The 66,950-nt window shown below is 38.9% G+C and overlaps 1 protein-coding gene across 3 annotated transcripts; it reads right to left on the bottom strand.

Annotated features, from left to right (window-relative positions):
- Positions 1–6,202: 6,202 nt before the first annotated feature.
- LOC127938731 (protein jagged-2) lies at positions 6,203–57,308 on the bottom strand. 3 transcript variants are annotated; one of them, XR_008148783.1, is made up of 27 exons: positions 57,063–57,294; positions 56,304–56,624; positions 39,911–39,965; positions 35,828–36,085; positions 34,996–35,056; positions 31,463–31,593; positions 30,784–30,903; positions 29,686–29,799; positions 27,810–27,923; positions 26,196–26,309; positions 25,815–25,861; positions 25,550–25,726; positions 23,234–23,396; positions 22,931–23,095; positions 22,470–22,583; positions 22,270–22,383; positions 22,044–22,157; positions 21,222–21,338; positions 21,039–21,066; positions 20,267–20,352; positions 19,770–19,883; positions 17,922–18,037; positions 17,592–17,843; positions 17,355–17,486; positions 16,001–16,151; positions 13,642–14,793; positions 6,203–6,692 (listed from the first exon to the last, which is right to left on the bottom strand). XR_008148783.1 is itself a non-coding variant. In XM_052535557.1 (26 exons), exons 1-26 carry the CDS (start codon positions 57,129–57,131, stop codon positions 14,276–14,278), a joined length of 3,765 nt encoding a protein of 1,254 aa, XP_052391517.1. In that variant the 5' UTR covers positions 57,132–57,308; the 3' UTR covers positions 11,651–14,275. The 3 variants fall into 3 exon arrangements, 2 of the variants coding, with proteins under 2 accessions (XP_052391517.1, XP_052391518.1); XM_052535557.1 differs by lacking the exon at positions 6,203–6,692 and having other exon boundaries at positions 11,651–14,793; positions 57,063–57,308; XM_052535558.1 differs by lacking the exons at positions 6,203–6,692; positions 26,196–26,309 and having other exon boundaries at positions 11,651–14,793.
- Positions 57,309–66,950: the final 9,642 nt, after the last annotated feature.

The raw sequence follows: 66,950 nt of genomic DNA, 5'->3' as shown, positions 1-66,950 counted from the left end.
AAAATATCACAAACATATTTCAAAAGCAAACATTTGTCTTACGTTGTAAACACCTTTCCCATAAAGTTTTATTTTTGGTTATGTCATATACACACTGTTATTCAAAACCTAAAGCTCTTCTTTTAAAACTCACATGTACATGATTGAATGTAATTGGGAGAGAGCTGTTGAATATATAAAGTAAAAACAAAAGCAAAATTGAAACCAAACTTTATTTTTTTGTTCTTTGTGGTTGTAAATGTAGTATTACAGTTTTTCTCAGTCGCTTTGGTACATTTCTCTAATCATTCTTGAGATTTGCAAAACAGTAAGTGCATTTCTCAAAACAACTCGTACAAATATCAAAACACAATGGATGACCTGCAAAAGCCAGTCTCTTGCTCAAAATCCTTAGTTCATCTCTCAAAAATAAATATCTGTGTCAATGAACATGTCAGTGCCATCAGAATGACAAGTCCTTGTGTCATAGTTTACGGATAAGACAGTCAAATTGCTTAGTCATGTTGTCAATTTAACAGTGGAGGGATGTTCTGATGTAAACTACTGTATTGAACAGTATGCCATATGCTTATGTATGCCATATATCCATTTCAAAACTACACATTTACACATTACTGTTTGTGGGATGTTGATTGAAAGAGACTGGATAGAATTCCCAGTTACACTTTTACTAGTGGTCTGACCAAAAAAATAAAAAAATAAAAAATACTTTTACAATGCCATTGTGATATAGAAAAGGGAATATGGGAACAAAGATGAAAATAATTCCATTTTCAGAATTTGTAACTCTTGTGTTGTCCTTTGTCTATACAGTATAAGCTTTCCTACTGAAGATTCATGAGATGAACCTTTGAGCTATTTCAGAGAAATGGTTTATCATTGGTTTATCATCTACATTCTCTTCATTAGTAAAGATTCACTTGCACAATTCATGCCAAATTGACAAAACATCTAATAATAGTGTGTAAAAATACAAATAAAAAGTGTGCTTGGCAGTTTATGACAACTAGATTAACCATTTTGCATTTAATGACTTATACTATGAACTAAAGACTAGATGTTTTGGGGGGTAAGACTATTGCACAGAAAACTGTATAATACATTTTGAGCAACATGACATTAGCAACTGATAATGTAGGAAACCGCAGATAAATGTGCGTAATCAATTGCATGAATGTACAATAGCAATCGCAACTTGTTCAAAAGAATGAGAAACTGGTTTTATGATGTGTATTAATGACTAGATGATGTGGAGGTTGTACAAGTAGTTTTGAAAATTTCATTTCTGTTTTGAAAAATGCACCAAAGTGACTGAGAAAAACTGTAGTGTACACCGTTTGAAAATAAATAAAAAAATACATCAAAAATATGAAGTGTTGTAGCATGTAGTGTAAAACCAAACATAATGTGTGTGCTTGCATGTGGAGATGGTTGGGTGTATCTAGGCTCCATCTCTCCTCCTCCTCCAACATACGTCATCCACGTCACATGCTATATTCTCTATTGATACCTTACCAAACTGTGACCAATGCAATGCACTGTAGGAAATGAATGCAAGGGTACTACAGTAAAATATATTTACTGTATTATAGTATAGGCCTATTGTTTGTTGTGGTAAAAAAAGCCATTATGTGTACATTAGAACATGTGTACATTACATTGTTACATACCGGTTCTCATTTCTAAAGGTTCGAATTATACCCGCCACAGTAAATCTACTCAAATTATCTCATTGTTAAACCATGGTTTATCACATGATCAACTACTGTAGCCCTAATCTCATTCGAGACCACTCTTCTTGTTCCTTGTCCTCCTCCATTTCTGACTCGTCCTCTTCCTCCCCTTGCTCCCCTTCCAACTCCTCTTAGTCGAACTCATCCTCTGGCTCTCCCTCCAACTCCTCTTACTCTGTCTGCATTGTTTGCATCCATTGTCCAAAAGCTATTACTTGACATTTGGCCTATTTATAGACCACTATTATAGTTACGATTGGTTGTTGTTAAGTAAAGCAACAAGTGTTTGCACATGTGAGGAGTTAGTGTGAGGCACTGATGAATAAGTGTGGCATTTTTATTGGTTGTGTTTATAAAAGGAAATCAAGACACTTCCTGTCAGATTTTTGTGTGTTGCATGGAAAATTGTGTGTTGTGTTTTGCAAAAAGTGTTGAACGAAATTGAAAACTGAGTAAAAGGCCAAAAATGTGTGTATGGTTTTGCAGATTTAGTGCGTGGTTCTGGTGTTTGAGTGTCAGGTTTTAGAAATTGTGTGACAAGTAATAATTTTGTGTGTAAGCAGTTGAAAAAAACTGTAAAAATAAATAAATCTGAAAGATCATATCAATAAACAACTGAAATTTTGCAGTTGTATGCATCATCTTTTAATTCAAATTGTTTAGTTTTTAAGATCTATACTCTAAAACAATCATATAAAAGACAAAAAAACCTGTAAATTATTAAAAAAAAAATAAAAAAGACAACAAAAACCGTCAACAATTATAGAAATCCACTGCTCTAAATACATTATGCTTTTAGTGTAAGACTAACGGTACACTTTCTGCACTTTTATATTACAGCCCCAAAACTTGACTCTTTTTCACAAATTATTTACAAACCAGTCTGTTCTCAGATTTTTAGGGGGGCTATAGCCTAAATACAGAGAGTCTGGAATCACCTATTAGTGAAATATAGTGCAAGCTAGCATGCTAAATGTACCCATTTTACCAAGTGTATTGGACGGAGTTTACACAAAACATCCTCATGAGCACAAACGCCAATCTTCGTCAAAATGACAACTTCAAAAATACGTCTAAATTCCTAAATCCATTCTAAACATAATAGAAAATAAAACATCATCAAGCTGTGTAGGCCAATCTCCCTGTTCTCTTCATGCTCAGAAACACATCATTCATTTAGCCTGAGATAAACCAACCTTGGCCTGAACTAGCCTGGGGTAATATTTCAATCGGTTTGATCTCACAGCGCCTTTCACAGAGGTCACATTGATGGAAGATGCTGCAGCTCTTCTTCTTTGCACGGCTCCTCCCTTAACTCTGCAGTCAGAGTGAAAATGCAGTCTGGCTCAACTTGTATCTCTGTCTGATATTAATATGTCAGAAACATTCTCAGACTGTTGAGGTACAGGCAGGGTGGCTGTTTGCTGTCTTACAGTAAATGTACCTGAATGGAGAGGAGTTCTGAATAAAGACATGGAGAGGAGTAAGATGACTCCTCACAGTTTGAACTCCACTATAAAGTAACAGTCAGCACTGGTGCACTTAGAATGACAAGCTGTCTTAGTATTGTGAGGCAGTGTAGCACTATAGCTGGATGAGCTATGAGCAGAGGGAGAAAGAGAGACGCAGAGAGAGCTGTTGATGTGGAGAGCCCCACACAATGCCCCTGAAACAGATTTATCTTTAGAACTGATCGATGGCATCCAAATACAGAATACAAGTTCAGACAGTTCAACATACAGAAGTCTCTTGTGTCAAAAAGAAGTATATATTAGTAAACTTTTAAAAAATATTAGTTATTATGGAAACACTTTAAAGGAATTAGATTAAATAATAGTTTAAATGTACATTTAATGCAATTAGCTGCATTTTAGAATACCTTTTTGACCCATAAACTCTTCATTTTTGTATTTACATTATGTATGTATACTTTTGTTGTAATTTCTGTTAGAATTTTACATTTAAATGACATGTTTTTAGTAAATGTACCCAGTTTAAATGTGATATCGAAACACTGATTACACACTATTACATGTTCTTTTAGTATGTTAGGAAACTCATCAAAATAAGTGTACTTTAAAGCACAATAAACACAATAATTATTTAAAATGTAATTTAAAGTAAACCTATTTATTTGACAATACATACTTTTAAAAGTATGTTAATAAGCAGTCGTGCAATTCAAGTGAAATGCAAGCACCAACTGCAACAAAAACAGGTTCAGATGAGAAAATAAATAAATAACTCAACAGTGGCTAGTAATGTTAAAAGGAACTGCAACTTAAAACATGGCTTAAGTCAAAGAGTATATAAAACTTAATTTACCAAAGTGCAATGTGTATATGTGTATGTATACTGTAACTTTTTTACTCTTACAGTATGATAATGTACAAGGCATGTGCAAGTAAAGATATTCCAGTGACAGAAACTCTAGGGGGCTGCCCTGACACATATAATAAGATCGGTACAGCACAGAGTGTTTGCCTGGGTCATATCGCAGTGTCTGCATGTGATAAGTTAAGGGCTCAAGGTATCAAATCAGACACCTTGTCAAGAGAGCGCTATCAATCCCTGTTTGAGTGGGGCACTGAGTTCCAGACGACTGGACAGACACAGGAAGGAAGGTAGCTGACTTCATGGTCGATACCTCTTCCAGATCTACAGAATGACAGAACCATATCTCATGACCTCGGCTACCACAATAACCCCAAAAGCAATGGGGGTTCCTATGCTAGAAGTGAGTGTCTGTTTTTAAAAAACAAAGCCACCGCTTAACAACTTTACTATTCTTCTCTCAGTCACCATGTATTCCCAGCTATTTCTGCATTATCATGCTGGCAGTGCTGGTCAGTGCCTCGCATTGGCCCCTTTGGGGTAGCAATACAGCCCTTCCGAAACTCACTCACGTCTCATTGACCCATTTGGATCAAGTAACTTAGAGTTTGTAATTACACAGTAGGCCTGTGTCAATAAGGAAAAGATAAATGTAAAGTAAAGGGAAGGTCACACTACACCTTTTGTTCCATTTAAACGCCAGCGTATGCTAGAGAATGAAACGCAAGCTCATGCAAAAGAGTTCTGTAAACTCTAGCCTGCAAATTTGTATCACTTGAAGAGACATTACAAAAAGAAGATAAGTTACAACATGATCTATTAGCTGAATTATAATACTAAACTTTGCAAGTTTGCAGCATTCAAGATTGAAATAGACTGTATGTTGTTGCATATTGGATCTTTTTTTTTTTTGTTAGGAGTTTACATGTTTAAAGAGTGCACTAAAGAGTTTGAAGTCATATCTCATTCCTTGCAGTGTTTGAAGAAAATTAGCATTGTCAGAGTGGGACCACAGATTAAGCAGGTCATTATTGTGAAATGCAGTGAATCATGAAACAGCACAGAGCGCGCATGGTATTCACAGACCTATCATGAAATAAAGAAATATACCTGATATACCAAATATACCAAATTTTACCTGTATATCATCTAAAGTGCTCTAAGAATAAACAGTCCAATACAAGTTCAAAACGATCAAGAGATAGTTTCAGTCACCTGATCAATGGTCTGAAACACAGAATCACCATGGATGACAGCAAATTAGGAAACATGAAGTGCAACAGTCTGACCACTTTTTCATCATCCTTGGTTATGTAAGTATTTTATCCCATTCACTTTCTAAAACTCCCCACATTACAAACTTATATATACATATATACCTTTGTGCATTTTTCTGATTGGTGGGAATTTCACTATTGAAACATGGCTAGTTTTTCACTGTTGTCACATATATGATATGGGCTAAGTTCAATCTAAAACAGGTGTGCACCATTTTGCTATGGTTTCCAGTTTGAACAACATGTTTCCTGGAAACGGTGTGCAACGAGGTCTGAGATAATGTTTTCTCTAGTTTGGTAGGTGTGTCAAAAATATCAGCCCAATCAGCAGCAACATATATATATAAACCACTTAACATCTAGCTAAATAAATTCACAAGCCCAATTATATTGTTTGCACGTTTATTTACATTAAAGGCAAAATAACTAAAATAATAAGAGCAAAAGTATAGATCTGGAACTTCTTTAAGTCTGTCTAAATATCATTTAGTAATTGCAATGTCTTCTGGTCCATATCCTTTCCTTAGGAAGGTGTGCTAAATACTGATGATGTAATATAAAAATACTATACATATTTATATATTTTGTATTATGGAGTGACTCTTTCATAAATGTTTCTATACCCTCTGATTATATAATGGTAAATATTGCAAAATCATAGCACAACAACAGTCATCAGCGATAATGATAAGCCTAATACTCCTAATAAAAATAATAAAGTCATATAAATTTACATTTAATCATTTGCAGATGCTTTTATCCAAAGCGACTTACAATTAGGGGATACATAAAGCGGTTCTTCTTAAAGAGGCAAACAAACTTTAACAAAGAGTCAGAGACGTGCGGATCCATGTGCAGTAGTTTATTATAAAGAATGGTCAAACAGGCAAAGATGAGAAAACAGCGTCAGGTATGTCAGGGGATATCCAAAATCAGCAACAGTAATAAGCAGAGGTCGGGGCAGGCAGCAGAGAATCAAAGTCTGTAAAAACTATCCAAATTCAAACACAGAAGGAACAAACGCTAGGAAAACTAGTGAGAGAACTAAACAAGACTTCGCAATCATTGAGAGTCCAAACACAGTTTATATAGGGGAGTGCTAACGGGGAACACCTGGTGGTTATTAGCCCTAAGCATGGGATTATGGGAAATGGAGTTGGGAAAGAAAATACAAGATGCCAGAGTCCTCAGTGGAGTGCTCTCTATAGGAATTCATGGGGTGCTTCTCAATTCTTATTTGTGCATCCTCGTTTCCTTTTCTCGCTTCATTTCCTCATTTCTTAGCTCCACCTCTTCATGATGCGAGGGAAGGATGCAAGGAGTTGTGTTTGGTTGTGCCCATTCTATCCTGTGGAATATTAAAAGAACTGTTATACTCCGTTAGGTGCTTTGTTTTGCACACCAACATGTAACAACTGTTGCACATGATTATTTTAAAAATTGGTTGAAATAATCCAGGCTAATGGCGTTAACAAAATCATAAACTTATAATTGGTTTGTCTTTAAATGTTTGTTAGATATTATTGAAAGTCAATTGCCCTATGGAGAAAATAAATAGGATTTTAAGTTCCGGAACCAAGTGCTCCATTAAGAAATATCCCACCACTGTCATGACTGAACAATCAGACTCAAGTATTTTGGAAAGCCATGTAATAATCAGATCTAAGCAAAGACGTACAATGCTCAGACATCATGCGAGAGACAAAGATGAGGTGCAGCATCCTGGAATCAGATGCTACCCATATTTCCACCAGCAGACAGTATTCCCAGGGGAACTCTGGGTACCATCAGCTCCACATGTTGTGAAAAACATCAAAGAGCAGCATCCGAGCCAGCTGGGCAATGTGCCAGCATACATGGTGACCTGCCAACCCCAGTTGTTCCTGCCATGCCCACGTCTATCATGTTCAAACCTGACCTTATGCAGAACAAGCTGCAGCTACATGGGGAGGTCCTTCCTCTTCCTTATGGCAAAAATCTCAATTAATTAAAACCCCAGCATGTCTTTTTAACTAATGCATATTAAGAATTAGTGCCCAGTTCCTGTTCAGGCTTGTGGAAAAAATGACTAAAGTAATGCTTGGTGGATCTAAGTTCCTTTTCAGACACAACTCCAATGAAGGCTACCACTCCCCAAGCTTTTGTAGAAGCAGCTGTTGGAAAACACAACATCTGCAGTCCAGAGCAGCAGCAGGACCCAACCCTACTGCGGCATGTGACCAACTCCTTGGGCTTAGTTCGCCCCACGCAGATAATGCCTGAGCTCTGCCCTCTCTAATGGACATCACACAATAAGTTGTGAGAGAGAGCCAGATTATGATTATGACAGTTAGTACACTGAGAGTCAATACCTCTGTACTCTTTGTACTGGTCAACATTTTATTTGATCTCCCGGTGGTTTTCACACCTTTCACTTTTCAAGGCTGTTCCAAGTATGTGAAATCATTCTTTTGAAAGTAATGAAAAGTTGAGGGAACTTAAAACTGACATTGGAATATGATATTGCAAAATTATTCTTTCAGATTTATTCATTTAACTACATATGGCAGGAAAAATATTACAAAAACAAGCTCCAGAGGGAGATAGGAAAAATAATATGCCTGTAGGGGTGTTTCTTCAACTATGAGCAGATTTGGTGCAGGAGAAAAAAAAAAGGGAGTAAAAACACTTTTAACTCTCACTAGTTTGAATGTCATCGTTTCTTTGTGATTTCCAAAACATCTCGTAAGATTTATTCTGTTTAATTCTTTGGGAATTTTGGTGTTAAAAATAAAGGAACAAAATGGCCAGCTCTGTTGTTTTGCTACGTTCAATTTCATTGTTAGTGTTTTATGCATCCTTTTTTTGTATTATCATTGGCAATGCCAATTTTATGCATCCTGAATACACTTTTTTATGGTTCCTTGTATTAACATAAGTTAACTACATAAGTTTGCATGAACTTTACTACTGTAGTTATGTGTACTAGTGATACTAAAGCACTTCTCAATCATACATTATAAAACTCAAAATTTGAATGTTAATATTATTAAATGGTAGGCATCTATTTAGTATCTGAGGAAGGTTTGCAATCTTAGTTGTGTTCTAACATTTCTGTGTATTTTCACACAGACGTACGGTCACCCATACTCAGAATTTGTGCTCTGCATTTAACCAATCCAAAGCACACACACACACACCATGAACACACACCCAGAGCAGTGGGCAGCCATTTATGCTGCAGCGCCCAGGGAGCAGTTTGGGGTTCGGTGTCTTGCTCAAGGCACCTAAAGTCATGGTTTGCTGGCCGAAGACTCGAACCCACAACCCGAGGGTTAGGAGTCAAACTCTCTAACCACTAGGCCACAACCCCCCTTGAAATAAGCACTAGGGCCGATTTTCATGTGCATCTCGTCAGTAAAGGTGCTCCTGTGATTGGTAGTATACAGGTGCTGGTCATATAATTAGAATATCATCAAAAAGTTGATTTATTTCACTAATTCCATTCAAAAAGTGAAACTTGTATATTATATTCATTCATTACACACAGACTGATATAGTTCAAATGTTTATTTCTTTTAATTTTGATGATTACAACTGACAACTAAAGAAAATACCAAATTCAGTATCTCCGAAAATTAGAATATTGTGAAAAGGTTCAATATTGAAGACAGCTGGTGCCACACTCTAATCAGCTTATTAACTCAAAACACCTGCAAAGGCCTTTAAATGGTCTCTCAGTCTAGTTCTGTAGGATACACAATCATGGGAAAGACAGCTGACTTGACAGTTGTCCAAAAGACAACATGCACAAGGAGGGCAAGCCACAAAAGGTCATTGCAAAAGAGTCTGGCTGTTCACAGAGCTCTGTGTCCAAGCACATTAATAGAGAGGCGAAGGGAAGGAAAAGATGATGATTTGGGGTACCATGTCATCTGCTGGTGTTGGTCCACTGTGTTTTCTGAGGTCCAAGGTCAACGCAGCCGTATACCAGGAAGTTTTAGAGCACTTCATGCTTCCTGCTGCTGACCATCTTTATGGAGATGCAGATTTAATTTTCAAACAGGACTTGGCACCTGCACAGAGTGCCAAAGCAACCAGTACCTGGTTTAAGGACCATGGTATACCTGTTCTTAATTGGCCAGCAAGCTCACCTGACCTTAATTTAAACAAAAAATAAAAAAAAACGTGTATTTTATCCACAGCACGCAAATTTTATCGGGGAACCCATTGAAAATGCTATTGGGCTAGTTTTGGACTTGGGAGTTTTGGACCTGAAATTTTGTGCAAAAAGATAAAACACTGTGAATCATGTTATAATTATGTGAATGCTTCCATCCAGATGTACAGAATCATGTAAATGAAAACCTACAGTATCATTTTTACATCTGCAATCCCTTATCATCAACGGGTATGGATTTTTTATTTTATTTTTTAAGTTGACCAAAATTGTTTAATTTAATCACTATATTAGCATCTTAAAATTTTCTTATTGAAGTCTACACAGTGATGATTACTGAAATTACAGGCAAAGAGACAATGCAAAATGGAATCATGAACGGGAACTTAAATGAATAAGTCCCATCAGGATCAGGAAATCTCTTCCAAGTCTGTTTGATGACCATGGGAAGCAAGGGCTGTATGAATGTGTATATTTTGGGAGGCCCTCTCTTTGATGTCAGTGGGAATATTTAGGTTTTTTGGTTTCTAGGCTGAGAAAAGCATTACTTGAATGTCAGCTGACTATGAAAATAGGAAGATCTCTGGCATTGAGCTGGAGGAAGCAAGTCAACAGATCAACTCAGCATGTCCTCAGGGACAGGGCCTTTAGCCTGCACTCTTCTTCCTTTTTAAATTCAGCTTCTTCTGCAACAGTAACATTTCAGGTGGTTATTGGCAGCATGATGAATTTCCCAGTAGTCTCTAACACTGTGAGACACAAGAGAACTTGCCAATGATGTGTCTTATCAAGTTAACACACAATTTCACTGGATCAGAGCAGAAAAACAAAGTACACAGCGCAGCCATCTTGAGCTGCACTAGATGAATCTGAACATAGACACATGATGACCGTTCCTGCCATGGGAGTAATTCTTGATCTTGTATGGAGGGGGTATTGCTTGCATGGGGGATCATGACCTTTATCGTGCTGCCAAAGCCTTACCCATGAGACCTTGCCACATAATCCATGCCTCATTGCTGGAATATAGGCCCCTGGGTGGAGTTCATCTGCTCCATCCCATATCTCGATGGAGGTAGTGTGGAATATGCACACCAATGAATGATTGGTGATTTACTTGCTTAAAATATCTCGGAATGTCAGTGATTTGGCTTATTCAAGTTTATAAAAACTTCCATAGGAAGCACAATGAGCAGTACTGACATAAAAATACTACTGTAACACAAACGTTCATATCCAAAAGAGGTGCAAACAACATCTGGGAGCACAATCCAACTCCCATTTACTCCCTTTGGATCAATTGCCCCCACTGGCTTCAGGCCAGAACATGTGCCCTTGTTTGCTGAGCCCTGAAAGCTCTAGCACTACTCTGCCACAGGTCGCTGTGAGGAAAGGACTAAAGATATACAGTAGGGCTGTGCAAAAAATAGAATGCGACAGATCAGGGTTGCCAGGTTTTCACAACAAAGCCTGCCCAGTTGCTTCTCAATACTAGTCCAAAACTATAGCCCAATCGCGATTCAGGGTTCCCCGATAAAAAACTGAGTCCCAGAGATAAAATACACGTATTTTGTTAGGGTTGCCTTGGTAAAATTCACATTTTAGGAGCTAAATATCACTCTATTGGGATTGGGGTCGCTTCAACCCCCAGACATGAAAAACAACCGCGGATATTAGTATTTACTCCCTGAAAAATACTGCACTTCTAACAAATTAAGATCAGTACATTTTAGGATACTGCATAGCATATACCCAACTGGCTCCCAAATTTATACTTTTGCTGGTGTTTCCAACTTTTTGAGGAAGAAATTTAATTTATTGCAGAAATTTAATCAGATACATTCTCTTTGGCAGAATTTAAATGATCTATTTTATCTACCTTTTATAAACTGTGAATGAAAGGTGTATTTAAATTTTTCCTGGCAGTAACAATGCTGATATAGTCTACTTACTGTTTATTTCAAATAATGTTTGAAATAATGTTTCCATTACAAATTTATTTTTAACAAGAACACACTTCACCTATATTTGAATATGCAGGTTTAAATAATTTCTTAATTAGTTTGACCATGCTGTAAAATCTACAATTTACTTTCATTTTATGCAGTATTCATTTACAGTGGTGTTTTTTTTTCTTTGCAATCAATCAATCAATCAATCAATCAATAGACAGTTCATTACAGGATCAACTGATGTTGAGGCACATGAGGCAAATCTATCAATTTATTAGTTAAAAACGAGTCTGGCTTGAATGCATATCAAAATGAAATGAAAAAACGTGCTATTGCCAGGGACATGACATGAATGACATTTGTTCAACTCAAATGGGTTAAATAACTTACAATTTACGCTAGGTTCCCATAGAAGGCTGTGTTTTGTTTTAATAATGTATCCTATATTAAGACATATATTTGTCAGGGATATGTAAATCTACTTCTCAAAAGGAACTACCCCAAAGCAGTAAAGCTTTTCATTGTCAGGTCCAGAAAGATTTTACCTTATTTTTCTCGTGGCGTAACGACATTCACACAAAAATGCAATTAGTTTATGTTGCTTTACAATGCTTTTCATAGAATTTCTAAAAGGATACATTTAGCAGACGCTTTTATGCAAAACGACTTACAGTGCATTCAGGCTATACGTTTTAATTTATTATTTCCTAGGAATTGAACCCACAGCCTTTTGCGCTGCTAACACAATGATCTACCACTGAGCCACAGGAATACATCTAGGTTACTAGTTTAGCTCCCAGCAGCAGTTCTCCTCTCCTTCACTGGATTTTCCTTATCTCACAAAGTACCCCCCCCCCCCCCCCACTTTGTATTAAACCCAACATTGTATTGTGAGTGATGTGAAACACGACTCCAGGCCTCCGCTCCATTAGAGCCAGTTACTCATGAAACAAAAACCATAAACTCACTGCATCATCATAAGCATTCTCATAAAACATTCACACCAGATGAAGCCACGAGAAACCCATCATCCATTGGCCAGCCAGCAGTCAGCCGAGAACAGGAGAGCAGTTACCATTGGCTGCTTCCTGTCAGTAGCATCTCGACTAGAAGCACGAGTTCCTGTATCGATCCGGAGTCGTTGTCCTCACCTCTGGCAGGGGAAGGGGGATTATTTTGTTGTATTGGTGATACGATACGATGAAAAGACTTACCACAAACTCTGAACACCAGCAGACAGTGGTTCTTTGGAGCACATTGTTATAAAATGCTTTAATAAATAGTATGATTTATTTCTAAGAACAAACATAAATTGCACTAAATGAACCAAATAACTTTTTTCAGAGCAATTCTTCTGTACAAAAAAACTAAAAATAAAAAAACATCTTAAAAAAAAAAACCTAAAAACAAGAAAACTCCTCTCCTCAAGCTCCACCCCATTTCCCTTCCATAACGGACATTGAGCTTAACTTGCTTTTTTAAACTTGTTTGCTTGCACTTGATTGTGAACCAGTTGTTCAGGAACAGTTTTAAACGCTTGTCATCTTCCCATAAGCAAAAAAATAATTATATTATATATTATATTTAACACCATGATGAAAGAAATCAAATCATAGCCAGCCGTTTCTGAGGTAATCCATTTCTTTGAGCTGGTACCTCAAGTACAAATGCTTTACAACAGAATTGTTCCCTTCATGAAGTTTAGATCCAACCAACCAACCAAACACACAAAAACAGAACAGGAGAAAACCGTTGGACATCATGATTTTGACATATCAGCATTTTACAAGAAACACGCAGTATGGTTTTATGATGTAGCAAGAAAGGCCAGGTGTGAAAAGGGAATAGAGGTCTTCAAGAAGGCGAACACACACGCCACAATACAGCACACGATCGTATAGGTGTCTAACGAAAACAAAAACCAACAACATATTATTATGATCTCGGATTATATTTTTGTTCTGACTGGGACGCTGTATACATCTCACAAAACCTGCCATTTCGACTGGCATAAATAAAAGGAATGGTATTTAAAAAAACAAAAAACAATAATAAACAAATCATAATATTTAAATCATAATAATAATAAAAAAAATTGACTTAAGTTACTAAATTCAAATATACACAGCGACTCCTTTATTATATACAGATATTTACAGATCTCTTGTCTTTGTTTAAACAAATACCTTGATGGTGATATGGGAGCTGCTCTTAAGACCTAAGCCTCTCCTCTTTGTCGTGATCTATCGAGGGGCTTGTCCGAAGGCACTTGCGACCGACTCAAAATACTGCAATCCATTTTTTTTTTAAAGAGCGTTCAGCCAAGATGACAGAAAGGAAAGAAAAAACAAGGCCACTTTATAGGCACCGTAGCCCTCCTCACGGACGACGAGCTCGGTAAGGCAGGCGTAAAAGGAGAACAGATGAACGGTTGGAGGGGGATCCCCTGAAGCCAGCGTCCCCCACCCCCAGCACGTGGTCTGCACCGAAATTGGGCCACTCGAAACAAAACCAAAAGCACAGCCATTTGTAAACAACAACGTAAAAGTCTTTATACGGTTTCTCTCACGAGTTCCTTAGTCCTGCTACTAATCCAGCAGTTTCTTTTCTCCGAAAACAAAGCAAGGCTTCTCACCGCCTCCTTATAAAGAAATATAATTAGCTTCCTCTGTACATAAAAAAAAAAAAAAAAAGGAACAAAAGAAATTTGCCACTTTATCAGCCTCAAAACATCTCGAAGAAGTCAAACGTAAAAATAACCCCATGGGAAAAACTCAGTTTCTGAGATGGCCTTGGTCTCCTCATTCTACTCGACGGAGCTCATACGCAATGTTCTTTGTGCTCTTGGCCTGTGGTGGCATTATTGACATTTTTACAGTTGTTGTCCTTTGGGCTGAAGCCTGTCCAGTAGGGTGCTTTGAGGGAAGGGGTGCTGCAGCTGCCACTGCCGCTGCTCTGCGTGGTGCAGATCAGCCCGTTCTTGGTCTGCGCTGCAGGTTTAGAGTACTTTTGGATGGGACGTTTGCCCCCCTCTGTCCCACACCACTCTTCAACCAGCTCCAGCTCTTCCTCCTCCATCTCCTCCTCATCCTCCCCGCTTGTGCAGGTCCGATCCGGGGAGCCCATGAGCTTGGTGCGCTCGTACTCCCGGTTGTCCTTGTGCAGCGGCAGTGTCACAGGCCTCAGCGGTTCCCACTGGTTGTTGACACTCTCCTCCGTGGGCACGCGCTCTCGCCTCTCACGCTCTTTTCGACGCTTGCGGGTCCACCACACGCAGACGATGACGCAGAAGACCCACAGTACACACAAGACGACACACAACACAGGCACCAGGTAGTCTGTATGAAAAGAGAGTCGAGTCAAGACATGGCAAATCTGGGATTCGTGCCAAGGAGAAAAATAACGAAAAAAAAGTAAGGATGCACAGTAAAAATACTGATTATTGGCCGATAGAAGTCACTTAATTTATCAGTAATGGTCTATAGTGGATATTTCAGCTGCCAGCATTGGATATTTAATTATGGACACTAATTACAACATTTTTCAAAATAATTCAAGACAAAATAGTGTGTATAAGTATAATATTAAATGGTGTGTATATATACAAGTATAATATTAAATGGTGTTTATGTGTATGTATATATATATATATATATATATATATATATATATATATATAATTTTGTCTAATACCAATTGCAATAAACACTCTAAACCAATTATATAAATTGTATACATTTTGTCTAATACCAATTGCAATAAACACTCTAAACCAATTATATAAATTGTATAAATATTTTTTAGATCAAAAGTCACTTAAACACTCATTTGCTATTGACAAGTTTTTTTTATTAATTAGACAAAATAGTATATATTTTGTAATATTAGCCATTATATTAGTATAATAGTATTATATTAGCCATAACATTAAAACAAAAATAACCATCATCTAAGCGGTATGGGCCAGCATTAGGTATTTAGTTGTGGACACTTAATAAAGACTTTTTTTTTTATATTATTTGAGTGAAAATATAAATAAAATCACACTATTTTGTATTCACAATAATAAATAAAATACACACATTTTTAAATAATGATATAAATTAAATGTATACATTATTTTAAAGATAAAAATCCATTCATTAGCTTTTGACAACAATTATTCTAGATATTCTCATATTTAATATTGAACATAACATTACATCGAAATGTGGAAGAAAAAGACCAAATAATTTGGCTTTAATTCCTATAGGTTTAAAATATTTTTCCTTTTTTAAACATTTATAATTGCCTTAACTCAAAAATCAAAGTTTGTATCATAATTCTCATTAAAGTATTGCTGTGGTGTGACAGAGGACTTCGGAGGAGTTATATGACTGTCACACAGGTTTATGACCTCCTGCCCACAACTGCTGGATCCTCTCCGTACCCTTCCTCCTGTGTCTCACAAAGACCACACTAATTGGTGGAGACGGGGAATTGACACTCGGTCAGGAGATGAAGGCTGGCTTTACCTTGAGGCCAGTTGGCCCCTGCTCTACTCACCCACTGGCTGGGACATGACCGGCATCTCCACTTTGACCTCGATGACGGCGAGCATGACGGTGCTGTTGTGCCGCTTGGACAGCATGCTGACTATAGTACTAGCTGCCTCCTGGATCTGACTGTGGTTAGGCTGCTCGTCCGGCTGGAACGACTGCAGGACAAATAATGAGCATTAAATATAGATTAGACTGCATCCCAAACATGTATTATGAAGCCAAGATTCCAAATAAAAGCCAGTTATTTATTGTAGGTTTTGGGGCGTTGCTGCATTGACACTTAACAATCCCATACATGTTAGAATACAAATAAAAATGGACTTTCCATTCAGATTTTTCATTTGTGATGGAACCAGTGGGAATGTATAGTTAAACCACACCACAAAAACAACACCATATTTGAAATTTGTTTAAATCATACTAATATTGTGATACAGACCCCAAAAAGACAAGACAAAAAAAAATAAAAAAAAAAAAAAATTAAATAAAAACACTGTAACCAATCTATGACAAAACATTCAGTAAAATTACTAAAACGAGAGCAGTCTTTATCCAAGAAGCAGCTGACTCAATCATTTCAACTCTATTCTGTTTTCAACATGCAAAAACCTGCAGCTGTTCAAAGTTCCTGCCTACAGGTTCCACTTTAATGAGTCAGGACAGTTAAGCATGGGCCTTCAGTTATTGACTTGTTCCAACACTGCAGGGATTTAGTGTAATCTGATCGAGGATAAAGGATGCATTTGCAGGTAACCACTATTTGTAAGTAACTTCCGTAAGGTTAAAATGTTTCATTGAACACAGGAAACACTGCTTCATGTTACACAAAACCTGCCTGACAGCACAAAGATATTAATTTTCATATTACCCAGGTATTTTTTTTTCATTTTTTTATTTCAAGCTTATACGGTTGTGAAACATTTCCTAAGACTAAAGTGTATATCCTAAGGCTGTGTGAGATGCGCTGAAGCCAGTTTCCAGCACGCTCCATGTGGGTGGAGGGAATGCTGCAATGCAGTACGGCCCGCTGATGGTCAGTCAACTGAATCTCATTGCAACATAAAGGGCTGGTTCGAAGAGGGGGCCGGTAGGCATTGCTCTGGGCATCCGGGCATTTCGAAGAACTGCGTTCGACTTGGTGAGAAAACCAAATTTGCATCCATTAACAGATCTGTGCGATGAGTATCCAGAACCCCCATGGTTTAGACTCTCTATTCTGCTGATAATAAATCTTAAGGGCCCACACATCACTGCTGTGTGAAGGGTGCAGGCATGCGAAGGACTCGTGAAATTTAAAATGTGCGAGCCTAAAGAGCTCTCATTGTTGCACAAAGCGTGGGTCTTCAGAATGTACTTACGATGGCCACCTCTACTGCGTCCTGGTTTTTGTGGGAGAGGTCACAAAGAACCAACAGCCTGCGATCTTTCGCCAGGCTCCGTGTGGCAGGCATATACCTCAGCTCTGAGCAGACGTTCTCCACGGTCGTTCCCTAGAATGCACAGTGCGTACTTAGAAGAATATTTCTACCATTCAAAAGCATTAAAATCTTCCCAAACTTTTGTAAGAAAACACCAACTTAAAGGTGAATACTTACTGTTGGTAGTTTGTCCCTGTTGAATATAAGAGTGATGCGAGCACAGTTCTTGTCCAGATAGACGGAGTTGGGCTCACATTTAGTTTGGAGGGTTGGGGAGGTTTCAAGGCTTGAACAAAACCCCCACTGGTGGCAGGGGGGAGAGAGACACGTCAGGAAGTTGTGCTCCAGGCATTCACGACCTCCTGAACAGGAGTGAGGCTCTCGCTCTGGTGTTCCTGGCAACAGGCACGGCCGCCGGCCACACACCACCTGAGAAGGTGTCATGAACACATTGTTTTATTTATATAAATAAAAAGAGAAAATGACATGTTTTCTTCAGGCGCTTACCTTGGTGCACTCCAATTTGCCGTTGACACATTGACAAGTGTTGCATTCTTCCTCCCAGCGGCTGCCATGCGGGAACTGAAGTCCAGCATAGTGACACGTCTTCCCAATGCCAATGACTGCCCCACAACACAAACACAAACATCGTAAGACTGGGGCCAATTCTAATTTAGAAGCATATCACTTTCCTGTCTGGAATGATCTAAGTCACATGATGCCAGGTCAATGCTCCCATGAACGATGTTGCCTGCCTTTCATGCCGTTCACTCCTTAGGAACCATATTTACATTTAAAATGTAGTGTTTTTTTTTTTTTCCAGAAAACGTACAAAAAATATTTATGACTCATCCTGCACAAGAGAGATTTTTGTCCAATCAAATGCAATGTCCCACCTAAAGGAGGGCGTACACGGTGCGATTTTTGCTGTCGTACGAGTTCGCATGCGATTTTTATCAATCGTGTGGAAATCGTGTATGCTTGCAGCTAGTATTAAGGGCGAGGAATTACGAGCAGAGCAGAGTGGCTTACGAGCACTCCCGATCATTTCTAAACATGTCTAAAAAGTTTGTGAGCTATCGGTTTGAATTCATGAAACGTGTGCGGTTGAACGAGCCGATTTGTTGATCTATCTGAAGTCGACCAATCACGAACTAGAAAAACCACAGAAGAAGAAAGACGAAGACAGCAGCGCCACGGCAAATGTGGACTATTGACCAGGAGGATAAACTCGCTAAAGTCTGACAGGAACAGCGAGCGCAGTATGAGGTTTCTAGCAGCGTGTGCCATGCTTTTTAATTCCCTCTCTCTCTCTCTCTCTCTCTCGCTCTCTTTCTCACACACACGCATATGTAGTTTACAGGGACTCTCCATAGACGTAACTGTTTTATATACTGTACAAACTGCATATTCTATCCCCATACACTACCTCTATCCATCACATTTTTTAAGCCATTTGGTTTATGAGGGCACAGGAAGTGTCCTCCTAAACCATGTTTACAATGTAATACCCATGTCATTATAGATATTTGTGTCCCCATAAACCATATACAAGAACACACACACACACACACACACACACACACACACACACACACACACACACTAGGGTGACCAGACGTTCCTGTGTTTGCTGTTGCTAAAAAAGAACCTCTATGTGTAGGAAACAGTCACGGCTCGTATCAATATTTTATATGCAGTTATAAGAGAGGGAGAGTAGTTATATTAGGTGCGTTCGATTTGAAGCAGCACTGCACAGAATGATCACTGTACCACGAGAGCGATTCGAATGCATTGGATCCGTGTGCTCTCTTATCGCTCTCAAGGTACTTCAATGTCATACAGTGATCCTTCTGTGCAGCGCTGCTTCAAGTCGAAAGTGCCTATCAATTACGTGCGATTGCTTCGGAAATTGGCAGGTCGTAAAATCGTGTCGTATATCACCTCGTCCGTATGATTTTCAGATAAACTCACTCGTGACGTGTGCGTGGACATGCAATCTTCAGACTATCCGAATTCGCACCATGTACACCCGCCTTAAGGTTGCAAAAAGGAGGAAAATTTCCAGTAAATTTCGGGAAGCATTCCAGAAATGTTGGAAAATTCCAGGATTTTTTTTTACATTTACGGAAATTTTCCACCCCTTTGCAACCCTAGTCCCATCTGCTTGCGACTAACAAGCACGTTCACAGCTGGGTAGTAAATAAACCATTCTGGCTATATTTGAGGCACTCACTTTGAAATAATAAGCAAAGCACATGATTTCATTTGGACTTTAAGGTCCATTTCTCAATATCGGCAAGCTGAGAAATGAAGAGAGAATGACTGATTTAATGATTAAACAATAACCCTTACACTGTTGGCATTGAGGTCCGGTGCGACCGAGTGGGCAGACACATCGGAAGCCATTGATCTCGTCCACACAGGTGGCACCGTATGCACAGGGTGACGACTGGCACTCATCAATGTCTGGTGAAGCAAAGAGAACATGCATTCGCATCAATACACCTACTGCCAAGGGTAGAAACGTCAAATGGTTAGGAAAGCTAAAACTGTGATTTGAAATCAATCCATAAAGTGTGAGGATTGATGGCGTTCGCATGGCTGCACCACAGAAAATGAGGCCGGGGAAATGCATGGAATCCTTAAAGAGTATGTTAGAGCCATCAATGGATACAAGAGACACAAGTAGAGGTATTTTTTTCACTGGTTGAATAATTTACCTCCTCTGTCTTTTTGTGAGGCATGGCTAACCTTTGACCCCCGAGGAGGTCAAAGGGCACGGGATGCTCGGTAATCCACCAACACCCACTTTCTATACATCCCTTTTCTTTCCTTCTCAAGATACTCACTGATACGACAGTCGGGTCCAGCAAATCCAGGGGCACATTGACAACGGAACCAGTTCACCCCGTCCACGCAGATTCCTCCATTGTAGCTGCAAGGAGATGAGAGGACAATGAGGTTATCAGCCCAAAGAGACACCTTCGCCCCAGTGATTGACATGATACTTCCAATATACATGCATAGTAGAGGAAAGGAAAGAAAAAGGGGGAAGAAAAGAGTTAAAGAGAGATGGAAGAAGAAGGGTGCGGGATACTGGCACCTTTCAGATGCAAATTCCCACAGTGGCTCCTTGCTGGGGTCCCCACCCCCTTTTTCTCCCCCCACCTCCCAAATCCCTTGCTCCCAGGTCAGCGATAAAGAAAGGCAGGAGGACAGAGTAGGCTGGGAGAAAAAGAGCCTGTCCATCCCCCCTCCCCTCACCGCTGGGGGTGCTCTTTTAGGGCCATCGGCTCTATTGTGGTCCCCATTAAAACCAGACTGGGATCTCCTGAGCTGTCAGATTTAGGGGTGATTCAGGGACATCTTCTCCAGTCTTTACAACCAACATCCCCCTTCAAACCCCTCCCCTGGGTGTATCCGCTCGTAGAGAATCAGGGTTAGTAGGGCAGGAACAACAGGGTGGAATAGGGCAGAAAGCCATATTAGAAGGGTTATTCCTAGCCGTCTATGCTGTACAGGGAAGGGGAGGGTCGGTCTAAACAGATCTCCTGGCGTCCCTAGGCAGAATAGAGTAAAAAAAGAAGAGAAGCAACTGCAGAGCCACATAGGTCTTCTTACCAGGGGTGAGGGTTGCAGTCATTGATGTCTGCAATGAATCACAAGAGAGGAAGAGATCGTTAATGCAAGGCATTTGCGCATCTATCAGATGTACTTTAACACATCTGTGGATCGTGATGTTTGTTTTCAGGGGTATGCAGACATGCACTGGCAGCTAAATAGTGAATTGGGGAATTCACTCACTCTGAGCGCAGGTGGGCCCCTCCCAGCCGTCTTTACAGATGCAGGTGAACGTGTCACCACCACCCACGCATGTTCCTCCATTCAGGCAGGGGCTGGAGGCGCAAGTGCTGTTCTTTGCTGAAGCAGAAAGACGAAATGTAAAGTTGCAGAAAGTAAACAAGTGATTCTATAGACTAGTTTACCTCAAATTAGGGTCCAACAATAGCTTAAGGGGTCAGATGAAAATGCAAGTATTGAATCAAATGAACCAGCTCCAAAATTAATCGGAAGCCAAAAAAGAAAGCTAGAAGACTGACTGTGTACTTTTATTTACAGTCTGTAAAAATATCTACCATGATACAATATAAAACTGAAAACAAAAAAAAATGTAAAATAACAATAATAATTATATTAGATGTTTATTAGTGTTTGGCGACCGCACAATATGCATTTAATATGCATTTTATATGTGCATATAATTCACAAATGTATGTGCCATTTAATTATTTGGAAAAATATTTTGGTTTTCTGTATAGGCATTTCAAAAATCATTTTTCAAAAATGTTTTTTAAACCATTTAAACGGTAAAGGACAAATTTGATAAATTAAGTCAGTAACCGTAATACATTATAAAACCGTCTATACAGCATGTATGAAGAGAGTGAGAATGCAGAATTGCAACGTTGGCTGTTTTGAAAGGGACTGATTTGATTATATTCATGCAAGCAAGGGGAGTCTATTTAGTTTGGAGTTATAAAAGGCATGTTTGGTTCAAAAAGTCTAAGAAAGCTAGCTGTGAATAAATGGAGTATGAAAACTGGACTTTCACAGAGGGCTACTCACCTGTGTTGCATGTACTTCCTCCCCATCCAGGAAGGCAGGCGCAGCGGAAAGTGTCACCGTGGTCATAGCAGGTCCCTCCATTGCTGCATGTGCTGGCATCACACTGACTTTCACCTAAAGACACAAAAAAATTCTTCTAATTATTACCAGTCGGTTAACATATGCAGCTAAACTATAAAATAGGACAAGGGAGTATTTTAACATAAAACATGGAGAGGTAACTCACGTGAATGACATGTCTTTCCTTTCCAGCCATTGGCACATTCACAGTAGAAGTCATTGACCAGGTCCACACAGTGGCCGGCATTCTTACAGGGGCTCCAACTGCACTCGTTCACATCTGAGTGCAGAAATACAAGTGAGAAAGGTAAGATACTGCACGTAAAGAAGATCAAGATGAAGAGGAAGATGAAGACAGCCACTCACTGAGGTTGCAGAGTTTACCCTCCCAACCGTCCGGACAGAAGCATTGGAAAGAGCTGATCCCATCGATGCAGGTACCTCCATTTTGACACGGATTGCTCACACAGTCGTTTACATCTGGGAAGTTGATAAACAACTTTTTAATGAACATCAAGATTTTAGGACAAAATGTCCATATACAATGGGGTTCAAAAGACCTAAATGAACTTCGGGAGTTTAAAATATAATATAAAAATGGAAATAAACCATGTTTTCAACAAAATGTTATTAAATAAACATTATGAATTATGATTCTGCACTATTTTTAGGTCCTTAATCAAAACGTATTGATCATGCGAACTTTGTACCCATCTACTATACAAGGATAAACAAAATGAATGAAGACGTGAAGAAACAAGGACAAACAGGCATCACAGGAATATGATTAAAAAAGGGAAAATGGTGAAGTAGTAAGTATGGCTCACTCTCGTGGCAGTAGGTTCCTGTAAAGCCGAGCTCACAGGTGCAGGTGAAGTTGCCGCCCGGCTGGCTGATACAGCGGCCACGAGAACCACACACATTAGAGTTGATGTGTCTCACACCCCCATCTGAGCTGTTACTCGCCACAGCAATCGTACAGCTGTCAATCACTGGGAATGAGAAAACAAGAGAAGCGGGAATAAGATCAGACAGCTGTTTATAAGGTGAACTATTGTGCACTACTGTACAAAAGCAGCTCGTCTTTGGCTTTATCATCTGGGTCGGCAGTAGAACAGGAAGGGCTGTACCTTGGCAAGGGGGTGTCTTGCAGTGGTCCTTGCGGTTTTCACAGGTCTTGCCCTCGAAGTCTTCAGGACAGGCGCAGTAGAAGTCACCCGGCAGGCTGTAGCACAAAGCCTTATTCTGACAGGGGTTCGGTTCACAGGGGTTTGGGTGAGACAGACTCTCCACCTTCAAATGAGACCGGGAGCTTGACTTAGTGAAAGAGTTAGGCAAGTAGTCTTAAACTATAGAGATAAACAGTCAGGTAAGCTGTGGAAGGCTCCCATAAGCCTACAGCTAAAGGAGACAGCACCATTATACTCACACAAGAGACCAATCAAAACAAACTGTGCAGCTAAATTTAGACACCCTTCCGCTCTTACCGAGCATATTCAGCTGGGACGAGGAACACTTTTGCACATCTAGTTCTCCTTCTACCTCGCCTTGGCCTTGTTCTGGTAAATATTCTTAGAAATTAATTTCTAACTCACACAGAAACTCATAATTCTTCAAATTTTTCTATTCTTTTCTTTACTAAAGTGGGTTTAGAAGAGGCTTTTTTGACAGTCAAATCATTGGTCTTCAGTTCACATCATTTTGTAATTGATTTTGCCAATCTGTCTGAGGTAGACTTAGGACACGTTCAGTATGTGTTAACTACAGTCTAGGACAGAAGCAGATGGATGTCTTTACCCTTTGCATCATGTTTCTAGTCACATTTTTAAGATGCCGTGTCAAATTCTCTATGGGTCAAGAGTATTATAAAAATAAAAATATGTCAGTTTTTATATAATTTTTCTAAATGAATGAGTTAAATTGACAGCCTATTACAATACTATTTAAAAAAAAAAAAAAAAAAAAAAGATGAGCCCTTGAGTGTCCCAACTTCCCATTTTTCTCACATATGTATGTCTAGGGAGTTTTGGAATCCTTTTTGGAATGCAAACAACCACCTCTAAAGTACACTTCTTTCCAGCTGCCATGTAAGGTGTTAGTTTGTTCTACTACACTGTTCTCCCGAGCTCCAAGACTGCTGAATTTATTGTATTAGGGATATATATTATATATACTGGAAGCCGAATGCCTGCACAAAGCACTTATTCACAGGCAGTGATGTAAGAGGAGTGTCTGCAAACCAGACTGTATCGAGATACATTAAACTGCTAGAGCAGACAGATGTAAGAGATAAATAGCCATCTGTACTGGACCCGAAGAACAAACCCAGTTGGATGCGTTTCAAACAGTGGTATGTTGGTAGTCAAAACACTGAATTTTAAAATACTAATCTAAAGGTTATTATCAAAAGCAAACAGATATATTGTGGTAGGTTTGAGCATGTTACTGCATCTGAAATAACATTTTTCTTGTGACTTTTATTTCAATTAAAGAGATCTAATCCCATATCAAAACATGTCAGATTCTATGTCAATACTCAGCCAAGACTTTATATATACAGTAGCCTCATGTGCACCTGCACTGAAAACAGCCCTTCCAGATCAAAAGCTTCCCTAGTATAATCTCACTTTTCCAAGAGACTGCAGACAGTATGGTCTAATGTGAGCGCATGCCACGCCAGGCATGAATAGAACGTGAAAATCAAGGACTTCTTTTCCCGGGCTGATCGTTGGCAGGCGGCCAAGAGGCCAAGAGAAGAGTTGCCTCATTCACTACAACTTATTTTTAGTCTGCACAGTAAGCCGAGACTGGCTCAGGACCAGCTTCCAGCACCTCTATAGAAGTCCATCTTTAGCCAGCCACAAGACTTTAACTGGCTCCAGACCAGTAGTAAGGGCCAAATGAAGAAAAAATACTCCAGCCCTCCACCCAAACCCTACTCTAGTTACCCTGGCACACCCGTGGTAGAATAGCAGGCTTGATCTGCCTTACCCCAAGGCTTTAAAAACATACATACACACAACAAGGAAGTGACGACCAATTTAGTGGTGCCAAATGAGTAAAAGGTATAAATGGTGAAGTGACCATCTGTAGTACTTAATGTCACCAATTAATCAAGACTGAGCCCCTCTGTTTCTATTAAATGTTTATTAACAAACAGATGAATTCTGACTAATACCCCAATCAGAAAACAAAAAACAATAAAACAAAAACAAACAAAAATAAAACAAAAAAACAAAACAAAAGACAAGACAAAAAAGACAAAACAAAAACCAAACAAAAACAAAACAAAAGACAAAAGACAAAAACAAAACAAAACACAAAAAACAACATCTGTGCACAAAATTAAATAAATAAATAACCATCATGCTGAACAATACTGACAAAAAATGATTAGTAAAAAAGCAGTTTTGCAATGTTTCTAAACACTATAAACAGATTCTCACCTCACAGAGCATCCCTGCATAGTTTAGCGGACATTCACAAACAAAGCTGTCCAGAATGGCATGGCAATGGCCGCCGTTTTGACAAGGACCACTGGCACATTTGTTCCTTGAGACTTCACAGTGCAAGCCCACAAAACCTGGAGGACACTGACAGTGGTAACCTCCATGGACCAGCTCCTACACAGACACAAATAAAATGACACTAAATATGAACACCACAATTAATTAAAATGCTAATGGAAAAAAAGAACTGTAAAGGCTATACCTTGCATGTTGCCCCATTCTGACACTGTCCATGGCAGCCATTGAGATCTGCAGTCATGGGCAAAGTAAATTGAGCAATTAATCAATGGCTAAGTGGCGTAAATCAGCACAGTAGTTAGGGACAGCTGAGGACGTGCAATTAATTCAAATAAGATGAACTTGGTAAGTGTGCTGAGAATGGAAAAGTTAGTACAAATCAACACAAACGTGAGGTATAACCAATAACCCAGCATGCAACAGTAAGTAAAGCCCTAGACAAAATACAGTGTGCAGAAGCCCACAGGATATCAAGTGTCCAAAGAGGAGACCCAGAGTGTCACTAAAGTGTATGGTGTTAAAGACGGAGGAAAAGGAGAGGAGAGGAGCATGAGGAGATACTGACTGATGTCACAGTTCTGTCCGGCCCATCCTTGAAAGCAGTCACAGTGATATCCACCAATCATGTTTTTGCAAGAGTGAGCATTTACACAAGGCTTCCCCATACACTCATTTGCATCTGAAAGTGAGGGAAAGAAAGAATTGGGAGTTTTCATAGACAAGTGGTAGATTGGGAGACTGGAAGTGTAGAGTAGCAGGAGAAGAGCAGAGAAATCGGAGATCTTGTTGTGTAACCCCACCACCATTACGTCCATTGAACAGGCTGCTGGCTTGAAACTCTAACAGTCGCAACGATGCCAGTCTGATTGACTTCCTGATCAATGACCATTACACAGCAAAAAATAAAAAAAATAAAAATCTAAAACCAACAAATCTAATCTTCTTTGAAATGATTTTAAAATGCTATTTAATTCTGTAATGCATGCTGAATTTTCAGTAGCCATTACTCCAGTCTTTGTCACATGATCCTTTAGAAATCATTTTGATTTGCTCAAGAAATATTTCTATAATCTATGTTGAAATCTAAATAAAGTTCGGAAGAATAAAAACAAATAAATATTTTGTAAATGCCTTTACTGATGCTCCTGATCAAATAAATGAATACTATAAATATAATATAACCATTTAAAAAAAAAAGAAAAAAAAAATCTAACTGACCCCAAACCTTTGAACAGTAGTGTATAAATATACATAAAAATATTTACGTGTACGTGTATGTGTACGTATACACACACACGCACACACACACACATATATACATATATATATATATTATATAATAAATAAATGATATATATATATATTTTTTTTTTTTTACGTTCTTCTAAAACATATTGTTTTTAAAAAAGTTTACAGAATAAAAAAAAGTTTACAACAAGACAAAAGGTACCAAGAATTTGTTTTGTAAAACTAAGGTACACGTATCACCCCTCCTTCTTCTCATCTCTCCACTATTAGCCTGCAGCAGGTGACCAATCAGTTCAGGGGGCTTAGCCATGAAAAAAAACTAGTGTTTATTAGGTGTTCAAATATTCATCAGGGGCCCATAGTGAGGTGTGCTTCACTCCCCTGCACACCTGTCCTCCTGGAAACACGACTCCCCACCATGCTCAGGCTTGGCTCTTGTGAGTGAAACCCAAGCTGGAGGCTAAGGTTCGAAGCGTAAGATGAGCAGCCCGACTCCTGTTCCTACCCTACGCTTGTTTACAGGTCACAATCCACTTCCTTCACATTCAGCACTTCCCCTAACAAGGGCTGCACACCATTGTGAGCAAAAGAATGATAGAAACTCCTGTGGCACCTGCAATGGGCCATTTGATCTAGTGTTAGAACCAGTTCTAAGGCTGTCTTTCCTTTTTACATGTGCATATATGGCTGTCTTACAGTCAACAAAGATCAGGTTGCCACTACAAGTTCTTCTTGCAGACTAATCAAATCACTTGTTTTAAGTCTTGCTTTGCCTAAGACACATGCAGGCTTGCAAAGTTCATGCGATTTAGATGCAAAAATGAGTAACATGGATGATCCATTGAACAGTGTGTGCATAAAAAAAAACTCAAACAACCCGGAATGCTATAGTTCAAAACATAACTGCAATACAGGAGGATCTCAATCTTACCGATTTGACACGTCTTCCCAACCCACTGAGGAGGGCAGACACACTCAAAGCCATTTTCCAGGTCAATACATGTTCCGCCTTGCGCACACGGGCTGGAGGCACATTCATCCATGTCTGCAGCATCAACACAAAATCATGTTACTTTTCCGCAGATATGAAAAACACCTCTAAAATTGTGCTTTAATAAAACATGCTGAGAAACAGTTTGCATTAAAAAAAGCTATTACAGGCGTAACATCCCATACTGTTATGGAAATTTACAGTTTTATGGATATAAACATTCAAACTGGACAATTTTACACCCAGCATGTGTGTGCAGGCTCTATTCACCGCCCACCACACACACACACTGCAGATACACATGCTAGAGAAAGGATCAGTTACACTGATTAAAAATGATTCAAAGTAGGGCAATACATTATGCTGTATACAGTGTAATGGAAATGTGTTAACATGTTTGCTTTATTGTTTATATATTGTGACATTCACAGAATTTTAAAGAAAATCCAATAAAGCAGATCCAATAAATCCAATAAAAAGATCAAATAAATCCAAAAGAAATTCCAAAAAGAAAATCCAATAAAGCAATATCAATAAATGTGATGAAGTTTTGATGATGCATTGCTTGCCGTGTCATCAAGGTAGGTCCCAATTAGGTTAAATAATAAACAATTTAAATGATGTACAGTCACACAAGTGTATGTATAGGGTTATTTCACAATGGCTCAATCACACACATCCATTCATATTTATTCACATATTATTGTTTTTTATTGTTACTCTACATAATGTGAAGCTGTGTTTATCTCTGCTTTGCATCATTCAAAAAATGATGTAATGATGCATTATATATAATATAATATAAATGGCGGTTAAATGGCTATGAGGAAAGGGCAGGGGAGAGTGTCAGTGTGCTCATCAGAGAGAGTAAAGGCTTTCCTTTATAAAAGTAACACGATTAATTTGGTATAATCCAGGTCGCCAGATTAGCTGCTATTAGAGCCCAAAGCGTTACAGTTTTAATACAAGCACAAAAGCACAAAGAACGGAGCAGCAGCCATTTGAAATTTGAAAGAAAATAGGAGGAAACAAAAACAAGAGAAATTCCTCCCTCCTTTTCTTCTTGCTTTAGTCTTATACATATATTGTGGTGAATGGGGTGGAGTGGGGTGTGTAAAAGGGTCAGACAAGCAAGTGAAGGAAAGAGGTGGGGGGGGGAACCTTTATGGGCGAAATGGTGGTGGTGGTGGGGGGGTGTGAATGTCCAAATTCCAGCAGGGGACCCTGCTGTTGCTATGGCGATGGAAAAACAGACCCATATGTGTGGTGGATGAAACTGAAGAGGTAGGATGTGGAGCGAGCGATAAAGAGTGTGAGAAATACCAAACATTAAAACACTGGGCTTCCAGGAGGTGAGAAACACATTTGCAGTCGATCAAACATGAGCTCTGTGGTGCTAAAGTGGGATGTTTTGTGGAACGGGAGGGGTGGAGAAGGAAGGGTGACCCATGACACACCGCGTTCTCAATTTGTGAAGCCAAATGCTGGTTCAAAGTGCAGACAGATTATGCAAATCCCTCTGTCTCAGTGATGGGTATCACCATCTAATCCGGGACCAGTAAGAGCTCAAGCTACGCTCGCCATGCAATGGGACCCCACTGTGCTTGCAAGATCCAAGACCGGTTTCCCTTCCCATATACCTGACACATCCCAGCATGACAAGCAGCCAAGCGGCACACTGGCCTCAGCATCTGGACACATTCTGGGGAGGGGATGGATGTCTGTGCTGTAGTGTAGGTCTATAAAAAGGTCTTCAGACTGAACAGATTCAGCCTGGAAGAAGTCAGACAAGAAGGTGAACGAAAGGTTTACGCACCTTTAGCACAAGTGGGTCCCTCCCAGCCTGGTGGACACTGGCACTCGAATCCAGTTGGGCCTTCATGACACGTTCCACCGTTTGCACAGGGGTTGGAAACACACGCATGTTCAGCTGCAAAAACACAACAATGCTTCAGAAATATAGGCAAAAGACACTGATAAAATGCCCCAACTGACTTTATGATTTGTTGCTCCATCTATAAATCCATCCATCCATCAATTATCTATTTATCAATCTATCCATTTGTCCATCCGTTTAACCATTTATAAATCAATCCATTAATCCATCCCATTTATCAATCTATCCATTTATCCATCGGTCTATTCATTTATCCATGCATTCATATATCTTTATGTCCATTCATTTATCAGTCCATCTATCATTTTTCCATCCATGCAACCATCCATCCATCCTTCTTTCAATTTATCAATCAATACATCCATACAACATTTTTTTTCCTATTCATACATCCCTATATCTATTATGCCCATCTTTTTATTATTCCATCCATCCATTCGTCCAAATATTTATTTATCAATTTTTCCATCTAATTATCCATTTATCAATCTATCCATTTATTTAATTTATAAATCAGTGCATTTATACATCCATCTATTCATTTATCCATGCATTCATTTATCCATTTATCATCTACCATTTTACTATCCACACATCCATTTATCTATTCATCCATCTATCCATCCATCCTTCTACTTATCATTCAACCTACCCTCTATTTATTATCCATCCATCCCAACATCAGTCTATCCATTTTCCATTTATCAATCAATCAATCCATCCATCCACTTACCTCAACACCACCCATTCAACCCAACATCCATTTTGTTTCTGTTTATCCACCCATATATATCGATTTAATATTCATCCACCCATTCATCCATAATTTTTCCATTCATTTATTCATATATCAATAGTTTTTCTATATTTATCTATCTATTCATCCATAGTTTTTTTCTATTCATCTATCCATTCATAATTTTTTCTATTCATCCATCCATCTAAACAACATCATATAATTAACTGTTCCATGTACACCGTAGCTTTTATTTACTGGACCCTCCATCCATCTCGTACCTATCTCACAGTTCTTGCCAGAGTACCCTTCAGGACAGGCACAGTTATATTCATCCGGTTCGGAGTTCATGCAGGTCCCGCCGTTGACGCAGGGATGGTGCGTGCCGCAGTAGTTCAGATCTGTAAAGACACATAAAATAATAATTAACTGGGGTACTACTTAAGTCCATGGGGAAAAAGAAATACTAACCCTATATTCAGATTTTTTTTTTTAAAGCCTGCTAACATTTGCTCTTTGAATGAAAACAGTTGGCAGAAACTATTGCTGGGCTCCCAGCAGGCCTTGTAAGGCCAGGCTGTGCACATAAAAGCTGGTAAATAAATAAAGAGAACTGCAGGCACATCTCAGCTGCTTCTCATTCCTAACCACCTTCCAGGACACACGCTGACCAAAAGATCAGATATCCGAGCGCCACTCCAATCACAACCACAATATCCACAGTGTATTTGTGTGTGCGTTGTCACATGATGCACAGCCTGTGCTAACATTGCAGCCAACAAACCAGCTCAGTGTAAGATGCTGTAATTCTATTTAACACCACAATATGAATTTGCTGCCCTGGCACTTCCACGGCTGGATGTTCACAGGCTTAACGTATTCATTCTGACCTCGATTTTTCAAAAACTAACTGGGTCAAATCTTCAGTATCAGTGTGTTGGATGCATTTAGGCCCCCTACCTTTATTGCAGAGTAGGCCGCCCCAGTTCTTCTCACAAGAGCACTGCCAGGGTTTGTCACATGTCCCATGCAAGCAGCCGGGATACGGCAGACACTCATCACAGTATTGGCCCTGCCAGCCGTAGCTGCACCTGAAAACCACATAAGGGTGTTAACACTTAAAGGACTGAACCACCATGACATCTTAATGACAGACAGGAACAAACACTACGCTGACACCTAATCTTAGGACAAGGCGTCATTCTGGGCGACAAAGGTTAAGAACACTTTCACGACCACGCACAGTCACGCATTCCCCCACAGTCGCAGCTCAGGGGCACAGAGGGGTTAACTAATCATTGGTTTATAGCAGCACTCTGCTATTCCAAGGCCAGTGGTGCACTCTCTCCGTCCCCACCACACCCCTAACCCAGCTGTCTTGTCATTTCTGAGCAAGCTATTTTAAGACAGCTTTCCTGCAGAGGAGGTAAGGCCTAACTCCAGCTGCCGAGTGGAGAGGCGCTGTCTGCATATCTCCTAACACTTATTAGCCTTACAAATAAGTACTGTGGTGATACCATGGACGTGAGATAAATACTACAGTACTCTTAAAAAAAAAAAAAAAAAAAAAAAAAAAAAATTATATATATATATATATATATATATATATATATATATATATATATATATATATATATATATATATATATATGTGCATAATATATTTATATGTTAATATTTTCATGGTACCACTTGGTTTTCATGGGTAACACCTTACAAAAAGTTCAATTTGGTACACATCAGTTGATGCATATGTATCATAATCTAACAGTTAAAACTACATTTACAGCATTTTTTAATCTTAGGTAGTGCTGATTTCTACATTTTAAATAATACTTTTTTATATTCAATTAAACGGAATTAACAATGGGCAAAAGTAGATTTATAAATTCTATAAATGCTATACACACAAAACAATACATCAGTGTAACAATAAATCAATTTGAATATCAAAAATATTCATATTTGACAAAATATGTATATTATTACTGAAAGTTAACATGTAGAAATTAATGCTATCCAAGATTCATAAATGCTTTAAATGTATTGTTTGTTTGTTCATGAATAATGCACTAAATGTTAACAAATGAAAGTTTAACTACTTCAAGTTTAATATTCTAACAATTAGCATTTGCATTTTCCCTTCATTTATCTAAAGGTGATCTCAATGCATTAATAAAAAATTAAATAAATCAGGACCACAATGCCTTACATTAGCTCACAACAACAAAAAAAGCATTTAAGGTGAAAGCAATGGCGTATACTAACTAAATAAGGCAAATGTGCTCTTCGAGGAAGTGGGCGAAGTGGATTTGGCCACTGGATACACACCTGGCACATTCTCTGCTTTGAGGCCTTGATCCAAATCCACTTATAACATCTCCAATGAGGTCTCTGAAATAGCCCCCCCAGATCTGTGCCCAAGTGGCAGGCCAGAGGCTGGATTACTTACACCAGAGCACACACAATAACACGCTGCCCAGTAACAACCTTACTAGTATTGTATGAAAGAGCATGTAGGCAGCAGAGTGTGTGGGGAGAGTCTGAACCCTGCCTGTGCATGGGGGCGTTCAGCTCTGCCAAGCACTGGCAAACATACACTTGCTCACTAACTCACAGAAAGAGAAAGTCGCACTGCATTTACTTTGTGTGTCAGGACACGTCCATTAAAACCATAAAAACACCTTAAACTTAAATCACAAGTGCATGTACATTTACATGTAATTTTGTTTCACATTTGATTCACAGCATGGGTTTGCAGTGGCTCTATACGGTATTAGAAAACTTAAAGGGGTAGTTTACACAAAACAATGCAGATTTTACCAAACTGTGCATTTTTTTTGTGTGTTCTGTAGAGGAAAATAATAAAGTTTTGGAAAGATGTGAGGGGGAATAAATAGTGACATTTAAAATTTTTGTGGTAAACTTGAATTATGCTAGATCTTTACAGTTACTTTACCCAATTGTTTCTTAGAACTTATAAAAAAAAAATCTGCTAAAATTTAAAAAGGGCGAAAACCAACCAAAATAAAATCTAAATAAAACAGATCTTCTGGACTGATTGACTACACTTTTGGCAAACATATCCCAATGCTTTCTGGGCCCCACTAACACATCTTCTGGTAAATTGTCTGTGGCAACCTCAGCCCTCTAGTCTACCTCCTTCCTTCCAAGGACTATCAAGCTAGTGATGGAGGGAAGCGAGTCACCACATCCTGCAGGGGAGTGAGGCTTCCCAAATACTCAAACTCTGAAATAACATATTGGCTGTGTTTCCTAGCCCCGGTTTCAGAAACTTTTTCTTCCAGGCCATTGAGAAACTGGGGTACATAATGTCCTCATGCATGTTTTTGGCCCCCCCGCAAGAGTTTGAATGTTGTGTTGTCAAAAGATTCCAGTATGTCATCATCGTCTAGAGTGACTTCCTGGTTTAGACACCTCTGGATCTACTCATTCCCTGCCCTTAAACACAGTGAGGTTGTAGGTAGCATGAGCAAAAAGGCTTTCCTCATGCTAAAGACTAGGAGCTTTTCCTATGGCAAAGAAAGAAGGCAGAGCTAAGCTACAGGAAGAGAACGAGAGGAGAATGCGATGAGGGACGGTGAGGTGGATTTCTCGCTGAGCACCAACACAGGAAGCATCAGAATTTCCTGTGATAGTAAGAGCGAAATACCAACGTTTGACATACTGTAATTATCATATGATGATATCGTTCAAAACACAAAGTATGCTGGGATCCTGCTTTGGACAACTTTCCAAAAAGTCCAATTCAACCTAGATTTTAAATGTTTGACTAGGGCGTCATGAGAGGTTGCTAAAGTCGTCAGAAAGTTTTTAACAGCCCTGCTATGTGGCTGCTACCGTGTTTTGGGAGGGTGATAGATCCAAATCTAAAGGACCCTAGATATGACTCCATTTTTTGCCAGTTGTATCATCTGCCAGATGAAAACTGTACATTGGATGACTTTATATTTATTTAATTACATATTAAAAGGGTGAAAGGATTCCAAACCCTTTAAATGGATAGATTTAATTAAGGCTTTCATTCATATATAAACATTGATCGATGCACATACAAAGAGCTCAACCACAGTTGTGACATGAAAGATTAAACCACACTGGTATGAATATGACTAATGGTCTTATTGGTTTGAGGCAACATGAGGGTGAGTAATTGTTGGCGGGATGGCAAATTTTGTGTGCACTAACCTATTAAGTATAAGCGACAATAAAAATGATGCCTTAAAGTATTTCATCCCATCAAATGTTAAATGATCACAATATTTAAACACTCGAGGCAAAGTATAGCGTGATCAAAAAACCATGTTAAACAAAAACAGCTTGCACAAACAATAGCTTCAGTGCACTAATTAATTAATGGAAAGGTAAACAACTGAAAAGACTTTATCAGCATGAGCACATATGGCCCTGCTGAAATTAAGGAGCCAGATTAGCCCGGCCAACCGAGCATGAAATGATGCACAAACACTTACGTGCATTCTCCAGGCACTGTACAGCCTCCGTGAATCAGATTACAGCCCTGCTTGCAGATTGCTGTGAGAGGAGAAGGGAGGGAGGGAGGGAGGAGAGGTCAGTCTTGTTTGTTTGTGTAGCCTTAAAAGTCTGAAAAGATAAATTAATCATTCTCGCTGTGACAGAAGACAACTTTATGGCCCAACATACATATACGCTTGCCCCTATTCACCCCTGTTACGCCCACCTACTCGTACCCTTGCTTATCAGGACAGTGGCTGGTGATTTACTGCCTTTCTTTAGTGGGGTACATACACACATATGCACTCACAGCATCATAACGGGGTGTTTAGGTTGCCTGCAGTGGTCCATTAAAGACATCAAACACCCCAGCATCACTCAGATTAATTGAGCTAATGGAAAGTGTGACTCCAGGACTGCAGAGGCAAGAGGAGCAGGCAAAGGAGCAAAGATCACAGGGCTGTGAAAACACTGATAGCAGCAGTTCTCTTTACAGGGAGGTGAAGGGCAAGATTTAACAGGGTTCCTCTCTATATGCTTCAAGACATTGGCAAGCCCTAGTTCATCCTTCAAGAAGGGCTAGATATTGAGGATGCCAGATAAATCATTACAATGATTAAACGTAAATCTCAGAATTAATCTCTAAAAATTTATGATTCCTAAATTCATCTAATCTACTAAAAGTCTACTAAAAGTACTAAAGAACTAAAGTTACTAAAACGGAGAATAAAAAATAAAATTAGGTAAATAAAGGTAAAACTTACCCTAAAATGAAACTGAAATATACAAATAAATATTTTTCAGCCACAGCATTAAATCAACATCACTCACCTGTCCGGCAGTCCTCTCCCATCCAGCCGTCTAGACACACAATATTTCCTGATGGATCGCAGCGGTAATGTCCGAAGTAGTCATCTCTTGGCCGGCACTGTTTGTTGCACTTACTCCCATAGTAGTTCTCGTCACATCTGACCCGGATGCGGTACTCAATGTGGGCCCTTATGCCGGGGTGCCGGATGGACTGCCAGTTGTCGCCAGGATTCACCATGCTGGCGTGAATGTGTCGCTCGATCAAATTCTCCTCACCGTCTTAAAAAACAGAAAAAGACAAAAGACCATAAAATCACATACTTTGTTAATAGTCTGAATGAAAAACTGTACTTTACGACAACACGGTTATAAGAGATTGCCAAATTGTTGTCATAACTATTTAAATACTTAAGGGCTTTTATTAACAATGGTCCTATATTTTAACTGACTGAAGTAATGTACAGATTAAGAAAAAAAAATGTATAAAATGCAATTTACTCATTCCATTAATTCACACGTTTAAGACCGAGCTAAAATAAATTCACACAACCAGTATATAATAATGCAGTGATAACAAATGAATGCGTTGAACAGCTACAAGACAAGAGACAGGACAGACCCTATAAATTTGAAGCTATAAACTCACTAGTAACTATCCTGCCCCTTACAACTTCCTGCCTCACAAATCCATTCAGATAAATCCCTGCACAACAAAGACACTCACACATGAATGACACCACTGACAAAACAAGAGTTTTCTCAGCTAACCATCTGAAATCAAGTACTTCTTTAATGATTATTACAGCTCAAATTAATTTGAACATATCCCTTAATTAGAGTGTTAAACCTTGTGCCATGATGATGATGATATCTCAAATTAAGTGAGGAATTGTGTTATTGCTTTTCTAAGTGATCAGACTTATAATTTTTGAGTCAGCGATGATAAAATGGGCTGAAAAGGGACCTAAGCCATATCAAAAAAAACAAAATATTATGGACTTATGATTGGGCCAGTAACCATGAACCCCCAAGCAACAGCAGCAAAATGTCTTAAAATCACTCCAAACACTTTGGCATTACAGCAAGCACCATTCACATCTCTTGTGAGTTCTAGTCAAAGTCTAGTTCTAGTTCTAATAAAGACGTTGATGTCTGGCCAGAGGGAGGGGTGCGAGTTTGACTGCTGTTACCAGGGAGATCTGGGCAAGAGCAGAAGGCACTTTTAGCTCTTAGCCCTAGCTATCCTTGAAGGACCTGGATCACACCCTAGTCCTAATCATCAAGCACACTGTAAAGGTCCACAAGGACATGGATCCACAGCACGAGTCCCTCCTACTAGTGAGAGTGGTTAGCGTTCACACTAAGAGCTCCATTTTTCCCATGCTTTCCCAGCCTCTCTGCAAAGAAAGCAATGTTTATCGCAGTGCGATCAGAGATTGCGAACAATCACAGTGGAGACAGGGGGCCTGCGATTTCCTCAGTCCCAACTCGTCCGCGTCTTTTTCTTCTTGCAACCTCACATGCGGAGCGCACACACACATACCTTCCTCTCCATCCCCTGACAATGTCGGTCGAATTAAGCAACAAAAACAGAAATAGCCCTGGCGCTTCCAGATAAAGAACAATGGGGAAAGCCTTTGCCGGTCCATTCTGCCCAATGTCTAAACACTAGGCAGTCCAGAGCTCTTCCTGCAAAGTAAACACATTGCTACAGGACTTTTCCTGTGGCCTGCATGGCCCTACCATGAACACATACACATACGAACTGTTCTGACAAATGTAACGGAGTTATTTAAAGCACGTATGAAAAATGCATGTTGGCTAATTACCTCAGTTCGAATAGAACAATGCTTCAAAGTCCCAAGATGACATGATGCATTGTGCAGGCTAAAACATTTTTTCTAAGCTCCTGACAGACAGACAGACGAGGAGGCGTGGGGACGTGTCCAGTTTAAGAAAACAGGTGCAGCAGCTCTGAGCGTTCACACTGCATACTAAACAAGTAGTATCAGACGGCACTGGAGTTGTTGCCAAGCCTTGCGTGAGTACTACAGACTGCTGATAGTCACATCAGACAGACCTTGGCAGCGGTCTCTCTCTCTGTGACATGATCATTAATGTCTGGCACGTCTTTGTCCTCTGGGCTCATTTGATAAATGAAGCCACTGTCTCAAACAGAGCTCTGCCGAGTCATTGAGAGCACTCCAGATCATCAAAAAGAGAGCTGGTCAATTTCAAAAATTTCTAATCAATGGTCACTAAAGCTGACAGATGGTCTGGTGAAAACTCCTAGAGTCGTTGTTTTTAAAACTCTAAAGCTAAATTCAAGTTTTATGTATCCTAAATAAATCATTAAATAATACCTTCAGATGTTTTCAATTATTTGACAAAATGACATTTAAATTGCAAATGAGGAACGCTACAAAATATTGTGCTCTAGTGGTATTTATCTTGATCTCTCAGTTTTCTTCACACATCTCATATTTCATCTAAGCAGGTCATCGAAGCATGTAAGCAGGTTTCCAAGTGTTTATGTGACTATCATATAACATCATCAGCATCATGTAACATCATCAAATAACAAAAAAATCAACAATAATAATAATAGAACAGAAGACCAAACAAAAACTCAAATTAAAATCAAAATCAAAACAAAACAAAAAAAAAAACAATCAAAAAAATTTAGTAGATGATGAAAAACAGGACGTGGAGCAGAGAAAGTGTTTGCATTTGGAGTTACAGACTGGGATATACAGTGATTCTACAGATCACATCCGCAGATCAAAGCCAGGCTCCACCTCAGTCTCTCCCGGTTTAGCAGAATTCACCTTTCTTTTGCATACGTTGAATTCCTCCGCCTGACCCTTTCCCACCGACAATTCCTCAAGCCAGACAAAGGCGGCGGGAGAAAACAGGATACAGCTGTGGAATCATGGGGTCCATGTTGTTTCCCCAAGATCCTTACATTGCAGGAGCCAGGTTTAGGGGATTACAGCCCAAGATCTCATATTTAGTTGAGATTTTCTGTGTGTGATGTGACATATGGCCAAGTATGAATTCGTGCTCTGCTTTTAACCCATCCAAAGTGAACACACACAGCAGTGAACACACACACACTGTGAACACACACCCGGAGCAGTGGATATATGCTGTGGCGCCCGGGGGGGGGGAAGCAGTTGGGTGTTCGGTGCCTTGCTCAAGGGCACCTAAGTCGTGGTATTGAAGGTGGAGAGAGAACTATACATTCACTTCCCCCTACCCACAATTCCTGCCGGCTCGAGACTCGAACTCACAACCCTTCGATTTCAAGTCTGACTCTCAAACCATTAGGCCACGACTTCCCCTCAAGTATGAATAAAACCTTTTATTTTACCACATTTGAACCTAAAGGAACTAAAAAGTATTTTAGCTCTGCTTGCTTAGAAATCTGATCAACAGATCTGTCTTATAAACTGAGGTAATCCAAACAATCAAACTTTATCATGCTGACTATTTGGCAATACCTCAATTTGTAATTGACATGTATGACTCATTTCACCCAGTGGGTGCAATTAACAGAGGTCTTCAGATGATCAGGGTTATTGGGAAATCTCTTGTGCACACTACTGAAGCAGGTGTGGAAGACACAAGATTGTGCTCGTTTGAGCCTTAAACACATTTGTGTGGAAACTCAAGGAACGATTCTTGGCTAAGCAACACGTCATCTCAATATATCTGTCAAAAAACAATGCGCCCCTGCTTAGTGTGGTTAAAAATATACCTCCAACCCTCTATATCAGTACCTACCTGAAAACTGACAACTTTTACACTTAATGCTCACAACAAAATCCTTAAATAACCCCATACGTGTCCAGTAAAACCCTGAAACACCCCAATGAATTCCCCCACACTAAAATTACATCTTGTCAGCGAGACAGCTTTAACACTTTCATCTTATCATCCAGGATCAGACTCAATCTCCACGTACCGTATGAAGACATCCTCTAAAGCTCAAAACTATAGACTAACAACACTTAACATCCATTATGATCATCAAACCCAACCCAGAAAGGCTACAGCAGCCTGCAGCAATAAATCATACAGCGGTTACAGAGGAATACTCACAGTTCTGAGTGGAGTTATCCCAGTCCCAGGCTTCCAGGATGAGTGTGTAGGATCGCTTTGGGAGAAAGAGAAAGAATATCATTATGAGATTAAATATTAAAATGCTACTGAAGCATTGAGTGTTCATGATATTCTGATCCCTAGATACGGATCAGGTACCTCCTCCAAATATAAACATATGTTTTATCATCTTTCAGGAGGGCCAACAACAGGCCCAACTGAAAATAAATATTTTCTTTCTCTAATTTTGTGGAGAATGAAAGTCCCATCTGTTAACTGCATGTGCTAACCACTAGACTTACATCTCTAGCGATAAACTTTTAGTTGTGCAAGTACAGACTAAAAAGTATGTGTTAAATACTAAAACTAATGCCTTTCTGTGTACTAGTGGCAAGTGTGAAGGCCCATTCACACCAAGAACAATAACCATAAAGATAACTATAACGATAACTATATTAGCCTCCTCACAATAGCACAATTACATTATGTTGATTAGAAGCACATAATGCAGTTCTGTCATCTGCCACTTTAAATGCTTGAGCTCAAGTCGGGGGGATTCTGATTGCTGTTAATGTTTTCATTGATCATTAGCTGGAAAAAAAATCTTTATAGTTTTGGTTTCATCATAGTTTTTGTCCTTGGTGTTCACGGCCCTTTAGAAAGTTAGCAATGGCAAGGGTTGTCCCACAGTCATTACCATCCCAGTGTACATGTGCTTGCTAGAAATTCCCAGAATGCATTGTGAAAATTAGTACTGGATGTTCACTTCATTGATTTTTTAGTAGCTTCAACTTAGATGTATGCTCACATTAAACACCAAAATTGTTGAAAAATTGCAGTCCCAATTGTAGGCCAGATGTAGTCTCATTTTGTATACATGCTGGCCAAACAGAGCTATAAACGCAATATCTAGGTCAGTTAGTCTGACTTCACAAAAACCAGACTAATGCATTTATATTATTTTAAAAAAACTGATCACTGCTTTAGTTCTACTCAAACTTTTAAAGAGCACACAAAGAGTGAGTCAACATGTTAGATTTACACATGCATCTCATTCTTCTCCAGAGGTGGAGTTAGGGGGCGGAGCCAGAAGGCGTGGTTGGAGAGGTTGGGGGCTGGTCTGGTGGATGCAGTCAGGGATTAGCAGCAGCACCAGGTCTGTCTGGATGGGCTGGAGTGGGTGGGCCACATAACCATGCAGACGTACAACAGATGCGTCTTAAAAAGGTGGATTATTTGATATGAACGTGGATCATCCCCATGACATGCTGCAGGGCTTCTGACCTCTCTTCCCATCCCCCAACACATGGGCGGCCACTGTGAGAGAGCGTATTAGTGGGGTCTTGTGTTAGTGAGCATCTGCGTGGATGCAAAATGCGTGCGTTTTTGAGCGCACTCTTATCGGTGCATGTGTATTCGGTCCAAAACTCCATCAGTAAATGAATATGCTGGATTGATCCGGTTGGCAGCGCACATGTGGTCATGCGTGCCCAAGGAGAAAGGTCAGAATGTCAGGGTTTGTGCATGGGATAGCACGGGGACGGTCCTGTTCCCACACACTCCGTATCTGATTAGCTGGATTATGTGACAGCTGCCCAAAGGGCTAGATGTGGATAAAGACTAGTGGGGGAGGAGACCAGTGAACCAGTGAACAAAGACCTCCATCTAAAACCCATCACTGCAAGACACCATCAACCTAAGTCTCGTGACACTCCGAGAACATTCCTCCGGCCACACACACACACACACTCTGACCCTAGAAGTGGCTCAACATTCAACAGCGCCACAAATGCATCCAAACAAACCCCCTTGGATAAGTGTATTCCAAATTTCACCACAAGTAATTCTTCCTTCCTTATCATGGACTACTTTTGATGATAGCAAGGATATTTATAGAGGGCTGTGAACAAGCTAACACAGAACGTCTGGCTCGGACATACTTCAGAAGCAAACCTTCGGCCGACTGCACACTTGCATTAGGTACTACAGTCATGTTTGGATGTTAAGCCTGTAAACACCATGAGTGTGTGTGTATGTGTGTGTAAGTGGGTGGCTAACGGGGTGGTGGTGGAGGGAGCTACAGGTGCAAGTTCCCACAGTCAGTGGATGGGGCAGTTTAAAGAGGGGCAGGGCTGAAATTAGAGGGGGCTGAGAGAGAGGCTAAGAATGACCCTGGAGACCTTTCATCAGGCTTCTCATCAGCTTCAAAAGGCTCCCACGCCGCAGTTTCAGTTGGCAGCGGTGCGCACGCAATCGGCTACAATGCTCTGATGCATTCGCACATTACTGAGCACCCTACTGAGCACCCTACTGAGCACAAACCATATGATTATGACATTAAACAATGTTAACTTGAATCAAACTATGATCACATTACATCTTCTTGCTAAGACGGCAAAGTGTTTTCCACCAGCAGTCATGAACAAGTGTTATCCAGCTGACAGCGAGTGCGAGGTGAGGCAGTCTGAGAGCTTTCACACGCCTTATCTACAGCACCAAACCCTTCAGCGCACTGTCAATACCCTACACAGAGACTGAACGAGAAAAGAAAGAAAATTGAAGAACTGGGTCTGGGATGCAAAGGAGAGATTGAAAGAGTCCAAAAGAATTCAACACAGAAAGAAAGAAAAAAATAGGTCTCCGTTCCTCTGTGACCTTGGTGAGAAAACGAGTACTTCATTTCCTCATCTGCTTTTGGAAAAGGAACTGCAGAGAGAGGCAAACTTCCCTTGTCTGACCTGGCAGGAAGATAGCATCCCCACCCTCTCTGTCGACAAACACATTACTAGGGCCACAGCAGTTCAACAACAAATTATATAACTTATAGATATATGTTTTGTTAGTTCAGACATTTCGCGGCAATTAGCTTTAGCTGTTAGATAGTTTTTTTACACATTCAAATGGTTATCATTATGCAACCATTCAAATGGTTGCATTATATTATTATCAAGGTCAGATAAATATGAAATTGGCCTAATTATACAGGGTTTTTCACCAGAACTAGCTACCCATGACTACTCATTTTTTAAAACAACATTTTACAATGTTTAATACACTATATGCAAGTACACGTTCTCTCTCTCTCTCTCTCTCTCTCTCTCACACACACACACACACACACACACTAAACCTGTCAGTCAACGTCTGAGCACCAGTCACACAAGTTCTGTGCCAGACTTTGATTGATTTTCCTCAGGACACCCACAGGTCATTTATCAATTCTATGCCAAGCGACCTCAGCATATAATCTCCATTAATCTGGGATGTCAGTCCTATCTTTTTAGTTGAAATGTTGACTGACACAAGAGAATTGGCCAAACTGATGGTGGAGAGCCAGTTGACAACACTAACCACAACCTTCAGTTACCACAAAATGTAAGACACCACCACGCCAATTAAAGGACACTGAAAGGCTTTTTTGTATCATCAGGCTGGAACAAGATGAAACGGTTTCCCAAAACTAACGGATAGTTAATTATTTTGTGACACAATAAAAAAAATACTCATTCCAGTTTGACATATTTTATTAGTTCAACATTACTGTAAATCAAAATATTAAATCCTTAAATGCATTTCATTTCCCAATCACAATATGGGCCGAAGAATAAGGCAATACATGTATGCAGCTTTGAACTATGGAGATGCACAATATCTCACCATATTGAGCAATATTCAAATTAATTCATTGGCATATCAGCTGATATTGTACATTTAATTGTGCATGTGAATTTTCCATACTTTTACATTCAAATTCTCTTCGCCATCACTTAACAGTCACTGAAAGTAAACCTAAAAAACTTTAAAATAGTTAAATCTCACAATCAATATCCATGTTTAATATTGCAATGTCTAAATTGTAGTATTTTAAAATATCTTAAATTATCACCCATCCTCTTTAGGAAGTACAGTGAAATCAACCAGTACAGATCAATTAATCAAGATGGTGCTGATTCAGACTCTGTGTTCTTCCCCCAGGGTCCAACAGCACAGGTCTGAGCACAAAAATAAGGGAATTTTTCACCGGCCCTCTAGAGCAGGCGACGAGCAATGTGATGATGATCGTCACCCACCCCAACATGACAAGGTCATGTTTGTGTCAACCAAGTCTAGACTTGGTTGGGGTGTGATTGGGGGTGTTGGGGAGGTCCAGTCACCTCACAGGGTCCACATCACGCCCACAGTGGTGGGAAGAGGAGGTTGAAAAGCCAGCTTTGTCATCAATCACCCACAAGAGAAAGGTGTCCCCTACTCCATCACCAATACACAGTGGTCTCGTCCACACTGCCGACAGGGGGTGAACAGGTCGTTTAATTTGTGCCCTCTCTTGCCCTCTCCTTGTCTGTAAACCCAATATCGATCACACATCCATCTTAAACTCTTAACCCACAAATAGGGCTGTGCGATTAATAGAAATTAAATGGCAATCACGATTTGAGACATTGATTGAGAGAGAGAATGATTATGGCACCTACAGGGTCAGATCGATAGTTAGGCAAATTAATACTAAAGAAAAATGTATGTATTATGAGATTAATTTGGCTTCGAAATGACAAGACACCAAACAAAAAAGGTAACGCTAATTTGCAAGATCTGTGTCACAACACATAAAGAGATTCCCCAACAGATTCTAATTTGAAAGAAGTTTATAATGCATGTTCGCCATTCCCTATTCAGAAGACCGCACACACAGCCTGTGTCTCTGAATGCTTCTCATACTTCTCATAGCCATTTAATCTTGCCACACACATGTAGCAGTAAATGTCTCATAATGCTCGGTTATACTCGTGCGTGGCTCCCCACCGCAAGTCTTCACGAGCACAACCAATGTCAACTTGCGCCTGACTCCTCCTTTAAAACAAGTGTAAATTCAGTCTAATTGCCTCGTTAATTTCACTTACAGCCTATGCAACCTACATAATACTTTAAAAATTGACTAAAGTAATAGTTTTTATTTTACTTTATTTACACATAATAAACAAATCTTGCCTGTGAAATTCAGTAATTAAGTAAATTCTGTAAAAGTAGTAATACCATAATAATATTCCCAGCTGAAAATAAATTTCATAGAACTGCTCCCAACACACAACAGAAAATGCAATGGTAAACTGGATGTAATCTGGCAGATGGGAAACAATCGAACAACAGTAATTCCTATTGTAATAATGCCCAAAACACAACAGGAATTTTGTAATTGTTTTAATGGAAACCATAAGAATTGTTACCTGATGCACACACTGTGCTGCACACTATTGACAATATTAAGATGAAGCTTGACTTTGCAAAATTAAAAAAAAAATCGCAAATTAAATCGCAATTGCAATGTCAGTAAAAAATATATAAATCGCGATTTGATATTTTCACAAAATCGCATAGCCCTATCCACAACCCCATTTTTTTGCCCAAAGTATCCAGCTTTCTCACAAAACCAGCCACAACAACTCTGAGAAAAACAACATTGAGCTTGCAGTCTAATTAAACCAAAGGAAACGGCTCCTTGGATCTGGGTAATGACAGGAGAGCTGGGTGGGGAGGGGACAGGATCAAAGAAACTGGCTGGCAAAAATTGCTGGGGAAGAACCTAAAGGAACACTCTAACCCAACCTGTAGCTCAAGAGGGATTCTGGGTGGCTTTGATGGTCTCTTATTTCGAGAACAATGTGGAAAGTCTTTCCTATCCACCCTCGGCGACAACCCTTCCCTAATGGTTTAGCAGAGAAGGAATTTCTTTGTTAGTTCCTCTTCCAGAGGCCAATGTAAAAGGTCTTTCCCAACCTTGGATGAGAAATTCTTAGCTATTCCATCCCAGAAATCTTCCACTGCAGCAGTGAACTCTCCACACAACTAGATATGTGACGGTATCAAATTTTCATGTTGCAATAATTGCAGAAGCTTTTAAATCACAGTATACTGTATTATCACGATACTGAAAAAGTTGAAAAAATAAAAATAGTCATACTATAACAGGTTTGATAATTTTTTTATATTACTCATTGGACATTTAAATACAATGAAGCAATACACAAAAAATTAAGTAAACAAATGTTTCAAAAGATTAAAGTGCAAAAGAATTATACAAGAACAGTAGTTAACACCTTACAATAAGGTCTCATTAGTTAATTTATTATATCATAACTTTGGTTAATGGACTAATATTAACTATGAGCAATAGCTACATTTGTTACAGAAGTTATTATTCTTTGTGGGTTCAAAAAATTCAGCTGTTAGTTCATGCCTTCTCGGGTTCATTTCATAATAGTTACAACATTTGATTTTAATAGCATATTATTGAATATTGATATTAACTAAGATTGATTATTTTCCATTGGCAGTTTATGCTAACTAATAAACTTATGTTAAATAATGGAGCCTTATTGTAAAGTGTGACCAAATAAGAAAGAATAAATTAATAAAATTCAAACAATATCAAGAGCATATTGTAGTCCAGATTAAAATGTATAAGTATTTAGTGATGTGATGAAAACCACTGCGAAAATCTGAATGGCTGTTTAAATCATTTAATTGTTTCAGAATGTAGCAACTTGTTGTCAGGGTTTCCGGGGGTAACGGCTGCATTTCTGCTGTTCCGTCAGCGCCATCTGCTGTCAGAGAGTGAATGTGCATTTTCATTCAGCAATCTCTTTCACTCGTTCTGCCACACGCTTCTCATCCGTATTGGCCTTATTTACATCAAAAGCCCCTTTCACACTGCAATACTGGCAAATACACGGGTAAAGTGTTCCGTAAATTGTTCCTGGGTTGCTAGATTTTGCACTTTCCCACTGCCAGTGATTACCCGGGATATGTGCGTGCTTTCACACACAACCCGTAAAGATCCCGTAACGACATGTGACATCAGGGCATGACGTGTAATGTACGAGTCAAAAACGTTAGGCACGTTATACTTCCACTGAAGCAAGCGAACAATCTCAGCGTCAGCATGGAAAGTGATCTCTCTGCTTCATTACAGTTTGCACATATTTTTTTGTCGTGAACGTTGATTTTCCTTCAAAACAGCGTGCGTCATCACTAAGACATGACATTAGATCTGGCTTTTGTACACACAGCACTCATCCCGGGATTGAACCTGGCAATGTTACTAGGTCCCCGACCCAGGTTCAATGCCGGAATCAATCCCGGGATGTGTTTGCTTTCACACAGAAGGCGACCCGGCAATGTTCCGGCAATTTGCCAGGTCCGACGTGCAGGGTGAAAGGTCCGTCAGTGCATTCAAGGAGCGGTGAGTCAAGCAGCAGTGCAGCCATTGTTAACGTACTCAGTCTATTTTTGCTGTGCTGCAGGCGCTGAATTAAAGTGAAAGTGCATTGTTCACAGGAAAAATTTACATGGATTGACACAGAATATTATATATATATATATATATATATATATATATTTCACTTTTATGGAAGCAGAAAAGCAAAGTTCATTAAGACCCATGGGATTGCTTGTCATAAAGATTCAAATGCAAAATGCACAAGACTATTTTTTATTTTTTTTACATGATATGAAATCAAAACAATGAATAAATGTTGTGTTTGTGGACTAAATCAACGCGGATCAGTAGCGACAAGCGCGTCTTGGAATATCAACCAGCAGAAAATGCATTGTACACCTGATGATGCATGACAAAAAAAAAACGTCATAAACTGGAAAACCAGTATATATATATATATATATTTTTTTTTTGGTCAAACCGCTCTGTACTAATATATATATAGTATTACCAAAAACCGGTACATGTCTACACACAACAACAACATAAAGCACCATGCCTTCAATGTGTCTAGTTAACTTTGCATACCCATGAGACACCATCATCAATAAAGCAAGTCAGATAAGAGTCTGGGGAGTCTGAAAGGCAGGAACACCAAGCGAGATGCAGAATTATGCTTGCATGGTGCTTATCGCTGCAGACTTGGCCAATGCAGGGCACGCTTTGGGTGAGTGTGTACACACACGGCCCATTTAGCATTCCGCTGCTATGCCAACAAGATCATTAGCAATGACAATACAACAAACCCCTCCCCTATGGGTGCTAATTAAGCAGGAAGGGACGGCAGTGGCCACGAACACACACAGAGTTTCAGGCCATATAGAAACACAAGCAAAGGTGTGTGAGTGTGTTATCTCACTCACCTTGATAACAAGGTGTCCTACAGGATGTACATAAAGGAGGCAGAAATTAAAACACTGAACTACTGAAATTTACTGAGACACAAAACATACATAAGAAAGTTGACAGTTTAAAGTTTGAGGAAAAAAAAAAAAAAAAAAAAAAAAATTATATATATATATATATATATATATATATATATATATATATATATATATATATATATATATATATATATATATATATATATATATATATTTTATATATATATATATATATATATATATATATATATATATATATATATATATATATATATATATATATATAACAAGCAGTTTAAAATGTAAAATACTATGTTCAACATGTAGTCACAAATCACGTTAAATCACAATCAAACTTACTTTCTAAGTCATCAAAACATACGGTAGCTGTATAATAATTAGAAAAATCGTTATTTTATTTTTTTTAGGGCCGGGACTTTAACGCGTTAATTGAGATTAATTAATTACACAAAAAATAACGCGTTAACTAAGATTAATTAAATTACAGAAAAAAAAATCCCGCATTTTTAATAACTTATTTTTGGACCGCGGGACGTTTCTCACTGGATTTGTTTCGGCGGACCGATTATACTGGAGCACCAAATAGCGTTCGCTTCGCATTTCACCGCAGCACATCGAGCCTCAAGTATCACCTCAACGCAAAACATATAGCAGCTAGCGTGGACTTTACACTTTATGTTGAACTATATATTATTTTGTTGGTGCAACAGTTTATGTTGAACCCTTTATTGTTTTGACCAAGGTTATTGAGAGTTGGACTTAGTATGTTATGGCCTCTGAAGCAACAGAGAGATGTTTTCTAATAGTCAGGGATCCAATGTTCTGAATGTAATTGACAGTATTGTGTTTTACTTAAAAAAACACTTTACAGAAGGTTCCAGCACCTATAAGCTTCCTGAATTTCTGAAATGTACTATTTCTAAATTGTTTCTAAATATGCTATTGCTACACTTCATGGCAAAAATTGCACTGGTCTGCTAGACTTGGTTGAACAAAAATAAACAATATTTTGTTGCTTAAGCTTATGTATTCAGTCATTATTCAGTGGTATACTATAAATCCATGTGAAAAAAATTACTTCTCACTGTTCTCAGGTCAAATATTTATATGCGATTAAAATGCAATTAATTTCGATTAATTAATTACAAAGCCTCTAATTAATTAGATTAATTTTTTTAATCGAGTCCCGGCCCTAATTATTATTATTTTTTTTAGAAATCAAGCGATTCAACCGGATAATATTCAACTTAAAATACTGGATAAAAATACTTGGGGACTGGAATTACAATATACTCTATAATATACTTGGCTGTAAAAATAGTATAGTATAGTATAATATGATATAGTATAGTATAGTATATTGATACAAAAATGACAAATTACAAATCAGTCACCAGTGATCGTTCAGATCTTCTCAATTTCAGAGAAGGTTTAACTGCAGCATTTGTAGAAACTGAGACTAGCATGGCTGCTTGGCAGCAACAGAAACAGGCTGTGAGGTTGGAAGCTGCCATATCCCAGTGGGCACAGCTCACAGATCTCCCAAAGACGCCGGCCTGGATCAATTCTCACAGCTCTAAATCCTTCCAAACCGTGCATTACACATTAGTCCGGCCTTACTAATCTAAAGTAGGCTACCAAAAAATGTATTTGCACACGTCAACCACATCTTTGAAACTCTTCCACCAGGTACCTGCTCCTACATTGGTGTTTTAACCCCAATTCAGAATGACAATATTCCATAAACTGCTCATGGGCAACCATCCATTTGGCAAGCAGCCCCTCAGTTACTACAGTGTGGCGGCCATTTGACACCATAGACTGCTCGCTCATCAAACCATCTGACAAGCCAGTTGTCTCCCTGTTGGTCTTGTCCAGTTACAGCACTACCGTTTACTTTAGTTTCAGCATCTAGTTTATATGGCAAAGCCATTGCTAAGTAGCTCCACTGCTTGCTGAAAAGCCCTAAATGCGGTATAGCAAGATAGCAGAGTGCTGGTCTCTCCAGTGATGTTACGACCACATGGGCTACAACTCCATTAAAATCATTATCATTTCATTCTAAACAAGGTCAGAGGTCAAGCAGGAATTAAACTTGCTGCATGGTAATGCATTTTAATCACTGCAGCACACCTGCTCACAATTCATTAGCGCACTAGCTCACTCAGGAAGGTGCACATGCATTAGTCAGACACAGTCACACACGCACCACATCCATGTACACCAACACAGTAAAAACAATCAGGATCCCCCTGAACATATTCATACATCTGAAAAATAAAAATAAAAATCATCATTCATGCTATCATTTGTGAAATTGTGCTGAAGCAAAGGAGAAACCCAGGACCAGGGAGGTAGAGCATCATGGGTAGTTGAAAACAATTAATTGAGCACCAGGGGCTAACAATAGAAACCGCTCTCCACCCCCCCCCCCCCCCCCCACACACACACACACACACACACACTAGCTTCCAGTGTTATTGGGAAGGGACATCAGGGTTAAGCTCTCTAACTCCCACTTCTTCTCAACTGAAAGGACCTCATGTTTTCTATGACCCTTCTCAGGGGAGACAGAAAGTCCATTATAATTGCTCTGCCTAATACAATCAAGTCCACCACTGGTGAATCAGTGCATTCAACCTAATGGAAGCTCTTCTGTTGGGAACCTGTTTATCTTGCACTCTTCATGAGGGCGCCGCTCAAGATCTCAACATACTCTAAAAGCAACGACATGCTTTCTTGGGTTCATGCTTTCATGTTACCAATAAGTGGGTTTTCAATTCAAGTATTTTAGTCATTAATCGATTAAGAGCATTTTGGCAGAGGCCCTTCTAAATAGACTGTGTTCATGGGTTTAAAGAGTCCAATATGTGGGAGTGATGGAGTAGGAAGTGCCTGGCTCACACGCTTCACGAAGAGTCCAAACAATCTCCCTTTATATAATTTTTCTGAAATCCCAGTCCCCCTGTAAAGTTGCTATTTCACAATTAAACATGGTCAAAACTAGGCGGGAAAACTGTCCGTGTTTTCAAAATGCAACAGACAACCTCTCTCAACCCGCATTGTAACATAAAAGGTTGCTTCAGAAAGTCACCTCAGGAACATCACCTCTTAATTGGTCCGGTCTCTCTGCTGCTAAAAATACCTCTACCATGACTCTTGCATTCAGGAGAGGGAAAATGCAGTCGTTGCCTTCGTTTACTGAGAGGACATGGGTACAAAGAGCCTTGCTCTGCCCCAGGTCACAAGAAAGAAAATGTTTATTGTGGTGGCAGAACAAAAAGCTATTACAGGGTCAGGAAGGGAGAGAGAGAGAGAGAGAATCTCACATCCAGCTAGAGATTCCTCATGATCTTAAACTTCCTAGTGTATCACTACAGCGGGTCTCCATGGAGAGACAGGAATCAATACCAGCTCTTCCTGTAACATCACAAACCCCTGCAGATGACTGTGAATGGTGCAGCCAGTTAAAACAAAAGCTGCTCTGCCTTGACCTGTTTATTAGATGTGGAATTGTGTCACAGGTGAACTAATCATCCAATAACTGACTAGTATACTAGTGAGGAATTAGTGCAATAAGATTCCATTCAATGCTTTAGGAATCACAAGCTAAAGAGGAACAACGGTTTTAATGGCATTTATTAATCTAGATAAAGATTAACACACATAGGTTATAAAAATGTATTACGGTAACTTAATGTTTTGTTTATTGTTCTTGCTATAGATCACACTAATGTTATTGAACAGAACCTTTTTGTAAAGCATTGCAGTGCTTTTTATATTTTTAAAAACAATGTTAATTAGCATCCTAATAGCTAGTTGTTAGTTTGCAACTATAAAATCCTCTGGTAAAAGCTGTCTAAATTCAAACTTTTAAAGTGACACTAAGAGAGATGTCTTTGCCCATTTCGTAGATTTTTGTTTCTTTTTTTTTTTTTTTAAAGTGTCCTGCAACAAACAGTTTTTTAAGACACTGTGTCAAGTTTTACTATAGTAAATTAACAAGAAGTGTTGTTTCTATTCGGTCACGCTTTTTCCTAGTCGTTATTGAACGCTATAACTCATTTTACTTAAATGCTTCCTAAAACACGTCTACATATCCGGTTTGCAACTTTTGTTCGTTTTTTTTTTAATGACTCTGGTACACTTCTTAAAATGCAGCATGTGCAGATGTGACACTGTCCCACCCATGGCTTCCGGTCATCCCCCATGAAAGACAAAAAGCAACAACAAAAGATGGACAATGCTTACTAGGACATTTTGAGGCCTTTTGGGGAGCAGCGATCTATAATCAGTCCCAATCAGCTGCCACCTGCTCTGATGGTGAACTGGACAATTACTGCTTTTTGTTGACCGGAGACACAGCCAGCTGTGACTGGCTAATTACACAGTCAATAGTGTAATCAGTTGTGAAGCTCTAGCACTTCTTTCCCAGGTGAGATGAGAACGAGTGGCTCCACTGAAAGACCAGTTAAGGGGGAAGGGAACTCGGAGGGCAACAGATAATTGTTTACCCATGTAACAGTCTCCTAGCAACTGCCCAGCAAGCTCCCAATCAAGTGTGGCTGACGCTGGCGTTTAGCCTTGAAGCGTAGTGGTCCTCCACTCTGACAGACGGATACAGCTGCCGTCTCTGTCGTCAACATTCACGGTGCCACCAGAGAGGCTCTGTACAGTCTCTCAATCTCTCACGCTGGAGTTACACATCCACTAAAACTGAAACTTAACTCTGTGTTACACAACTGCAAGGGACTAGAACTAACAAGTGAAGATCTTACTAAAATACTGGCTCAAAATCTGCGTTAAATAAACAAATTTAATGAAAAAGTCAGACTGACTGATAAATGCACCCAAGTAGGGCTTTATATGCACTTCTTAAAAACACAAGATCAATCTTAACTTGTAAGTGTTTTCTGCATTCCTGCAACTGAATCTACATCCCCAAAACAAAACAAAAAGAACATAGTTTACCATAGTTTGTAGTCCAAATAATATTTGACATTATAAAAAGGCTTTATACAACAAAATAATGGCAAAAACACGTTCCTCACAGGTTGCATGCACTTAAAACACAGGGTGAACAGTGTTGTCTGATTTACAAACAAATGACTCATTAACTAATTCTTTTTAGTGAATCAAAACAAAGACTGCAACCAAATGACTCTTTTGAGTGGATTCTTGTAATGAATCATTCACAAAGTCTTTCTACTCTTTCTGAGTAGTCTATGAGTTACGTGTACTTTTTAACAAAAATAAAATACTGAAAGTATTAAAAGCATGTATGCTCCCGCATTGTTACAACAAAACATTGCTATATATCACACACACACACACAAAAATATGCTATTTAAAATGTACTTGAATTCCACATTCAGTAGCAAAAGGAAGCAAATCTAATTATAAGCTTTTATCAAATCAAAATAGGGAAATCTGTTTTAATACTAATAAGCAATACTACCATACCGAAAAAAACAGAGATATAAGAAAACAAACTTCCCCTCCTATGGGTGAGGTGCTAGTAGAGCTGGGCGATATATCGAATATTAGCGATAGTATCGGAATAATTTTGACGACGATGTAAAATTTGAATATATCGGGAATATCGAATATTTCAAATTCAAACATACTTTCCCAAAAGAACGCGCCAAATGTCCAAAAAAGAAACCTGTAACTGCTGACTGCTCTACGCCCCTCTACTATGAGAGCTTAATGATAGCGGTTGCCATATAACAAGAGTTTAAATCTCAGAATCAGAGCTCTGCTGTTACAAGGATACATTTTCTGCCTGGTGTTTGTTTATTTTAAGCAATCTGGCAACCATGCGCAAGTGCTCACTCCTCATTGAGGAAGAGCCGCCGACGATAATCTGAAAACACTAACAAGCTGGAATTGAGCGATCTAATGAAAGCGTCGTTCAGCCGGTCTGTGTTCTGTCGTGAGATCTCAACTGTATTGTTTGCATTTGTGATCGCAAAATAAATGCACTTACTCGACCACTGATGTTTGAATAGAGAAACATAGGCTATGGCCAATTGGAATTGCTATTGGGGAATTTCACTGATATGTTTACCAGTTCCCATAACATAGACAGAGAGAATGCAAAAGTCTTTGGTATTCATTTATATATATTTATATATAAGAAATAGCTATGTGCTTCAGCAACTAGCTCCCCATCTAAGAGGGTTTTTAATGTCAGTAGGAACATAGTTTCATGCCACAGAGCTTCTCTTAAAACTGCAGACAGTTGACAGACTTGTGTTCTTAGCTTAAAAACTTGTTAAAATTTTTAAAGTAAAATACTTATCCCAGTTGCATAGTATAAATTGTGAATTGCATCCACTAAAAAGTTGACAATGCACTTTCTGTACTTAATTCGCACTGCTTCAGTTACATATAGGCCTACATGTATTCATTTAATAAAAAGCAGTAAGTGATCTCTTGGTCTAGATTTTTTTTTACTGCTTAAATAAGCAGTTTAATCTAAATTGTTTTTTTGTGTTTTTTTATGGGCAAAAGAAAATCATGTTTTTTTATTATTTAAATGCAAATGCAAACATATCGAGATACATATTGAATATCGTAAACATTTTGACAATATCGAGATATCATTTTTTTTTTTATATATCGCCCAGCCCTAGGTGCTAGACATCTTTACACAATGCACCCTAGATGAGGTTACACCAAGCACATCAAACAGATGTCCGGATGCAGAGGCACTCATGAACACATTCCTCTGGCAATTTCATTAGCGTCCATGGGACACTAAGAAACTGCAAACACTCAGCACTCGAAATTCAAACTCAATCACAGCCTTTAGAGACGGATGTACAACCACACAACATGCGCTCGGAGTTATACAGGGACATATAAGGTGAAATTTCAAGCGGTGGTCAGAAGAGAAGCAGGTGTATCATCAAAGGCGGCTCTGAAAGGGTCAGTGTGATAGCATGTTACAGATTAACTTAAACGGTTAGGTGTTTGTGTTGGGGGGGGGGGGGGTAGTTTTTCATGCCTATGGGAGGGCTAGTTTAGGGGTCTGCCAGGTGAATGTGTGCCTAACTGGGCTGCCGTCCAAAGCAGACAGTCAATACTACAAAACACCTCTTTTGTTGTTGTTGTTGTTGTTGCTGTTGTTGTTTGCAGGTGTGACACTGAACCGCATAAAACATTGCAGTGATTTGCTACCTGATATCGGCAGCAGTAATGTGCCTGCGTGTCTGGAGAGACACTTGATAAGTTTTTCACATATCAACACAAGAGAGAGAGACAAGTAGTACAAGGCCACCCTTACAACACATTGCCATAGAAACTATACTTTCCACTAAAATCCCACAGTTACTAGTTATGGTTGTCACTACAATAAAAGTGCAATATTAGCCACTAGAACCTTCTCACAATATTGAAGATAATTCCAAGTGAATGTATTAGCACTGTACAGATGTATTTGTCACTGAGCATTTGGTATGACATCAGTTTACCCTAAAACATTAAGGATTTTTTTTAAAAATGTTTAAGTTAAAAAATATATATATTTGAATAAGCCATTAAGTGAATCTTTGATAAAGATTCGCATCACTCGCAAAGAAAAGCCAAATGAAACCAATGCAGAAGCGGCGTCAAAACCTAGTGAGCTGAAGATGATAGGCTATCTAGGTAGGCAGCTCACTACGTTTTAAGACTCAACCCCGCGTAATATTGTCTCGTTTTTTGTTTTTTTAAACCTGTGTGACTGACTTTCTTCTGTTAGGCAGAATAGCAGACTCAGTCCCCGTTCACTTACACTGAATCATGTTCCATACGATGCAAGTGAATGGGGACTGTCATGCTGTCTAACATCTCCTTTTGTGCTCTAATGAAGAAAATAGTCATACAGATTGGAAACAACATGATGAGGATGAGTACAAGACAGAATTTTGATTTGAGTGAACTATCTCTTTAAGAGATGCGTCACCTTAAATGCACCCTAGTATTAAACACGCACAGCAAAGTGAATGAAAGAAAACCGTTCTTAACCATTATAACAAATAACTTTTTTTTTCACAGAAAAATCGTAAGGGCACAGCAGCCTTAAACGCCCAAGATTAAAAAAAGAGACCCTGTCATCACTTTAACAATATAGTGCACTCAACTTCCGAGTAGTGACAGCTCACCGCGGCGCATTATTATTATTATTATTATTATTATTATTATAGTTAAGGCAAAGACGCGCACTTACCGGCCAGGCGAAGTGAAAGGGAATGATGATCTTTCCAACATCGCTCGTTTTGCTGGGGTTGTTCTTTGCAGTCTTAAAAGAAATTATATTTCCACCGAGAACGTCAGTAGATCCAGAGCCAAAGGTGCACGGCCCATTGGTGATGACTTCAGACTGGTACTCCTTCAGACACACTTTAAAGTATGTATCGCACTCGTCCCGTGCGCAGCGCTGGTCTTTAGAGTTCCGCGTGCCGTCGCAACAGTCCCCGTCCGACAACTCACCGTTTACATTCTCTACAGCAATCAGCTGCAACTCAAAATAGCCAGAGGATTGGGACACCTAAAAATAACATATGAATAAAAAAAATAATCAGAAGCCATAATGCTGGTGTTTTATTATTGAAATGCAGGTCGTGTTTGCAAAACTACGGTCATATTATTTGAGGGAATGCGTGGCGCGCGCTTGTGCATTCAAGTCTCCAGAGAATCAGTCTACAATTTTGCTAACCTGTTAGTGCGTAACGTTACAGAGGCTGGAAACAGCGATTTTAAAAGATCCTCTAACTGATCCACCCTTCATTTTATCGGAGTGCAAGTTAATATGCATTGCATCTGACATTTCCAATTGCATGTTCACATGTGCTGCGTAATTCAAATATCGATTACTTTGAGCAAAATCCATTGAAATCTCCAGCCCACACCCATCAACTTTTGTCTGCTGATTACTGCTATGGCAATTAAATCTATCTGCAATACTGGAAACAATCAGCGCTCTCACCTTCGTCCATATCGTTAACAGCAGGCACGCGACTGGGAGCCAATTCCTAATCCTGATACAATTCCTCATGCCGCTGATTTATGGGTTATGAATATTAGATGGGAAACGGCCGTTGACCGGCGACAGGATCCTCCGTTTCTGACATACAAAAAAATCACAAGCGTGGTGTGTTTGCGCGGTGATGGTCTGTGCTGATCTCTCCCTCGTCTGATGGCTTCACGACAGATGATATGTTTCACAGCTACCACACGCCTGGAGGAGATCTCGCGTGATTGACTGCTGGTTGAGCCAATCACAAAGCCGCCTGCTGATTCGTCTGGCCAATAGCCACTCGAGGGCGGAGCATTGTCAAAAACTCACGCTGTCTATTTCACTACTGTTTCACAACGCATGTTCTTTTTCCATCAATAATTCTGACATTTTTGTAACAGTAAAATTAAAGAATTTGTATATTATTGTTTGAATGTTTTTTGAATACATTCAGCGCCAAACACACAGCAAATGTAACAAAGTTTAGAATTTTAAGCGTTAAAACATGATCCCGTTGGCTGGAAACATGTATTCTAAATTGACATAATACTATATTAACTTAATGTTTGATTATATTTCCTTTAAAATTGTCATTATATTTTTATTAGCAATGCAGACACTTTATTTTATTATTTCTTTAGTAGTATTGTGTGTACTGTTGATCAAGTCAACGAAGTATTTTAACATTTTATTGAAATTCACATTTGAAAATATAATGTAAAAAACACAAATCCACGTAAAGTAGTCCGAGCCTCAGGAAACCTGTATATCCTCGCTCCTGTCCTGATGCGTGCTCAGCCTGTGTGATTTGACACAGGTGAGAGCGCCCTCTACTGTACATCAACCTAAAAAAAGAGATCCCAAAAGGAAAGAAAACAGACATAAAAAAAAAAAAAAAAAAAAAAAAAACCTTTAAATTTAGATTATTTATGGGGGGGAAATGTATAATCTAAAAGTCTAATAACCTTAGTACCTAAGGTGGTTCTCAATTATCCTTGATGGAAAGAAACAAGTATAAAACATCTTAAAGGAATAGTTCACCCAAAAATGAAAATTTGCTGCACCCTCTCCCTCAGGCCATCCAAGACTGGATGAGTTTCTTCAAATTATAATTTTGATGAAATTTAGCATTTCATTACTTGCTCAAAAATGAGAATGAGAATGAGAGTCCAAACATCTCATATAAAACATCACACTAATCCACAATTCACATAACTCAAGTCCAACATTTAACATCTTTGGAAGTGAAGATCCGGTATGCTTGTAAGAAAGAAATCCAAATCCAAACTTTAAAACATAGCTTCTGGCTAAAATACGAGTTCATAATCTATAATAATGCTTCCTCCAGTGATACATTTGGAATCTCTTTCTGAAGGCACCCATTCACTGCAGATGATCCATTGGTGATCAAGTAATGAAATGCTATTATTTTAAATCTGTTCCAATGGAGAAAAAAATGACCTTCATTTTGGATGGCCCAAGGGTGAGTAAAAGCACTTTTAAAAGCAAGCCTAAAAACATATTAAACCAGCATAAGATGGTTTGGGGCTGGTTGTAGAGGAGTTCTGGTCACTTTTCAGCAAGTAAAACCAGGAGATCTGCATGCCGACCGGCTGAACACCAGCTTGGCAAGGCTGATAGGCCACTTGGTCATTGATAATACCTTAACACTCCACATTTTGCTTGTCTACCTTATTTATCACACCTGATTTATATCATGTCTCATTATTAAAGGCTGAGAGACCTGCATTTTGTGTGTCAGATAAAGGAGTCATACAAATGAGCAGTACTGAGCTCCTCCATCATTTTAAAGTATGTCAGATCCTGATTTGTATTAATAGGCAGGCTGCATGCTTTTGTGAGCACTTGAAGTTATGCAGACAGGCAGTGTGCCCGAACAGGCTTTGGTTTTCTTACGCCACCCAATGCCCTCTCAATGCCATATCTAGGCATACCATAGATAAATGCAATGATTACTTAAACAGCAAACTCACTTCAGCTGGAATATTTCACACACTGTCATAACTGGGCACAAAAGGGTGGGCTGGGGGAGCCTGAAGGAAGAGGAAGAGGAAGAAGGTATGGGTGAGTAATAGCAGATTTGTGGTGGAGACGGAGGGGGAAGGGACGGCTGGACAGCCGGACAGAGATGCTGGTGCTGGTAGGCGTGTCTTGGTGGCTTCCCTCATCCATATTTCATGCCTTTTCCTTTGAGGGCTCACATATAAACCGATGGCCAATGCATTGATTCCCTTCTATCTCCAGTCATGGCCTTGGCCCACTTTAATGGCTTTTACAATTGTTAGTTATTCATTTCCTCCTAAAAAGCAGCTGGGACTGGGATATTAGGAAATAATGAATCCCTTGTTGCAATTCTGATAAGACAAAACCATATGTTAAAGTGACAGCATGATTCAGCCATGCAGAAAAAAAACAGGGAATCAAATAGCAACATTTGTACATGCTGGCAGGTTATAAATCAATTGTGGGATCCATTTTCTTTTTGAATTGCTGTGCTCAATTCTCATCCCTATATTTGATGCATGACCTTATTACTGAAGCTTGTTTCCATAGCGATAGGCTTACAATTTTACTGTAAAGCAAGTACAGGAAATTAAATGTGATATAAGGAGATTTCCCAGAGGTGAGATATTATTGATAGGAAAATCACACAGATTTAATGGCTGCTAGACACTGGGTCCTTTGTATCAAGTTACACAGAACTTCCTGTATTTTTTCACAAATGATCTTCATAATATATATCGGTGCCCCCTCCAGCTACCAGTTTTATTTCTCCTTTAGTTTGAAGTTAACATATTGGACTCATGAAGCATGGCAAAACAAGTGTCCACCATTCATTTCCAAATAAAGGCATTATTAGAAGAATATTTCTAGGAGATCTGATGAAGAAGAAAAAAAACACATATTGCTATTTTTGTTATCAGTAAAATTATTTCCCCATATAAATCTTTAAAGTAACTGCAAAATACTCAGTAACTGAATTACAATTTGTTCATGAGGATTTAATTGTACATGAGATCCAGTCACCAGATTATTATGCGCACATTTGAATCTGAATGCATTTCCAAAGCAATTTTATAGACGCCCAAATACTTTGATATTTTAAGTTAAATTAAAAGTTATACCTCTAATTATTACAGTACATTACCTTTAAGGAAAAAAAACAAACAGATTATGCCTTCCATTTTCTTGACCTTTGGGGTGGGGGGGGCATTAACTAATGTCATTAGTGGAGGTGTGACACCCTTCAAGAGGCTGTCAGTAAATGGTCAGTAGCCCATGTCCATAATAACAAATGTGTTTTCATGAGAACAGATGGGCTTCAATGAGGCGTTACAGCAGAAAGGTATCAAGGGGAAAAAATATCAATTATATGTGGCTTGAAAAATCTGAAATAATCTACTTAACCTCCCATAACTTCAAAAGAGCAAACAGAAGAATAAGGAAATGGCATCAAATGTTCTCAATGGAATCTCACACTTCACGTTCCAAAAACAGTTCTAGTAAGCTGTTGGACACCAAAGCCTAATTCTTGAAGACATAAAAGATATATTTTAAGTATTTTTTCCTCATTTGCTATTGGTAACATTCATCTTCAGAATCCCAATGTTATTGTACGTACTAATGGGAACGGTAAAAAGCAAATTGTAAAATAATGTCTATTTTCAGGGGTCAAATCCCTGTCAAGCACTCTGTGACCTCTTGAATGGTAAAAGTGGTATGCATATTTGCAGTAGTGCATAACATGAGGGCATCCGACACCTGACAGAGCTGAGACTCCCCACACCCTGATCACTGATCCCTGCTTAGTCGTCTTATCTCCCTGGAAACATTACTTCCTCTAGCCTTGTAAGCTAAACAAGGAATACATCTTAGGACAGACAGAGCTCATCTTCAGTCAGTGTGTGCTTACAAATTATGTGAAATAAAAAAATATATATATAATAATTACATATTAGGAAATGGGAATTTGATACACTATTCAGTGCTCAAATTGAAATCAAGTTTAAATGTAAAAACAATGCTTCAGATATGTCTCACGGTGTAGGAACAAATAAGTTATCCAGAATAATGGGCGGATTTAATGTAAAGAGAAGAAGCATGACAAGTTGCAGTGTGTAAGCTTCTTGTGTCTGCCCTTGAGAATGACCTGACACATCCCCGACTGATTCACTCCTTTGGAGCAGGTGCAGATTGTGCTGCTCAATAATCTCTACAATTAGACCTTATACAATGGGCCCAATCAACCATGACAATCTGTACCAAGAGAACTCACAGGTTCACAGCAGCCTAGATAGATAGATAGATAATTTACTTCAGTAATATTCTAATGTAATTTGTACATAATAATGTGCATAATGTAGCTGCACATTTGTTTCAAAACAATTTTGAATTCACCCTGGACATGTTTAATGAGGAGCAGCAGCAATTGATGATAAATTATGCTAACAATATATAATTAGAGCTCACTTGAGCATGTTGATGAGTTGTGTGTAATCAAGAGACTCTTCACCCTCGTTTCATCTGGGTCTCTGAAGAGGGTAGAATGCAGGGACATGCCTGTGCTATTTGTGTCATTAAAGACATAATACATCTGCACAGAGGATTCTTTTGTTGTCCAATTAATTAAAGGGGGGCACATATCTGTTTGTCATCCACATCCCCCATCTCAAGTATTTGAATGTCCCATTCTCAACTCATATTTACTACTTGCCTCTATTCATTCATTATCTACTATATATTCCAGGTGTGCTATTTATGAATCCTAATCCATAGATTTATGAGACTATTATTCTGTAATAATCACACCTGAAGCTCATGGTTGTCTTATTATGTTCTAAAACGCAGTATCAACTTCCACTTCATAAGGACATTTTTTCCATATGCGAAGTGGTTATATTTGGGCTAGAAATGTCCAGGATGTCCGTCCTGTTTATGACATCACACACTGGCTTCTAAATGTCATGAGAGCCGAGCATATCAAACTCTACATGCCTCGGCTGCCCCAAAACAGCAGCAACATGCACTCATCCAGGATATCCTACAACATAGTCTGAATGGTGATCCCGCTGTTTGCTTGTTTTTTATTCTGCTCCGTTCCAAGCTCCACATCCGTCCACTGGTTCAAAGAGGGTTCACTGAGTCTAAGAGTACACAGTGAAGACTGTGGAATCAAAACTCATTTCTTGCCTATCGCCGAAGAAAAAGACAGAGAAAGAAAGAAGCACACTTTGGAGGAGACAGATCAGTAGGACAATGTAGTCAGTGAAGCCTCATAAATATCTACAGCATCTACGATAAGCATATGCCACACTCTGTATCGAAACATGCATCATTCCTATGAGAAATACAGTGACCCCTTCATAAACTACAGTACAGTTACCAGGACATGACTGCATAAAAATGACATAAAGATAATTAGATGCATTAGAGGCTATAGAATTTATCTATTTATCTATTTATATTTATTATTAAGATGCTTGGACTATTTTAATTGGGAAAAAACATATTTTTCTAAACATATAATAAACAAAATGTTTTGTTTCTCTCAGTGTCTTGCTCATCAAGGCTGCATTTATTTGAACACAATTGTTTTCTTTGATTAAAATGATTAATTATTAATAGTAATGTTATAAAATAGTTTTATATTTTATCTACAGCAGAATACTTGGCCTAAAGGCATAATACATCTCACCGGAGCTTCAGTTCCTAAAAACAACAACTGTATTTTTCAGAAGCATATTTTGGTCCGTAATGACTTTAATTTAATATATGTATACACACACACACACACACACACACACACACACACACACACATATATATATATATATATATGAGAAAGAGAGAGAAGCTCAAGAGACATTTATTTTTATTATTAAGGTTGAAAACAGTTGTGCTGCACTGTAATATTTTTCAGGACTATTTTATGAAAAGAACGAGCAGCATTTATTATTATTATTATTATTATTATTATTATTATTATTATTATTATTATTATTATTATTATTATTATTATTATTCATTAAAAGATGAAGGGAACTGCTTAAAGGGATAGTTCACCCAAAAATGGAGATTGATTATACTCCACGTAACATATGACGTTATTTTTTTCAGATGAATGCAATCACTTATATTAAAAATGCCCTGGATCATTGGCGCCGATAGACTTGTGGTTAGTGTGTCAAAATATAGTGCAACTGTGCTCATGGCGACATGAGTTCAATTCCTCCTTGAGGTCCTATGTCGATCCCTTTCTCCACCCAACACTTTCCTGTCAGCTCTCCACTGTCCTCTCACATTAAAGGCATAAAGAACCCATAAACATACCTTTAAAAAAATGTCCCGGCTCTTCAAAGTTTTATAATGGCAGTGAATAGGCGTTGAGATTTTAATGTCCATTAAAGTTCATCCATCCATCATAAAGAGTGCTCCTCAAGGCTCTGGGGTGTTAATAAAGGACTTTTGTGTTAGAAGTCTGTGTTAGACAACTATACATATTTTCAACTTTATAGACCCTAATCTCTAGCTTCTGCTTACTGTATTACATGTGTTCACTAGATAGTGGCGTTCCAGCAGATGATGCAGGACATAGGTGTAGCCTAATCTCCAGTGAGAACATGCTAGTCTTGTGAGACCCAAGTTTGTCTCCTCTTAGTCTCAGCCTCAGACATCATGCCCATGGACTGTTGGCTGAACGTCTGATGCATATGGCACACAAAAAAGGAAAAGCTTCAGGAGTGAAGTCCTCAGCAGATTGGCTGAATTCTACAGGATTTTCGCAAGAAGTGTTTGTCACGTTCTTTAACGTTCCGACTGGAAACAAAGATTCCGGTTCCAAACCCCCTCAAGAAAGAAGAAAGCCTAGTGTTTACAACTGTGACAACGAGTGCTTATCAGGATCAAATAAATGCTAGATTTTCAAAAGTATGTGAAATACAATCTTTTAAATATGTCAGAGTTTTACACACCGGTCTGTGTTCATGGCAAAATTTCCACGCCTCGAAACGTGATGATGGATGAATGAAACTAACTGTGATTGGTTGTTTGACATGTCGGTCAAATGGCCTCATGGGCGGGCCTTGGCCAATCAAAGCTGCCATAGATTCCAGACCTTCAGCCTGAAGTGCTACATGAGACTAGTCTCCTCTTGGCTTGTATCGAAATCTTCCAACATTTTTCTTTACAAATGCCCATTTTGTACTTCTAATTCAACAGTGCTTTGTTTTGCTTTCTCATCTGTGCTTCTGCATTCGTCACATCTCACCGGAGCTTACGCTTCACCTACATCCTACATCATCCGCTGGAACACCTTCTCTCAGTAAGCGGAAGCTAGAGGTTACGGTTTATACATTTTTAAATATGGATTTTTAAATATATCTAAGATTGTATTTGTCTGAAAGTAGAAAGTCATTTACACCTAGCATGGCTTGAGGGTGAGTAAATCATAGGGAATTTTTTATTTTTGGGGTGAACTATCCCTTTAAGAGTATTTTGACACCATCATCCATGAGATTCCTTCACAGGGATCTGCTACAATTTCTCATTCAGAAACCGAACCACAAAAACAAAGCAAAAATTTGAGACCTGTTGGCCACACCATGTTTGGTGACCACCATTTCCAAGTCAGAAGCCTCTCAGGACACGGTGTGGGCAGCCATATCCTGTATCACTGCCCCTGTGTGCACACCATTTCTCATTAGCATACAGATGGACAGTGTGTTGGAATCATATTGTGTCTCCTCCTGCTCTTTGTTTGCCAGTCATAACTCCAGAGGTGGGCACAATGCTCCCTGCTCTTCAAAGGGCCGGTCACACCTGGGAGTGTTCTGAGAAAGGGAGCAGGCACCATAGCCAGCTGCACAGATGGCCTCTCACGCTAAAGCACAATGGAAAAGCTGTAAGAGGTCCATGTGTTGGGTTACATATGAAAGTGCTTGGCAAAACTCTGGACGAATTTGGGAGCCATTTACTAGAGGAGCTCATTACTATTTCATCAGTAGTGACATAGTGGAAACATCATGTTGTGATGGGCTTGTGTGGTGTATGGTAGGGTTTCTCATTACCTGCAAACATTACATTACGCTAACTAACTTTTTATTACATAAACCTGTTTCCCCAACAAGATAAAAAAAAGTAACTGCAACTTTTTATCTTGCAATCCTTAGGGGGAAAAAAAATCATAATTGTGATTTATAAATTCATAATTGAGAGATGTAAACTTGCGATTCTGAGAAGAAAAAACGAATTGTGAAATATAAACTTGTGATTGTGAGAAAATAAGTTAGAACTGTGAGATAAAATTTGTACCGCATCAAAGAAAACAGAATTACGTGATAAAAAAAAAAAAGTCAGCTTCTTTACGCCTATATTTTTTATATATAAAAAAAGAAGAAAAAAAAGACATTTGTGAGATAAAATGAGGCTTACATTCTTTCTTTTTTCCAGATATTAAGACAATGTCAAATAAGGGTGTTCACAATACAAAAGGACGGATCTTTTAAAGACTTTTAACACACACACATATGTATAATTTGGCTCAAATGTGGTATAACATTTTTCTAAGCTGCCTTTGCGCCCCCCCCCCCCCCCAAAAAAAAATTAAAATTAATATTAATAAAAATAAAAAAAAAACTCATCATTGCATTTGGAACGTATTGATGAGCAAGTTAATAAAAGTGCATTATGCAATTTATGTGCACTGATAAAAGCAAAATGGGTAAAAATGTGCTTGCAAGTGCAATAATTGATGATCAGTTGATGAAGAATACTACCATAGCCCTTGAGAAGATATAGTGAAGGTTAGCAAATGCTCTGAGAGGCAAACAGACTAACAGAGAGACTTGCATCTCGCTGAACAAAACCCTGAGGGGGTGTTCCATGACCTGTTACCATTTCGTTCCCTGGCAACAAGTTTTTCATGCTGCACTGGTTGTACTATAGAATTTTTTGAGGAATACTGTAGGTGGTTTAAGGTCAAATCACGATTCATAAAATCCACCACTTCCAAGAAACACAGCTTTCAGGTCTGCAATGATAACATCTTTATGTACAGTATGAGTACATTACTGTGCCTCATCCCAGGAACTTACAGCATCCATATCAATGCAATACACCTCAAGGGACTTCGCTTACAGTAAGGAGCAAACTTAAAATACTTAAGGAAGATCTGAACACAAGCACCTCAGTGTAGGTGATCAACAGCCAAGGGCGATGGAAAAAGAAGCCCTTATCTGTAACACAACCCACATGCTGATCATGAGATGCTAAGAAGATGGTGTAGCTTGAAAGATGAAACAAATGATCACTTACAAGTCAGATTTCGAGTATCATGCCCCGAGGCATTGGAAGCAGGGTGAAAGTGAAAGCAGGAATTATTGGAGACCAGGACCAGTCTCAACAGGACAATTTGAAAAATGATGATGGCAAAGCAGATGATGATGCCATGAAAACCCAAATGAAAATATGATAATTACTCCAAAGGCACAAATGCAATTAATACTAAAGAATTAAAAGAGTAGTTTTGATGCACAGATGCAAAATACTATGATTATACAGTTTGATAATAATTCTTTAGACACTGACAGATGGTAAATAGGGATATAACAACAAAAAGACTACCTTAAGAGTTCATGCCACAGGCTATGCTTGAGTGGTTAGCCTTAGGAGGAAATAACAGGAAGAGAGGACAATCCCTTGACAGCGCCATTCTCATGTGCACTGATTACAAGTACAGGTTCTAGCAACTTAGCTTGGCTTTAGTATCATCTGAACATGAACTTCTACACAATTAGCCTCATTTATTGACATTTTATGCAATTACTAAGCAAGAAAATG

Source organism: Carassius gibelio, chromosome A20, assembly GCF_023724105.1.
Source record: "Carassius gibelio isolate Cgi1373 ecotype wild population from Czech Republic chromosome A20, carGib1.2-hapl.c, whole genome shotgun sequence".
Taxonomy (NCBI): domain Eukaryota; kingdom Metazoa; phylum Chordata; class Actinopteri; order Cypriniformes; family Cyprinidae; genus Carassius; species Carassius gibelio.
This window is presented reverse-complemented; position numbering and strand designations above follow the sequence as displayed.

Coding starts and splice junctions, on each gene's coding strand:
- LOC127938731 (XM_052535557.1), bottom strand. CDS start 57,131: ATGAGGAATTGTATCAGGATTAGGAATTGGCTCCCAGTCGCGTGCCTG. Junction 25,862..26,195: donor CGGACAGAACTGTGACATCA/GTCAGTATCTCC, acceptor CCATGACTGCAG/ATCTCAATGGCTGCCATGGA. Junction 23,397..25,549: donor ATGCAGGGATGCTCTGTGAG/GTGAGAATCTGT, acceptor TCTCATTTGAAG/GTGGAGAGTCTGTCTCACCC.